At 32.1% G+C, this 70514-nt stretch overlaps 10 protein-coding genes across 15 annotated transcripts in view; 4 read left to right on the top strand and 6 right to left on the bottom strand.

Moving 5' to 3' along the window:
- LOC123897772 (tRNA (guanine-N(7)-)-methyltransferase) overlaps window positions 1-140 on the bottom strand; it is a 1540-nt gene extending 1400 nt beyond the window's left edge. The window contains exon 1 of one of the 3 annotated variants that reach the window (XM_045948550.1): window positions 57-140. The gene's annotated coding sequence lies outside the window, so the exon portion shown is untranslated. The other 2 variants (XM_045948548.1, XM_045948549.1) reach the window with 2 other exon arrangements.
- Window positions 141-4691: 4551 nt separating this feature from the next.
- LOC123898425 (NAC domain-containing protein 92) lies at window positions 4692-7040 on the top strand. 2 transcript variants are annotated; one of them, XM_045949371.1, is made up of 4 exons: window positions 4692-4964; window positions 5109-5304; window positions 5384-5655; window positions 6268-7040. In XM_045949371.1, exons 1-4 carry the CDS (start codon window positions 4959-4961, stop codon window positions 6838-6840), a joined length of 1047 nt encoding a protein of 348 aa, XP_045805327.1. In that variant the 5' UTR covers window positions 4692-4958; the 3' UTR covers window positions 6841-7040. The 2 variants fall into 2 exon arrangements, with proteins under 2 accessions (XP_045805327.1, XP_045805326.1); XM_045949370.1 differs by having other exon boundaries at window positions 4789-4964; window positions 6265-6994.
- Window positions 7041-8009: 969 nt separating this feature from the next.
- Window positions 8010-14635, bottom strand: LOC123899751 (coiled-coil domain-containing protein 170). Its single transcript, XM_045950959.1, has 15 exons — window positions 14265-14635; window positions 13902-14029; window positions 13587-13658; window positions 13395-13508; window positions 12596-12664; window positions 12433-12489; window positions 12028-12081; window positions 11882-11944; window positions 11693-11755; window positions 11291-11455; window positions 11062-11217; window positions 10479-10559; window positions 10318-10379; window positions 10047-10175; window positions 8010-8277 (listed from the first exon to the last, which is right to left on the bottom strand). Exons 1-14 carry the CDS (start codon window positions 14413-14415, stop codon window positions 10094-10096), a joined length of 1317 nt encoding a protein of 438 aa, XP_045806915.1. The 5' UTR covers window positions 14416-14635; the 3' UTR covers window positions 8010-8277; window positions 10047-10093.
- A 4090-nt stretch (window positions 14636-18725) lies between these two features.
- Window positions 18726-19545, top strand: LOC123898360 (probable calcium-binding protein CML43). The gene has a single exon (XM_045949296.1). It carries the CDS (start codon window positions 18827-18829, stop codon window positions 19364-19366), a length of 540 nt encoding a protein of 179 aa, XP_045805252.1. The 5' UTR covers window positions 18726-18826; the 3' UTR covers window positions 19367-19545.
- Window positions 19546-20153: 608 nt separating this feature from the next.
- On the bottom strand, window positions 20154-23749 carry LOC123899439 (bZIP transcription factor RISBZ4-like). Its single transcript, XM_045950565.1, has 6 exons — window positions 23496-23749; window positions 21573-21687; window positions 21324-21474; window positions 21147-21222; window positions 20789-20914; window positions 20154-20695 (listed from the first exon to the last, which is right to left on the bottom strand). Exons 1-6 carry the CDS (start codon window positions 23622-23624, stop codon window positions 20387-20389), a joined length of 906 nt encoding a protein of 301 aa, XP_045806521.1. The 5' UTR covers window positions 23625-23749; the 3' UTR covers window positions 20154-20386.
- A 5638-nt stretch (window positions 23750-29387) lies between these two features.
- Window positions 29388-32546, bottom strand: LOC123897567 (26S proteasome non-ATPase regulatory subunit 11 homolog). Of its 2 annotated transcripts, none has more exons than XM_045948260.1 (2): window positions 32380-32546; window positions 29388-30827 (listed from the first exon to the last, which is right to left on the bottom strand). In XM_045948260.1, exon 2 carries the CDS (start codon window positions 30799-30801, stop codon window positions 29533-29535), a length of 1269 nt encoding a protein of 422 aa, XP_045804216.1. In that variant the 5' UTR covers window positions 30802-30827; window positions 32380-32546; the 3' UTR covers window positions 29388-29532. The 2 variants fall into 2 exon arrangements, with proteins under 2 accessions (XP_045804216.1, XP_045804217.1); XM_045948261.1 differs by lacking the exon at window positions 32380-32546 and adding an exon at window positions 31204-31252 and having other exon boundaries at window positions 29388-30822.
- A 5232-nt stretch (window positions 32547-37778) lies between these two features.
- Window positions 37779-42254, bottom strand: LOC123900001. Its single transcript, XM_045951283.1, has 2 exons — window positions 41928-42254; window positions 37779-38503 (listed from the first exon to the last, which is right to left on the bottom strand). Exons 1-2 carry the CDS (start codon window positions 42093-42095, stop codon window positions 37979-37981), a joined length of 693 nt encoding a protein of 230 aa, XP_045807239.1. The 5' UTR covers window positions 42096-42254; the 3' UTR covers window positions 37779-37978.
- An 8337-nt stretch (window positions 42255-50591) lies between these two features.
- LOC123898673 (F-box/kelch-repeat protein At3g23880-like) lies at window positions 50592-53644 on the bottom strand. Of its 2 annotated transcripts, none has more exons than XM_045949686.1 (2): window positions 52393-53644; window positions 50592-51440 (listed from the first exon to the last, which is right to left on the bottom strand). In XM_045949686.1, the coding sequence occupies exon 1, from the start codon at window positions 53545-53547 to the stop codon at window positions 52396-52398; it is 1152 nt and encodes a 383-aa protein (XP_045805642.1). In that variant the 5' UTR covers window positions 53548-53644; the 3' UTR covers window positions 50592-51440; window positions 52393-52395. The 2 variants fall into 2 exon arrangements, with proteins under 2 accessions (XP_045805642.1, XP_045805641.1); XM_045949685.1 differs by having other exon boundaries at window positions 50592-51898.
- An 8069-nt stretch (window positions 53645-61713) lies between these two features.
- Window positions 61714-64061, top strand: LOC123898214 (gamma-glutamylcyclotransferase 2-1-like). The gene is made up of 8 exons (XM_045949115.1): window positions 61714-61941; window positions 62146-62344; window positions 62533-62589; window positions 62867-62923; window positions 63035-63075; window positions 63202-63273; window positions 63367-63446; window positions 63582-64061. The coding sequence occupies exons 2-8, from the start codon at window positions 62159-62161 to the stop codon at window positions 63761-63763; spliced, it is 675 nt and encodes a 224-aa protein (XP_045805071.1). The 5' UTR covers window positions 61714-61941; window positions 62146-62158; the 3' UTR covers window positions 63764-64061.
- A 2554-nt stretch (window positions 64062-66615) lies between these two features.
- Window positions 66616-70322, top strand: LOC123899026 (proteasome subunit beta type-6). The gene is made up of 8 exons (XM_045950082.1): window positions 66616-66867; window positions 67327-67403; window positions 67497-67552; window positions 67687-67759; window positions 68215-68326; window positions 69013-69086; window positions 69812-69886; window positions 69985-70322. The coding sequence occupies exons 1-8, from the start codon at window positions 66762-66764 to the stop codon at window positions 70108-70110; spliced, it is 699 nt and encodes a 232-aa protein (XP_045806038.1). The 5' UTR covers window positions 66616-66761; the 3' UTR covers window positions 70111-70322.
- Window positions 70323-70514: the final 192 nt, after the last annotated feature.

The following is a 70514-nucleotide window of genomic DNA, read 5'->3' on the forward strand; positions in this document are numbered from 1 at the left end:
AATCGTAACGAAATGATTAGAGAGAATAAAAATAGATCGAAACCACTAAAAGTTACCTAATTGAACTGAAAGAGGAGGTTGCGTTGCAGTTGTAGCGGCCACGATACAAAGAAACGGACGGGAGGGAGGGAGGGAGGGAAAGCAAGCAAGACGAATACAACAATGGGTTTGGGCTCATATAATCTTGGGCCTCCATTCCAACTCGGCCCATGGAGATGTGGTTTTCAAAGAGGGATTTTTTTTTTTGCCAACTTACCAGTGTTACCACCTTCTCGGGTGCTCTACTAGTTTCCTCTTTTACCCTTCCACTACATATTAAAAAGAGGGATTGTTTACTTCTTTTTTTATCAAAAAATAAAAAGTTTGGTCTTTTTTATAAAAAACAATTTGTTCTGTATGATTGGATCAATATATCTCATCATTGAATCAAATGAAATATAATGTGACATATTAATTCAATGGTGAAACTCATTAATTTAAAAGTAGAAACAAACATGTACATATGGTAAAAAATTTGTCGCACTTCATACATATTAGACAAAGTCTATACAATATGAATTTCAAATTGGTCCTTATATATAATTCTTTTAAATTTTGTGTATTGGTCCCTATTTTTATATTTTGAAAATTCATAAATACTCAAAATAGAATAAGCATATAGATATCAACCAAAAAAAAAAAAAATTCCACCACTTATTATTAATATTAACTAGTTGCACTCAAGAGGAATGCAGAAAAGGCAAAACTATTTTGTGCAAATCATGATAGAACTTAGCTAGCTGTAAAAATAATGTCTTTTGATTTGCATATGTTCCATTTCTTGCACATTATAATCAAATATGTTAGGTTAGAAAAAACAAACCTTTTCCCACCTATACTTCTGGGAAGACTTTGTAATCATAGAGTCTGCGAGACACATTTTGAAAAATAAAGGAACAAAGGGTCAATGATGATGATGTATCTTTGCATACACAAAATTTTAGTATTTGGTTTTCAATATCTTTGTATTCCTAATGTTTCGGTACATCAAAAAATATCTCATTCACATTATTTGAGAATCGAGACTATTGATAGTTTATAAACAATACAAACTCCTCAACACCGAATACATATTCCAAAGGGCAAAATCACAAAAGTTTACATTCAAAGCAGATAATATCTCGAAAATATAGTGCTATGAAATTTAGGTTGGAATAATGGCATTCAGGACTGACCCAACACTAAATGTGGCTTAAAACGAATTCTAAAATGAAGTAAAAAATAGTTGCTTGAATTTTTTAAGAGTTGTTTGGTTGTTGTCTCATTTTTATAATTTGTTTTTTGAGATGTCTTTTTGTTTTTTTCCGAAGTTTTTTTCTACCATAAACTAATGAACTTATGAATTATAAGATGGTCTTTTTTCCTTAGTAAATTTTTTCTTTTTCGGGGGTCTAAAGCCCTTCCTTGAGTTGTCTTGTCCTTGGGTCGGCCCTAATGGCATTCTAGGTAGGGTCTCTATGCCACGCTCGAGGGGCTGAGAGACCCTTTAGATCATTAGCCTCGACTATAGAGGCTACTGTTTTGATACACAACACCGGATGTGGATTTCCTCCCGTGAATTTACCTCATGTGTAAATCTGGACCTCTAACACAATACCCACATCACCAAATAGCTCAATTATTTATTTTTTCCTAAATTTGCAGCTTGAATGTGAAGATTGGTTGATATTTTCAGAACAGGTAAACATGATGGAGACTGTTATATATGAAATAGTATAGATAATTTGAAGTGAATGTTAAGTAAGTAGTGATTGTGATATAAAAGATTATGGATATTAGAACATTTGTGCATGCTCTGAAACACAGTTATAATTGCTAATTTAATGGTAAAGCAGTGAATCTTTCCAATATCATAACTACCTAACTTTGAAAAACCAGCAACAATCAAAGGATATACTGCAAATAATTCACTAGCCTTCCGACAATTCAAATAACGTATGAAACAAGTATTACAGCTTTTACATTCAAAGACAAGATTAGTTATATATCAAAAAACATTAGCATCCTATTGTTTAATGAAATCTTTATCAGTTTTGTCTAGATGCATGATTAAAAGAAAGAAAGCTTTTTTTTATTTTTAAAAAAATGTGATTGCATATGAATGATGTACTTGAGGGATATCGAGTTTTAAAAAAAACAAATGGTTGGATTTGGGAGTGAAATGAAAAATTAACCTTTTGTAGTTGTAGAAGTGTGAAAAAGTTTCCTTAAAAAAAAAGTGATTTAGATTTTATTATATATATGGGTCAGGATCAAATGACACCAACTAGTTTGACACCAAATGTTATACCTCTCAATAACGTTTTAACTGATATAAATCTTATAAAATCTACCGTTGGATTGAAAGTTTATATCATAAAGATCATTTATGTAAAACTAGTTGGTGTCATTTGATCTTGACCCTATATATATATATATATAGGCTTTGGATAACATGAACCAGTGACTATTGTTGTGCATGGTGCACAAGTTTCCAATAACACTATAATGAATACGAATTTTACAAAATCCATCGTTGGATTGAAATATTATATCATATAGATTATCCATAATTTTTTTTAGAGAAATTGAAAATCATTTGATATGCTATTGAGACCCATCAAGATTAAAGGTTTATGAGTTTTTATTGAATACCGTTAATTTTGATGGGTTTCAATAATATATCAAATGATTTTCAATTTCTCTAAAAAAAATTTATGGATGATCTATATCATATAATTAATCTTTCAATCCAACGATGGATTTTGTAAAATTCGTATTCGTTATAGCGTTATTGGAAACTTGTGCACCATGCACAACATTAGTCACTAGTTGAGATTAGAATTGGCCTATATATATATATATATATATATATATATATATATATTTGTCTTTAATTATTTTTTTGTAAAAGATTCATATCAAAAGAAGACAGCTAAGGTACATAAGTGTGAAAAATACAAAACTCATTCATATGCTTGATGAGTATGAATTTCCACTGTAAAATACCAACCAAGACACAGTGGGTCGTCTTGAAGGACATGTATTTTATCCACAAGTTTGTCATTTCGAATTGGTTGTAACTTCCGCAATCTTTGTCAAACAATTTCATCTCACGTGCATTGGCTTCATGATGCCCAAAACACGCCTTAGTTCAAAGCTAAAACTACCATTGGAAAAATATCACACCAATTATGGTAAACGCTCAAAAGCCGTACCTCTAAAATTATAGTAATATTTACATAGTTATTTTTTAAAAAATTCGGTATCTAACTCAAGGACTAACTAATTCATATAAAAATAAGTGTTTTGAATAGAGTACTATACATGAAGCTATGAGAAAACAAACATCAAAATTTTGTTCAGGATGTTGGCGATTATCTTATCATGTGTTTCGCTTCCGCTTTCTCTCTATCTTTTACCACAAGCAAATCTCATGATACTAATGCTATATGGGCTTAAAAAATATGTTTCCTTATGTATACCTTAATTTTCTTTTTGGGATATATAATGTGTTGCGACAAAAGTGTTATATTGTTTAGAAAAGTGGAAGTTGAACTTTATAAATGAGATGACTAATAAACTTAATGCATTTAACGTTAAAAGTGTAATGTTTAACTCATTTGTATAGTTACTTTCACTTTGAGTCCAATGCGGATGATTTTCCGACTGCCCTCTCATGACCCAATATAACGTACACATTAATATTGAGTACACACTTTTTTCTTCACCAATCTTTATAAGTAAATTTAAATACTCTTATATAAGCTTGACATACTTTGCTAATAATATTTTAGTTTCTCTTATTTTTGCTTTGTCGTTTGGAATCTAGTACTTTTTAAATTTATACTCTTTGTAATATTTTGATTTCAGTTTCTAATTATCTTAGCCATGGAAGGAAAAAAAAATATAGTAACATGGATTTCTGGAAAGTGGTCAGGGGGGGAGCAAACAGTCTTCCTTGAAATAATAAGCCATTTTCATATTTTGGTGGTTGGTTTATTTATTTATTTTTTGACAAAAACGGTTGGTTTCATAGGGAACCCCATCTTTCATGTGTGTTTTTGCTCTTTTTTGTTGGTCATAATATTCCTATTCCTCGTGTGTGTACTTTGACTTACGGGGAGTACTAATGTGGCTGAATCTTATTCGTTATTATAGTTCATGATACAATGCAAGACCTACTACACGTGTGCATGCTAACGATTGACTCCAATTGGCTTTGAAATTCACACAGCCAGTTTCAACGTTCACTTTCACGGATTTGGATTCAACGCAGTCGACTGCATGCAATCACCGTATCTTAAGCTTAATTTTTAGATCGTACGATCATGACCTATCTGTTATTACTGGCCCGACTGCACTGCACTCACTGTTTACCCGACTGCACACATTTTCTAAAAAAAATAAATGCTAAATACGTAGAAACGATGATTGAACATGTAATTGAATCTCAGGGTATGTGGTTCAATATCCACGAAAATCAAAAACTCTACTAGAGAGGGGTAGAGAAGATCATGAAGTACAACGTCAGAATTGTTTACTAAATACGTAGAAAATGAGTCCGAGCTGCACCCAGTAATTTGTCTTTAATTTTCTTGGTAATTATTTTACATTTTATTACAGCTAGCTAGCCATCTACATATACAACTTGAGGTTGAAGACCCACATTTGGTGGAAGCTTCAAAAACACACTCTCCCTCACTGTTTTCTTCCTTGTCTTAATACTTAAATTCCTCATCTAACGTCTTATGCATGCTCATAATTAGTAGTCACTAGAAACCCTTCTAACTTCATACATACTGTATTTTGCAGTATCCCTCAAGTTACTATTAATTTGGCTTACTATAGTGACACTGACTAACATATACTTACTACGTACTCAATATATATAAAGCATCAAAACCTAAATTGAAGAAAAAAAAGTTCTTTCTCAATCCATGCAAGTAAGCAACTTCTTTAATCATATTGATCCTCTTTCACAGCTCATAATTTTCAATTAGGATTTAATTAGTCTTATTAATTAATTTTTTTTATATGAAAAAAAAAAAAAATCTATAATGATGTAACTTTTTGTGTGCTATATACAGAAGGAGAAGGAGGAGAGGAATATGGAATTAATGGAAGAAAGTAAGGAGGAAACCCTACCGCCGGGATTTCGATTTCATCCTACTGATGAAGAACTTATCACTTGTTATCTTATAAATAAGATATCAGATTCTAGTTTTACAGGCAAAGCAATAACTGATATAAATCTCAATAAATCTGAACCATGGGAGCTACCAGGTATATATACTAATTGATTTTAGTTTTTTTATTGTAGTTATTTCAATAAAATAATTTGTGGATGAATAATTATATATAGGGAAGGCAAAGATGGGAGAAAAGGAATGGTACTTTTTTAGTATGAGAGATCGTAAATATCCAACGGGTGTGAGAACCAATCGAGCAACTAATAGTGGATATTGGAAGACCACAGGGAAAGATAGAGAAATATTCAACAGTGTTACATCAGAATTGGTTGGTATGAAGAAGACTTTGGTTTTTTACAAAGGAAGAGCTCCAAGAGGAGAGAAAAGTAATTGGGTTATGCATGAATACCGCATTCACTCTAAATCAACATTTCGAACAAACAAGGTACCCCTCCGGTCCTTTTTATAAGGAACACTTAGGGCAAAAAAATTGGTCTTTTTTATAAGAAACTTTGACCAATTTTCAAATGTTTTAAATGTTCAATTTCACTTATGCCCTTATTTATTATGAGAGAGAATTTAAAAATAAGTAAATTAGTTGAATAAAGAGTAATTAAATAAGGGTATATATGGAATAAATTTAAATTTATAAGAGTATTAAATGAAAATAATTATGTTAAATGTGATTCCTTGGTCTGTGTGATTTTTTCAAATTGTTCCTTATAAAAAGGACCAGAGGGAGTATAATATGTTGCACATAGTCATAACATGTGGTTGAATTTTAAATCTTTGTTTTCGAATAGGATTTGAGGTTGTTACTGCGTCCTGTTATAACGTATTTATAGTTCTACATTGGATGAAATATGAAATGAAAATGTGTTTATAAAAATATCATTTATATTACAAGTTGATTTTGTAAAAATTAGTTGAACTCGACCAAAACATTAAGATCTTGCATGCAAATATTACTAGTACTAGTACATATTAATAAGTCCATGCCCTTAATTATCTTTGCAAAGAAAATGAGCAAACTAACTAATTGTGGGATGTACAGCAGGAAGAATGGGTGGTATGTCGGATATTCAAGAAGAGTGGTAGTGGAAAAAAGTACCCTTGTAATTCCAATTCCAACCATACAAGAGCAGGATCAATGAATCCTTGTAGCATGCAGGAAATAGGTTCTAGTAATATGGTGCAAATTCCACCACAAATGATAGAGTACTATCTTCAGGGTCTGCATGGAGATCCTTCTACTCCTCATTTCCTTTACGGACGGAACAATAGCAATTACATTAACGGTTCAAATGCGGAGGTTTTAAGAGGAGGAATAATACAATCTCATCAGATGAACTATTCTTCAATATTGCCAGCAACTACAGGAGAAGAGGGAGGAGGATTCAGCATTTCAGGTCTTAATTTGAACCTTGGATCAGGTGGAGGAGCTACCACAACAACACAACCTATTTTGCGTCCAATGCAACATTCTCAATATGCAATGGCTGATAATGTCAGTTCAATAAACATGAATATGAATTCTGTTGGTGCAGATCAGAATATTAATAATTTTGTAGGTTATAATGGTATGGAGCATTGCATGGATCTTGAAACTTACTGGCCTAATTCATACTAAATTAATTTTCAAGAGGGAACAGTCGTTTTTTAATGTGCTTCTAAGTTTCGTACGGGTTGGGTTACTGAAAAAGCAGCAACTCAGACCTTGGTCGCATATAAATTTCAACCAATTAAAGAAAGTGAGTTGAAATATGTATGTTAGAGAATGTATTCCTAACATTATTCATGTAGCAAATAACTGTTTGAATGCTATTTTTCCTTCGTTTTTGACACTAATTGGGACTAATGATTATAAATATTTGGAGGGGATTTGTATACACTGAACACTGAACCTTCACATTATTTTATGTTTTGAAAATTCTCACGAACTGTTCCCTGTTCCGTAAAAAAAATAACTTATCAGAAACTGCTTGAATACCTATATAGAAGTAGGGGCTAAAGTTTGGAATTGAGGCCTCTAATTTACTTTTGTTCATTTAAGTGAGCAAGTAAAATAATTTATAAGACCTTAAACTATAAATTATAGAAAATTTTACACATTTAATATATATGAATTTCATATATACAAAGAGAATGTATCCATGTGTTTGGATGAGATGGTTTGCATCTCTTTCAGCTTAACTAGAGATTGTGTTTAAATTCAATTATGAAAATCCAGTGGTAACATTAAAACTTTTTAAAAAGATAAATTGCCGCCCATTGACTTACGACAATATATATACACAGAACTCCCTTGTTAATTGGACATACATAAATTTTAGAGAGATGCTTGTAGTTGTATCCCCCAAACAAAGGATGTATGTCTTCTAACCAAAGGACATACTGCATAGCATTGCAGCATGTGTTGAAATTCATCAAAACCTTAAAAGGAATACAAATGTCAATGCTAATTAATGCAAATGAAGTGATAAACTATCCAAAACGACGTTCCAGTTTAATAAAAGGAACAAAAAAATTGTCAAAAAAATTGTTACATTTTAGCACTAGACTAAATGAACAGCCAGATTAGTAGTAACCCAAATGTTATCCAAGAACCAGATTGAATGGAACAAAGGTATTGCCATCAACAGGAATGCCTTAAAGGGAAAAATTTAAGCAGTTTGTTTACTAATCAGAATCATTAAGTAATTTTTAGAGGACAATTTGGCAAACTTGAATAATAACCAAATGGGAAAAGGGAAAACATGAAGTTCCAACAAAGAATAAACCATGAAGTTCCACAGACAATTGGAATAGGAAGAACTAGCTCTAATTTTAATAAACATACATGAAGTGGAAGCGTTTATACTAATGTCTATAAATTTAAATAAGAAAACAAAACAAAAGTAATGGACAAAAGAGTGAGTGCCAGGTCTAATAACAAATATAACAGCCATATTACATGAACACCCAAGCTCTACAGTGAAACGTCCTAAATTTACCTAACCCAAAAAGAAGTGAAGTATTCAAACCCCATATGATGAAAATAAATATGTAGCCCCAATGTGCCAGCCATCTGCAAGATAGAGAGTTTTTCAGACACCATATTGAACTATGATTAGTGAAAAACAAAAAAATACGTAGAAAGCTGACTTTGAAAAGAAATGCTACATTGCATAAGTTAATTCATAGTTTCATTACTTCATAATTCTATTTATGACGCTATAAGAAATATATATGAACTCCAATACTCCCAGTTCTCACACTGCACGAAGACTTGAAAAGAATTGTGGACTTCTCAAAGTAATAGAGGACTCCTTTCAAACTCAATCAACTAAGAGTCTGTGACTCTGTTTGATTTCACAAAAAAAAAAAAAACCTTGTTTCCTTTTTCACGGATTGTACAAATAATATCCACCAACTGTTGATTCACTTTTCTACACTTCTCTATTGTTTTGGTCCTAAAATCTCCTCTTCAAATCAAATAGCAGATTGAGTAATAGGTTGTGTCCTCTGAAATCCAAGTCTTTTGAGAAGAAGACAAAATTAGTGTGTAGAAGAACTTTTACTCAGGCCAATATGTCCCACTGAGGAGACAGTTACTAACGGATCCTGTTTTTCCTCCACTTTAGCCTACCCTCCCCTCTACCAATAAGATGCTCACTCTGACAATGTCACCAACTCTTTTCTATTTTTTGGCCCTCAATCAATTCTTCATGTCAAATAACTCTTGGCATACTATGTATCCTTTGAAGCCAAAGACTATTTGGACCTTTTAGTTATTTTGATTGAATTATGTTATACTAAGATTTTAGGCTTAAATGCAGTTCAGTTTTAGTCCCCCTATTTTGGCCAAACCGCAATTTTGGTCCTCTGATTTCTAATTGGGCAATTTGATGATGTGACAATAAGTTATGTGACCTATATTTAATGACATAGCTTCCACTTGTCCTCTTTTTAATGCCAGGTCACCTAATTTATTACCATGTCATCAAATTGAATGGTCAAAATATTCAATTGGTCAAAATTTCTTTAATGTGGACCAAAATTGTAGTTTTTCTAAAATAGGGGGACTTTTAAACTGCATTTAATTAAGCCAAGATTTTACAAACAAGCTTAACTCCTGCACCACCAAGTTCCATTGGAGACTATTTGATCCTGGGAATGAATCCTTGTTGTTTCTCCACTCTACTCTACACTCCATCTAGCCTAAAACTTGTTAACATAGTAATACTTGTCACTTGATTCTAATTAATATGATAGTGGCATGGCGTGATTTTGATTATTATTTAAATAAAATGGATCTAGACAATATTTCCATTATTTCAAACACACATAAATGGGCATAGCCTAGACACATTCAATGCATTTAATTACATCTCATCTTCAAAAATATTAGTATCATACGTCAGTGATTTCTTCAACTCTACAACATGATAACAGAACAGAAGGAATGTTAACCATTGCAGAGTGCCAGGCCATAAGGTTGAAAAAGGTGGAATCCGAACATATTGGTTGCTAAAAGAAGTTTTTTTTTTCAATCGTACAATTTAGTGAATTAGATCTCCAGTCTTTGTCATACTGTGAGACATGAGTTTCGTAAAAGTGGGATATGCACATTTAAGATCACACAAGGCATCCAAGGGTGTTCAGTTAAACGCCCAAAACAATTTTCTTCCTTAAATAAAAAAAAATTAGATCGACAAGTAACACAGCTTATGGTAAAAATATCAAAGCATGCTTTGGGTCATGTATGCCACATATAATAATACATGATAAAACCAGGCTTCAGTCCTCACATCCATAATATTAAAAGCATCCTGAGTCAATAACGGAACATCATACCTAAACTTCTCTCCGGAAAAAAAAACCAGGAGCCAACTTCATGTTATCTACTTGTCTGGATGGCCTCGCTTAGCTTTACGACGAGCATGGTGGGTGTTTCCGCTTCGAGCGGGTTTAACCGCCTTTTTGCTGCAGCAGATGATAAAACGTTTGTAACTACATAATCATTTTTTCAATACAAATACAACTTGAAATATCAAAAGGAAGTGCATATATTATTGAAAAGCAAATTGGTATGGGTTTCACAAAAACAGGAGCATTTAAGACTAACCAGAAAATGGCAGAAAAAACTCTAGCTAGTAAAATAATAGGCAAGGCCAAAAGGGCAGAGGCCTGCAAAATTTCAAGTTGATATGTTTGTCAAATCACCTAACCATATTTCAATTTTAGTAATAACAATATTCAGGAAATAGAAAATTATCAGATACATACCGCAAACCATTCCAATTCCTTAGTTGCAAGAGGTCTAGTAAGCTCGTGCTTTTTCAGTGTCTCCTGGACAGTAGCTTGTACCTTAATAACCAAAGACAATTCAACACTCAACAAGGAGATAATAAAATTATTAAATAATGTACTATTAAAGAAAAAAGCTATTCAAAATCCAGAACTAATAAGAAATTCAGAGAATGGGAAATTGTTAGGATAGGGTTCCTAACAGAAATATAATCGAAATCGTAGTTTCAAAAGATAAACGGCCAACTGAAGTTGGTATTTTCAATTATCAGGTGTGCAGATACAGTATGGAGCATGCGACATACAAAATAAAATAAGACAAATGCTAACATGTGCCCATACTAAAAGATAGAAACTTGTATTGGAAATTGTGCATTCAACTTCTCGTAAAGTTAAAAAATGTTTCTTTCAAAACATAATATCTATTTGTTGATTCCGTAAAGTTAGCAAGACTCATAAAAAAAAAATATTGCCAGTATCGCTATCAGTAACAACAACAACAACAACAAATACAAGAGGATTAGCAGAAATATATCAATAGCATGAAAGTAAGGCCTGAAACCTGGCTATGATATGCAGTGGCTGATTCCAAGAAATTCCCATAAGCATGAACAACCTTCTTTGTGTAGGGCTTCAGAACAACTTGTACATTCTCAACATGAGGTCTAGCAGCAGTAGCGACCTGATCAATGTATGGCTTGCTAAACTTCCGAGCTCCCTGTCAACCAGTTGAGAATACCTCAAGAAAATATAAACAAACAAACCATACAGTTCAATGAAGAAACTTATACCTGATAATAAGGATCTACACATTCTATTGCCTTGTTCAAGTGGGGAGTAAGTGTGTCCTTTGAGGTCTTGTAAACTTCAACAGTTTTTGTAGTCAGTAATTGCACATGAGGTTCAGTCTTTGTTTTCACCACAGACCACTGTTCTTTCACAGCTGGAACCCATTTCTACAATTGAAAACAAGAACGTGTGAGAAATAATATAATATATAACTTAATTTGCCTGAGTATTTAACAAACCAGGAGCTTTCTACAAATGTTGAAACGCCTAAATGGTTAACAAGTTATCGGGACTGAGGGTAAAACAAACAAACTGTGGATGAAGCAAATCTGCCATCTAACCACGGGGCACAGTAATTGCAGTAACCCAAAGATCAAAAATATGAAAGATATAAATGGACTTACGGTTGTAATTATTTCGACATGAGGTTCAGCCCACTTTCCAGCTTGTACCTTTTTCTCTAGGGCCTAGAATACATAGGGAAAGCGTTAAGATACAGAAATTAATGGGCCTTGTACGTCTATAATTTATTGAAGTGACAAAAAATAACATAAAGGAAAAGACTGATAGCCAAACTAAATACCATATAGTACCTTTTGAGATATCACTTCCAATAGAGGCTTCCCATGTTCATTCCAATGACTCTCAACCACGGACTAACAAAAGATAAAATAAAATTCTTAGAACATGTGAATAAGGCTGTTCTAACAAATGTCCAGAGTACACAACATAAACTCACCTTACTACGAATATAGTGTACAGCAAGCCAAGGAGGAAGCCAAGCACCATGAGTCTGATCATTAACACCAGTATTGCATCAATTAATAAAATTTGAAATCTACAATATACCTTGTCTCATAGTTTATTTTTATTGTAAAATTTGAAATCAGGAATAGAACCAAAGTCATATAAAGTAAGGAAAAATTAACTAGGAGAACATTTTAAATTTCTGCAAGGATTTCCTTCTTTCGTCCATATACAAAAAATGACATGAATTAAAACAGTTTTTTCAGTTTTAGATTGAAGCTACACTATTTCTAATAATCCTGGATTACGTTGAAGGTTTTCTGGTGGCTAACAAGTAACAACATTTAAGTGTGTGTAGTAAAGATTACATGGTTTAGGAGGACAACAGATTTATTACCTCGCTCAGCTCTTTTGCTTTGGAAGTTGCCTCGAGCTTTGCCTTAAGCATTTCTTCCTAAATAATAATATCAGTAGAAAAACAATAAATTTTCATTGAAATCATCACCAAGAATCCTGCATAACATTGACAAGAAAATATATGCACTCGCAATCTCACATACCTCGGCAACTTTAAGAGCGCGTTCAGTTTTACGGATTTGTTTCTTCTGTTCCTCATTTATCTTTTGAGCCTGTAGAGAATACACTAATCAAGTCATATCATCCTCAAACAAATTATGTTCTGATAATAAATTGACATTATTTGAGGATAATAGGTGAATATTTTTGAACTATAAACAATAATATCTTAATTTTTTGTGTTAGTGATTAGGCTCAGAGCAGCCATGAGTCACGACATCTGCATATTTGGCTAGTGCGACGATTTTGAGCACTACAGCAATGGCCCAAAATAGGAAATGTGAATGACATCTGGAAGTGGTAGTGGTGGAAGTGTGTGTAGTAAAGGTTGATAGAATTATTCAGATAAAGAAAGTTAGCAGAGATAATTTCTGAGCATGTTGATCACAGTCAGAATAATGTGTTTATAATCCAGCAACTTTCAGCAGAAACCACCAAGAAAAGACGGGAAAAGAAAATAAGACGCATTAATAAAGCAAAGAGGAAGACGCCCTTCTTGTTATGAGCATTAAACATGACAAGGTTTACTTATTAATAAGCATCTCATTTTACAAAAAAGAAGAGAAATACAAAATGAAATATCACAAAGCATTAGTATTTTTCAAAAGAGTAAATTAATTTCCATGACTCCAAAAAGAACAATTACAGTTTACAGATAAATTTATCTTTTGGAATAGTACATAGTACATATATCATAAGCAAGAATAAGAACTAGCCATAAAAGAGCAAACTTAGATTTATTTCAAAACAGAATTGAACAATCAAGCCAAATGTACAACTTACATCCTCTAATTTTGAGTTCAAATCATGAATCTTTTTCTCAAACTCTTCTACCCGAGTTCCCCAATTCACTTTCTCACTGTTTTGTGTTTCAAGTTGGCTTTTAAGCTTGTCCACCTGCATTTAAAAATTTCAGACTTCACAAAAGAATAATAATCATTTACATATATTTCAACTATCTCAGTCATACATGACCTGCTTCTGTAGTTCCCCAGCACGTGCATAAGCCTTTTCAACCCGCTCCTCAACATCCAATGATCCTTTTTTCTGAAATAGAAATGTATTTTAAAGCGTTTAAGTAAATAACAAATGACATCAATTCGGCATATAATCCCAATTATTAAGGGATTCACAATGCTCCAAAAACAATAGAAGTACAAAAATAACAACATTATACTAAGTCCCAAAATCCAAACTAACTTTTAGCTTATGGTACCATTTTGATTAAAATAATCAGATAAGTATTTGATTCCCAATGCATGCAAAATCCTTAATCTCAAACCATCTCACCTGAAGAGAATCAACCTCACTCTGCAAGGATTGAATGCTACTCAACTTATCTTGTAAAAGTTTTTCTTTTTCTGCTATTGTTTCATCCTTCTTCTTCAACTCTTGTGATTTATCACTGATTTGAGACTCTTCAAATCAAAATTAAGCACAATAACATATATTAGCCACACAAAAACCACCACAAATATAAAAATTCCTAAAATTGTAAATCATTAGCCTAAAAAAATTCAATCTTAAACTTAGTTTAATCGACTAAACAGAGTAATTAACTAACTACTAAAATTGAAACTCGATGAATCGAAACGAAACAAAAAAATAAACATAATTGAGATTTTGAATTTAGCGTAAGATAAAAAATCAGACCGAGAGATTGGATCTTGGAGTTGAGTTGATCTAATTGGATCTTAAGAGAAGAGGAATCGGAATCTGCGATGGAAACATCGGGTTCGGAAGTAACGATGAAGAAAAAAAGAGCGACGGAGAGAGCGAAGAAGAAGAGCTTCGAAGGCGCCATGAGAATCAACGCCGCCTACAAAGCTTCGGAGGAGAGGAAACAAAACGATAACTGATTTTGTGATATTTATAACACCGACGCCATTACTGGTTCAAAACGAAAGGGTTGGTTTTGATTTTGGTTTTGGTTTTGGTTTTGGTTGGTGCAATGTAATGAAGAAGAATTTTACCTTTTTTTATTTGTTTTTCAATGATTTGAATGTATTAATTTATTTAGTAATAAATAAATATTTTTGGTTTTAAATGTGTTTCAGATTAAATTTCTTCAAAAAAAATTTTATTTATTTTCGTTTTTTATATAAAAAATGACAAAAAATTTAATTTAATGATTAAAATTATCATCTCAGGTCAATGAACCGCCTAATCTGGTTCAGAGTCAGTTTTTTAATATCAAGTGGGCCTATGAATCACCTAATCTGGTTCAGGATCAGTTCTAATATCAAGTGATTTTAGCCTTTTTCGTTTACAGTTGTGAATAATCAAATTGTGGTTCTCTCGACTAAATTCAGGGTCAATTATTGCTGAATCAACTAACAATCGATGTCAAAATTATATTTTTATCTCCTACATATAAAATTGTTTCTAACAACTGAATTAAACTTGAATTAAATTATGAAAGACTTTAAATTAAGGGTCTGTTTGGTAAAAATAAGCTATAAGCTAGCTGATAGCTGATAAGCTAGCTGATAGCTGAAAAGCTAGCTTATAGCTGATAGCTGAAAAGCTAGCTTATTGAAATTAAAGTGTTTGGTAAAATTAACTTTTAAAGTGGTTATTAAATATAAAATTACATAATTGATAGTGGGTAGTTTATTTTTTAGAATATGTAGTTATTAAATTAAAGGGTAAAAAGGGAATAAAGTGTAAAAAGCTATAAGCTATAAGCTCAAATGCTACTTGAAATAGCATCTGAAAAAAAGCTATAAGCTAGTACAAAAAGCTTGTTATCAAACACCTCTAATTTTTTGAAACAAGCTTATAAGCTCATATAATAAGCTATAAACTAGCTTATTTGTGTTACCAAACACACCCTAAATTAAATAATTGAAAATGAAAGTAGACATAAAGGTGGTGGTGGTTGATTGATTCAATTTTATAAAGGGAGAGTGTCGTGGCTGAGGGAGAGAGAATCTAAATAAGCAGAATATTTATATGATCTTAAAAAAAAGGTGAGATCTAAACATGTGGCAAGCGAGGCTTATCAAAATCTAATAACTTAAGATAGAAGATAGTTCTTGTAAGTAAGCAACATAGCGTGATATAACTGATATATACTTGGGTTCCTTAACCATTTGATTTTGAGTTTAATTTTCGGTCGGTATATATGAAGAAATATTTGTTGGGAGAAGTCAAACACTTAAATAAATCTCAGTTACCTCGAAGATTAGTCACTGCAGTTACGCGCGGATGATACTTTTAATTTTTAAAAAAAAGTTTTTTAAGTATTCACCATCATCAATATTCAACAACATGTACTCATCAAATAATTTTATTCACAGTCAATATTCAACAACTTGTACCGATCAAAATTAACTTACGTTAAAAACACTATTTTTCAAATGTTTCTAGTACACTAGTGTGAATCTTTTATATTTATCACTTGACTTTGAAAATAATTATTTGACTTTTTTTTTATAAATATAAAAAATGAGAGTAATAATGAGAGATGCGGTTTAAGTAGTTGTGGTGTGGGTGGGTAGGTGTGTGGGTGATAGATAACCCATCACTGCCGCCAAGGAAGGTTTGAAATGAATCGACAGTGACCTACAAAAGTGGTTGAGTTGAAGATTGTACTTTACCAAGATGGTGTATGGTCGGATTTGAATCTTGTGCGGTCGCAAGTTGGTGACTGTATGCCGTTAGTATATTTATAACCGTCCGATTAAAATTCAACAGTTTGGATTCATACATTAAAATTTAATGTCACTAAAACAAAATTGTCTAAGCTTTTTGAAGCTTCTGATTCAAATCGGGTAAGGTATTGACTGCAACCAAAATGCATGCAGGAGTGCTGCTCTAAATTCAAATTTGTATATGATCATATGAATATTCTTAGCCTTATACTAGTACCTAGTATATAAGATTGAGATTGACTATTATAATAGCTGCTTTACGCAGTTTCACGTCAAAGACAATCTCAACTATATATAAATGATGATCAAATGCAATCTCATTTCTATATGGCGGAGAAATGATCCTTCACGCAGTTTCATGCGATCCTTTAAATTTAACGTCCATAATACATTAGTTTTTTTATGTTTTTTGTTTCAAGTTAATCATTTAAGTTATTTTTATTTTAAACAAATTAGTTTTGTAAGTCATAAAATGTACTCTCCATAATCCTTTTCTATTCCAATTCCATTAAAATTAAAATAGGAAATCCAAAACTGCATTTATCCTATTTATACGGTACCTTACTCCTATGTGATTTCTCAATACTACCAAACTTTCATGCAAATTTCACTTTAAAACACAGTCTTGCTTATTTTGTGATATAATTCCTCAATGCGCACAACAAATATTGGAGTTAACAGAACGATCACTAGATTCTCTAGTTCTCACAACACGTTGAATCTAAAGTGAAAAACATTTATATAATCTAACACGCCACAAATATATGATGAGATCTACTACATCCGTTAATAATCTAGGTATATTTACCTAACGACCAATAAAAACAAGTCACATAAATAGGTTTATATGTGGTATTTAAAACTAACTTGTAATCAACTTTTATTTCATACGGATATAACTTATGTGAGACAAGTGGTGCATGGTGCACAACTTGTCAATATCTCGATAACGAAAATAAAATTTATAAAATTCACTGTTGGATTGAAAGTTTATATCATATAGATCATTCATGTAAATTTTTAGAAAAATTGAACATATATCATTTGATGTGTTATTGAGACCGACCAAAATTAACGATATTCAGTAAAAATTCATAAACCGTTAATTTTGATGAGTCTCAATAACATATCAAAATGATATTCAATTTTTCTAAAAATTTATACGAATGATCTATGATATAAACTTTCAATCCAACGGTGAATTTTATAAAATTTATTTTCGTTATCGAGATATTGACAAGTGGTGCACCATGCATCATTTGTCTCACTCTTTCATTTTAGCCAAAGCCTTTAAAATACTACTGTACTATGTGTTGATTCTTGTCTTTCTCCTCATTAATCATTTCTAACAAATTGTTTTTTTTTTTAATATCAGCGTAATTTTTTAACCTCTTTTATATTTGCCCCTCCTTCCTTCCTCACAACATCGTCACACATTCCCTCCCATCCCAAGAATTGTACGTAAATTTCTTTGGAAAGAATAGCTAGCAGCAAATTGTTTATATATATCATATCATTCTCGCACCATCCTCCTCATTGTATGGATCCGATATTCAACTCTCAAAATTCACAATAATATGCATTGTGAATGAATGAATTAAAATAATGCACGTGACATGAACAACAAGCAAGGCCAACAAAATGATTCCAAAATAATTTTAATTATTTGTTGGTACAGCAACATAACGCGGTTTCTGCCATACATGTTTTAAAAATCTGATTCGATCTTTAAACACACCCTAAGCTATAAATTATTTCATTTCAATATTTGTGACTTGTACATCTTGGAACATTATTACAAGAGGTATATATTATTTGAACATATATAACAAAAATTAATAATGTAGACCACACATATATTTAGCTTTATTATATCGTTTGCACTTTTTATTTTATATGCACTTTACACATATTTTAAAAATACATAAAAAAAATGTTTGATAATAAATTTAACAACAAATATTTGATGTTTAAACATCATTTATTTTATTGCAATAAGATACTACTATATAGTAATTCATTGGTATTCTTTAATTCATCAACCTAACAAAATGAAGGGAGGTAGTACCTATAAATTTATAGCATGGTCATGAATCAAAGTAAACTTTGTTGGTTTCTATTACGATTAATTAATATCATTGGTGGAGTATACTGTATACAACGTCTCAAATGTTTCCTTCTATAAGTACAAACTTGTAAAGTTATCATGTACATGTCCTTGGATACAATAAGCAAACCAAAATTCATAATTAAATCTAATGATATCTAATACATACATATTGCACACCTATTATCCACTTAACTCATTCAATTAATCTGCCAGCTACATTGAAACTCTATAATTAAGCCTATAAAATACTAATTGATACTTTGCACCATACAGTGGCACTTGAGTAATTTACAAATAAAATAAGGGCATAATGCAAATTATCTAACTATAAAAGAGGTCTCAGTGTCACACAAGTTTGAACAATTGAACCAAAATCTTATTTGTGTCAAATAACAAAGTAGTGTTCAAGAGTCACATATATTAGTGTCTTTGGTCTATTAAGGTTTCAAATGGGTCTAACAGAAGCATGTTCCAAATTCATAGTTGAATTTTTACAAACATTCAAAAACTCACCACAAAACTCAATGCCTCATCATAATCACCTTGATCAAAATCATCAACAGAGTATACTCAAGCTCGACGAAAGGATGGTTCGAGCTCTTGTTACCGTCTTTGGAATGCAAAACAATGGAAGAATCAAGAAGGAAAATGCTAGGCAAGTGGTTGAAAAACTTGGTCTGATCTATGGTTCTGATCAGAAGGATAACAAGGCCTTTCAAGACGACGATGATGAAGAAGTAGTTGTGGAAGAAGTGCTTGGTGAATTGGAGGACATGTCAAAGAGAAGTGAGTTATTGCTTGAAGCTTTCAAAATATTTGATGAGGATGGTGATGGATATATTGATGCAATGGAGTTGAAGAGAGTGCTTGATTGTTTGGGTTTGGATAAGGGTTGGGATATGAATACAATTGAAAAGATGGTGAAGGTTGTTGATTTGAACTTTGATGGAAAAGTTGATTTTGGTGAGTTTGAATTGATGATGGGATAGTACTTTTCCAGTTTGTTCATTCAGTGATTTTAGGATAAATGGATAATGTAACTTATCATTATTAAGCTCTCAATTGTATGTACTATTAAATTGCACTGATTTTTCCTAGTATAACTCACATATGAAGTTTTTTTGCATCATTTGTTTTCATCAAACTTGATTGCAATTTTGTAGACAAATCCCATTACATGCATAATTTTTTGGTTTTAACAATCTGGTTCCAAGGAAAAAGGTCTTAGTAATAATTTTTTTGGTCAAGAGATAAGTAAAATCTAATCAATGACTTTTCTTAAAAACTCGTTAATCACTTGAGTCTGATCAATGAATTACTATGAGAAATGCACAAAGTAATAAAGTCTTTTTATTCACTGACCATGAATCTTGTAAATATGCAGAAAATTAAGCATGTTCTTTTTATGATTATCAAATCACAACTAAAGGTTATCTATATTAGTCTATACAAATCATTCACATGTGCATCCTTAAATCTCAATCCTTTAATTTTATTATATATGCAGCTTGTGTATAACATCATAGCTTTGTTTTGGTAATTTAGCATCAAGCTTTCTGAACAAAAGAAAATATAGGAAAAGATCTCAGTAAAATTGCCTGATGATTCCTGCCAGGTGTTTGGCACATGAATTCATTGAATCAATGCAAAGGGACATGAAACAGTATTAATTAATAATAATTGTAATCAAACAGTGATTAAGAACAGAGCATCACATATGATCAGCTGTCATAAACTCTAATTTTAAAAGGAAATATAATGTTTCATGCCATTATATTGAATCATATGATAAAGTGAGAGGTTATTTCTCTCGCAGTGAATTATACTATCAGAAATGCACAAAGTAATAAAGTCCTTTTTATACAAAACGAAATGCAACATGAGAACACACTATCTTAATGAGCATAATAATTAAAGAGAAACCTAAGTAAGATAATAACTTAATCTACTAATCAAATACACAAGACATGACATAATATAAAGCTGGATGTAGTGATCAAGTGAAACCCTTAAGGCCAAATAGTTACACAGCTCAAAGCATTGCTTAGGACTCCATTGTCGACGGCGTCATTGAAATTGCTCATGTCCAAGTTTCCAAACCCAACAAAATTAGAATTGTGTTCACCAACCGCAACACCACCGTACGAGGCACCATTTCCTTGCTGGACATTGATGGTTGGCGAGACATGTGGCATGCGACGAATGTTAGTCGCGTTGAGTTGTGGTGGTGTGCTCGATTGATATTGATTGTGAAAAAATTGATTGTTTAAGGATGTGGTGAAAGAGCTCCTAGTGACCATATCTTCAGCTAACTTCACCTAATATAGTAATATATGTAAATTAATTTCTTGTATAATTGATATTTATTTTTGTATGCTTATATATAGAAGAAGATGGCTTCTCGTACATACCTTAGCTCTCAAAGCTTCTACATCTGATTTTAGCACTCGATTATTAGTATCAGCTTCGTGAAATTGTTGACTAGTATCTGTAAACTGCTTATATAGGGTTGCATTTTCCAGTTTCAGCTTTTCAACCTAAGAAGTCAAAATTCAAACGAGAAAAAAAACGTTCACTACTTAAGATTATCCATTTCGCAAGTAAACAGATTTTGAGAATCAGTATCGCTTCATCATCTTAATCAACAAATGAAATGAAAGAATTTGCTCTTGAAATTAAACTTCTAATATAATATCCGAAATTAAACAACTTCTCTAACCTACAATTTCAGAAACTAAACTGACGATTTCCAAAACACGGATCAATTACCTGAGACTCAAGTTCAGACAAATGCGCATGTTTTCTTTGCCTTGACCTCCTGGCTGACTCGCGATTAGAAACCTTCCTGAAAACATGGCATGATAACTGATATCATTTTTCTTTCTTTAATAGACAAAATGTTAGTATATATTTTGTGATTGACTTGAGGTGTTGTATTTGTACTACCTTCTAAGGCGTTTGATATCAAGTGGATTTGTGCTTTGTTCACAAGGACCTAATTCATCATCCTCATCAGAAGGATCAGAGGAACCACTTGTAGTCCCTTTGGTATGATTCTCCCTGCTGTTTGGTTTATTAGCTGAAACTGGGCTTCCAACTGTCCATTCAATTCAAAATGTCAAACTACATATATATATATATAAATTGATTAATTGAGATGTAGGAAATAATGAGTATACTACAATATTAGCATACCAGTGCCATAAATTGATGATTGAGAATCAATAGTAGCAGTGATGGTGGAATGTTTGGCAGTAAAATTTTGAGAGTCTGTTAATCCACCACAAGTTGAAAATGAAGTCACTGTATCCTGAAATTCAATCATGAAAGGTTGCATAAGCACTGGAATTTTCACAACATTTTAGTCATTTTCTAAATTAAATTCCTCCTAAAGGCTATTATAAATATTACTCTCTATGATTTTAAATATAAGCAAAATATTATTTTTTAAATTCATTGAATAATTAATAAATTTGATCTATAATTTATTATCGTCACTATTATTAGAAAAGTGTTGTTGTCAATCAACCTTTATTCATAAAAAAGTTTCCACTATTGGACTCTATTCATAAAAAAGATTATGCACAATTATTGTAGGCACGTAGACTTGTATGAATGGCGTTTATTTAATACAATAAAAACAGCAGGCAATCATGCAAGGACGCAGTTTGTTGTCTGCCTACCTTTTATCAATGTGTAATTATCTTGAATACTAATATTAGCTTAAAATCCTAAAATGCGGGAGTACATGCAACTTCATGGAGTGTGGATCATCTGGATCCTCTCCAGTGAGTTCTCCATTATGGTATGTTCAATTTCATCTTAACTGATAGATTTATGTTCGGTTTCTCTCTCTTTCTATTATTTATTATTTTCATGGATTTTCAACTATTAGATCTGACGTAAAACAAAAAGCACGATGATTGGATTGGAGATGATCATTACCCATGGAGTTACTCCCTTTAAAACGTAAAACTTTCACACAACAAAAACTAATAAGTTTATCTACTTTTTAATTTTAAATATTCGCACAACACTGAGCGTTTGTTTGATTTTATTTTTGAAGGAGACAAAATTAATAATTTCTCTACATACAAGAGAAAATGTTGTGACATTGTTTGTTAAAAATATTGTGATGTTTAAATAATACCAAGTTCTTATGTAAAAATTTCATTTTTTTTATATTTATTTCATGAATGTTTATAAATTATAATAACACTTAATTGACTCTAAAAAACAACACTTTAATAATTTAAAATTTATAAACATAAAATAATTCATATTATAAATACGTGTACAATTTTGCAAATAAACTACTAATAAAGGATTCAAATCTAGATACATCTGCAATACATCTACAAACCCATATTCATCTTTAAAAGATGAAATTTTACCACTAAACTACTTGACGATAAAAAAAAAAAAAGAGAGGATTCAATTCCCGCCTCTAATAATATAATATACTGATTAATACAATATTTTTATTATAAATAAAAAAACTCAAGAATCTGGGTGGTGGAACTGTAGTATGTCTAAGGTGATTGGGCCCAACTCCAAAAGAGAGCAAAAACAAAATTAAAAAAAGGCCCACACCCCAAAGCCTTTGCGTTCACACTAGTTACTTTCTACTCACACCCCACACTCACACAAATACTACTACTTACTTATATAAAGCAGTCCACATCACCAACTCTTTCTTTCTCTCTTTTCTCACGAGATCAGTTAAGTCTTCATTTCAACATAAGAATCATTGTTTTTCCTTTTCATTTCTTCTTCTCTTATTAACTATCTCTCAATATGTCCATAAACAATTTTCTTAACCTCTAACCATAGTAGTATAGTACATCAAAATTTCCAACACTTTCCTTTCTCTCACATATAAATTATTTTTAATTTATCAATAGGTAAAATCGTCGTAACTTTTTTTTATCTTAACACGGAAAGTATGTTGTTGTTATTTCCAGTTATAGATAGAAGCGTGGGATGGACGAACCGCGCAAGCGCAAACTGCATGGTAGGATGCCACGTCATCCAGATGATTTGATGACGTGTCAATATATTATTTTCAGTTTCAGAAAAAAGAAAGAGAAAAAGAGGAGGAAAGAGTTAGTTAGTTACCGGTAACAGAGTTTGAAAAGCGGCGGAGCAAACACCGGTCATAAATGCTTCAGTATCAGCAAGAGTTGGATAACGAAGTTCGTAATCGAGATTAAGAAACTCATCTAGATCTGATTCCGTTGATGCCATCGCTTTGATGAGATTGATAAAATTACGTCGCCGGAGAAGAGAAGAGAGAAAACTTAAGCAGTAAGAAGAATAGAGAAAGTGGGAAAAGGGAGTGAGGTTAGGAGCTTCAAGGGTATAAATAGAATTTTGAAAGTGTATGCACACGTACGTCGTACGTGCGATCATTATTTTTATTTTTTTTAATGAAAAATATAATTAAAATTTGGAAATTGGGCGGCACATGAGGTTAAAATATGTCAGAAATTTTGTTTGCGATTTGAAATTACCAAAATGGACCTATTTGTCACGTGTAATTACGAGTTGACCATGATTAGGTCATGGAGTTTCCTGCAAAACCAACATCAACCATCTATTACCGAATCTGTGGTCTACTATGAAATTATAGGGTAGGTTTGATTTGCAAATGTAAATTTTTAACGAGGATCTATAGCTCGAAAAAGGAGGACGTAACAATATAAAACACATAATAATATAGAATAAAGTTTAAAATATCGAATAAATTTAACATAGAAAAAATAAAACATAATAATTTGTGCAGAGAATAAAAAATGGATCTTGTGATTTGATGGAGACCAAAATTTTAACTTTTGTTCGGTTCCTTAAGTCATAATTTGTATAGTCTCATATCCTATTCAATTCTTTATTATTGTTTTAGCACATCAAATACGAAAAATTTTCAACCCACCCATCATATTTCTTGTTCACCACCGTAGCACGCAAAAAAAATCGGAAAAAACATTCCAATTTTTTTTTCTATTGTAAATTTTACAGAAATTTACACTAAAAAGAATTTGGATTACGTTTTCCGAATTTTTCTGTGCGAAAAGAGAAATTACGGGGTGGTAGATAATTTTTCATCAAATACACCGATAAACTGTTGTGAACTGGCCCATCCCATTTAATTTGTGAAATATACTCTCATTGTTTTTTTTTGACAAAAAATATACTCTCATTGTTATAAATAAAATTGAATTCTTTTAGAAAAAATTAAATAAAATTGACTTTCAAAAATATTGAATAATTTATGTATTGAATTTGTAATATAAATTAGATATATTACTAATATACTTAAAAAGTCAATTTTATTTATAAAATTGACTAGAAAAAAATATAATACAAGTAATTCAAATCTTATTTGATTTTGCTATTTACCTTTTTAAAATAATAAATCGAATATACTCTTCACACATAAGTGCAATAACTAGCAAATATAAAAAATATATTGACTTTTGCACTTAAATCAACTAGTCCATAGATTTAGAGAAATCTAGTCTCTACTCTCTAGCATTACCAAGCACTAATCAAGTTAGTGTGATGCTATGTGTCTCGTTGGCATACAATTTACTAGTAGTGGAGCAAAAGAAATCTAGATTGTCTCAACAACAACAAAATCTAGTAGAGCAAAAGTTAGTGGACACTTAATAGGTTTAGATGACTTAAGAGAACCAACATTACAAAAGAAGGTTTTAATGAATCAAGATTGCAACTAAGATTTTTTCATTCTTTGATTTGAGTTTTATATCTCTTTTGTCACCAAGATTACAACAATGTGGTCATAAGTTTAGAGTGTTCTGTCAAAGTTCAATGTGACATTCACCGATCCAATACCATATTTGTTAGTCTATATAAAACTCACAAGATAGATTTCATTCTAGCTTCTCTCATCCACTACGAGCTTATGTACTAACTTGAACGTTATAGAGTACCCATAACTGCAAGTACACTCGCCTCCATGTGTCATCTCCACCTTAGATTATGGCATCCACTTTAATTCAAAGAGAATTATTTTCACCGATCCATGAGTCCTCCTCAAACTCTGAATACTATTTAGAACAAAAATTAAAGTGAGCAATATCAACCATCGATAAATAAATCAATAATTGATTAATCATGAGTGATTATTATATAACCTTTTATTTTTCCACTTTACTGACCGCTGATTCTAGAGTAACCAAATCCAACAAGATTTTTTAAGCTTCAATTTGATGTCAGCATAAAAATGATTTATTAATTAATGAAATTACGCTCCCACTAAACTTATTTCCAATTGCCCCATGGATTAATGGTACAATGTACTACTACTCTATATGCTGGTTAGTTTAATCACCACTAATTCATCTTATTTTATGTAGCAACGATGACGACTTTGTCATTATTTGTGAATTTATCGATTGCTTGTTTTGACCTAGTGGTGAAGGAATATTTTCATTTTTCTTCAAAAAAAAAATCCAAGAGAAAACAAATTAAAATCACCAATTCAAGTTCACAAGTTCACCTACTCTTTTCCAAACATGGAGCAGAAAAGGAAATGGAGAAAAAATGGAAAATAGTAGGTTTAAATGCAGTTTTGACCCCTCAAGTTTCACAATTGCTTGATTTTGGCCCCCCACATTTCAATTGCTTGATTTTAACCCTCTAAGTTTCACAATTGCTTGATTTTAGCCCTCCAAGTTTCAATTGCTTGATTTTGGCCCCCCAAGTTTACCCCTTTTTGCATTTGCTAGTCCCCCGTTGACTTTTTTTGACTATAAATTGCTTATGTGACATTTTAAAAAAATTAAAAATATGTTTTAATTAAAAAATAATAATATTTGCTTTTATAAAAATGTATTAAAAATTGTTTTTTAATAAAAAGTTTAATAATTATTTTTTATTTAAAAAAAAGTTTACAAAGTTCTTAAAAAATAATTCATAAAATGTTTTTTTTTACTTTTTTACATAACAAAATTATTTTACAAACTACATATAATAAAAAAAATATATAATTTAGTTTTTAAAAAACAATTTGTAATTTATTTATTTATTTTTAAATACTTATTTAATTTTAAAATGCCACATAACCAATTTTTAATCAAAATATTCAACGGGGGGCTATCAAATGCAAAATGGGGTAAACTTTGGGGCCAAAATCGAGCAATTGAAACTTGAAGGGCTGAAATCAAGCAATTGTGAAATATAAGGGGTTAAAATCAAGCAATTAAAATGTGGGGGACCAAAATCAAGCAATTGTGAAACTTGGGGGGCCAAAACTGCATTTAAGCCAAAATAGTAAGTGTACTTATTTGGACCCAAACTCAAAACATATAAAAAAATAATTGGGTACATATATGAACAAAAAAAATTAAAGTTAAAATAACTAAATGATGTGACAATATTATTTTTGTTTAACTTTTTTTTATTTGTAAATGTACGCTTAAATATTTTTCTCTTAGATTTGTGCCCAATTAAATATTTCTCGAGTTTCCATATAGTTTACCACTTGTGTAGTTTGTCACATTCCTTATTTTTATTGGACACATAGTTTTATATTTAAGATCAATTCCATAAGTCTCCAAAGAGCATGCATAATATAATGTATATTTTCATAATATAAAAACTTATTACTTAAAAGTTAAGGCTGCCCATATCAAAGAAAAAAAGTTATTTAACTAAGGCTGCCCTAGAGGGTCAAATATACTATAATTGATTGAAACTCTTGCTAAATTTCAATCCGTACGTAAAGAATACTATATAGTAGAATACAACTCACAAAAGTAACCACACGAGCTTATAACTTTCTTTCTTTGTTTTTTTTTTTTTATATATGGACATAAAGCATGTCGATACATAAAAGAATAGTTAACGAAGCATTTGGTGACATTTGCAAATTTAAATTAAATAAAAGCATGTTTACCATTGTTGGCAGTCACAATCTCAATCATGCAAAACCTCACATTCTTGACTACAAATCAACGAAGAGATGAACCAAGACATATTAGGCAGGTGTTTGTGCCAATTATTGACATATATAGCAACCATCCAATTAGATGCTGTCCAAAATTCCAAACCCAACAAGACCGTAGGAATTAACTTTTACTTTAAGAAAAGCAAAGGCATTTCATTTGCCTTATTAGGTTTTTTATTTATATTTTTTGTAACTCATTATTTGATATAAGTGGAATTGGATTTAGTGCGGTCGAAAATGCATTCAGTGGGTGCAGTCAGTAATTTAAAATCGTCTGATCGAGATTAAACGTTTCAGATCTTAAGATAATTTTATTTTAGTTTAATATAGAATTCTGAGATAAAATCTTGAATGTTTGATCAAAATCGAATGGTCTAGAACTCGATAACAACATAATTACCGATCCAATTCCGATATAGGTCTTAACTTAGGTTTTCTGAATACATCTCTTCACGTACAACACCGTTAGATTTGGTGCGTAAATATAAGTTGTAAATAAACTAAATCGTTAGATTGTTTTTTTCAATATATGTACTCACCCACAATGTTTTTGGACTAATATTTTAGGCTATGCGTAAATATGAATGTCAGGTGATTTGAACGATAAACTCTGATATTATATTAAAAAAATATTATATTGGTCGTAACTTATCCTTCTATGATCGACTTGTAAGGTGAGATATGACATACTTTATGATTTTTTTGTGTGTGAGAATTGAGTTTTTCTAACATGTATTGATGTGACTTACCCAATAAGCAACAATGGAATGGACAAAAAACAAAATAAGAGGGAGAGGGTGCTATATGCAAATAAAGGAGGGCGTTTTGAGCAATTAAAAGTGGGTTTCTTAAGGTGGAAGATTTTGTTAAAGTAATGGAGTTTGATTGGGACAAGCACCGTCCCAAAGCAAAAGGTTGGCAACATATGTTCATGCTCTATGGGTCGTGTTAAGAAAGCAGGTTAACCCTCACTTTCTCAAAGTTTTAAAGGTAACTATAGCTACCTTTGCATTATTTGTTTAATAACTTAACTTTTTTCCCCTCTTATATCATCACGCAATGCCTAACTTTCTACAATATGATATATCACCCTAGTGGCCTTCCACACGCCTTAAAACTTGCAAAATATTATAAGAGTTTGTCCTGTGATGTAACTTGATGGGGACACAAATCAAAGGGCGATGTGGGAAACAAACAAGGTTTATTAGTAATTTTTATGAGCTTAAAATATATAAATTGTATTTACAATTAATTTTTAAGTCCTTTGCATCAAAAGATATATCGTATTTAAGATCAAAATTTTGATGTAAAAATAATATATCTATAAATAAATACAATAACTAGTGTTATGATTTCGTCAAAAATAAAATAGTGTTATGATGAGATTGAAGCCTTCTCATCTATTATTTAGGGATTTTTTGTCATTAAGAAAACATTTTTTTTATGATAAAGAAAACATTTCTTTATTCTTACTTTCCAAACCAACTAAATATAAAAAAAAAAGTCCTTTCTTTCTTATAAAGGAGTAGCAAATAATAATAAAAAATAGGGTAAATGCCTATTTACCCCTGCAAAATTAGGGATTTTTCGTTCGAGAATTTTTTTCTGTTTTCCCCCTTGCAATGTGCAAATTCTCTCATTTTGCCCCCTAAATGGACGATTGTGCATCTGACTATGCATCTTTGCTGACATGGCATGCACACGTGGAAATACATTTAATTTATAGTTATTTTTAAAAATCCATGTCAGTTAATATTATTTTTTAAAAAAAAATAAATCTTTTTTTGTAAAAAAAATTCTTAAAACTTTATTATTAATGTTTTTTTTACTGCCAAAAAATAATAATTTAAAAAAAAAACTTAAAACTTTATTATTCTTTTTTTAATAATTTTTTTAAAGAATTTTAACAAATAATAAAAATTAAATTTAAAAAATAATAAACTTATTTTTTTAAAAAATGATATTCCCCTTGCCATTTATCCCATCTAAACCAAAGATAACACCTAATTCGTAATCCTTTGTAACATTGCACAACTGCATAAGCCAATTTAAACATTCAACTCAACACCACCAAAAAAGGTTTTTAGAGTTTAACAAAAGAAACTAAACAAATGATATACTAGTCAGCATGAAAACGAAAACAGCAAGAGGTAATGTGGCAATGGAGTTAAATAACTAGAGAGTTCATGCCATGATCTTGGCAGACCTAACATAAAGACTGTCGACAACTTTTCCAACATTGGAAATCGTCTCTAAAGTTGCAGGATATATCGCATCAGTCTTGGGATCTTCGAATATGATGAGGCATCCAGCACCTTGATCCAATGTCCCAGCAAACTTCTTGTCCAAAATCATCTGAGACATCTTCCGCTCAACGTGCTCAATGGGAAGCTCAATAAGCTCAGCAATATGTGCAATCTCAACTCTTGAGAATGGCTCGATCAATCTACAAAGATTCTGCTCCAGAAGGGTATCATACAAGGATGAAAGGTGCCTGTGGACAATTGGGTCTTCCTCCAACTGTGCCTTGTAGTCCTGCAAAGCAGTTTCAAATAACTTCAAGGATCGCTTAGAATAGGCATCAGCAACAGCTTTCATAGCATCCAAGTCAGGTCCAAGATATTGCAAGCCCGCTTTAGAGGAAATAATTCCACCAACATCATCAGCTTGATTGACCATGATCTTACACAGCAACATATATTTCAGGCTGAAAATAGCCTTGGGGTCTTCAAGAGCATTGAAAGATTCAAAGGCTTCAAAGAAATAGCTGTATGCAGTTTTGTAATCCTTCTCCTCAGCATGAAGGATTCCACTCTGTAGATCTATGGCACCTTGTTGAGCAGGAGGCACGTAAATAGCATTTGCAGCTGTTCTTGCCGCTGTGAGGGCAGCTTTTGCCTTTGGAAGGTTTCTTAATGAGAAGTGCAGTTTGCTTTCCAGCAAGTCGATGTCTACAAGAAGAAGCTTGTCATCTAATCTCCTAACCTCTTTGACCAACCCAGAAAGAAGAGTCAAGGCTTCTGAATACTCCTTAGTTTCCATTAGAAGTGCTGCAAGCCTTGCCTCAATTCGCTGCCTCAGAAAAGTACGCTTTTCAGCACGAGTCCACTGCACCATTTCTTTACAGAGTGAAATTTGTAGATCAGATGTCCCTGGTATTTTAGCAACCGAGTCAATTATTCCCCTTACAATCTTGGCAGTTTTTGCCTTGGGAATCAAGGAGAAAAAGGGCCTCAACGAAGTGAGAAGGCTGCGCAGATCCTCTCCCCTGTTCTCTTGCCTGAGAAGCTCAGTAAGGTTTGTGATGGCTTGCTCTTTCATACGCAGAGCTTCTGGTGAAGAAGATGGATCATCAAGAACGCGATAAAGAATGGAAATCGCATCAGAAGGGTTTTTGGCCTCCAATGCTTGAGCAATCGAATCTGTTGTGGCAGGAAGATATGATGTAGACATGGCTTCTGCTACGAGAAACTCCTGCAAGAAAACATGAGGAAATGAGGAATAAAAGTAAAAATTAGCAGCTTCTACTTTACAGGCAATAGCTTTATTAGTGCAAAACTGCAGACTACTAAATTGTATTGTAGAGGATTTTATCCCTAAAAATTGTATGCTCATAATTCATAAATTAACCATACAAAGGGATACTGATTTCAGGGGAAAGGGAGAAAATTGGTTGCATACTTGCGCAAAAGAGGTGACCAACAGAATGGATTTTACATTGTATTGTGTTGTAAAATTAAACATCCCCTATTGTTACACAGTCTCAAATTCAAATTGGTCACAGGATTTACATATATAATTTTATTCATTGTTGTCAATATTGCAAAATGTACAGTATAGGTACTGAAGACGTGCCTCAAAAGAGCTATCATGGGCACTGCAAGTGACACGGCAGCTATCAATACCATATATTTGGGCCACTTTGAAATACAACCCCAAATAACATAAATTTTACTATATGCATCATAGAAAAGTCAAGAGGTGTTCATTTATCATGGGAAAACATCAAAAAACAAAAATATATTTCCTTTCAAACTAAAAACGGACAAATGAAGAAATCAATATTTGAGAATATTTCATCACTGCTAATCTTTGGAAGGAAATACAAGGCTGACGTTGGATCAAACGAACCTCAGAAAATCTTTTGACATAGATTTTAATGAAAAATTATAATCAATGCATCTTCCTTCTGTTTATCCCCGAAAATATAGTGTAGTTGGAGTTTCCGGAGCTAACTCTCAAGTGTTTTTTGTTGGAGTGTTATTCATGTTAAGTTATTTTAAATGAGACACAAGTTAATTAGCCCAACGTGAATAACTAAACTATACAAAAGTATAGCCTTTTTGTTCTACAGCCACCAGGGCATAATCAATGAAAATCTTAGTATCATGAAACTGAAGCTGCAGCGCTATTCTACCAGTGGCAGCAGACATTGTTGAATGCATTGATCACAATCTTAAAGTGCGGGTATGTTTCTGTGGAGAATATAATCTATCCAATCACAAAAACACATCTCCCTTCGGTTTAATGCTAATAAGATTGACTCTCAAATCTCAATATTTCATGGCTAATCTAAGTCTCCAACCACCTATCCTCACCCAAACCAAAAACAGCCTAAGATTTAAGAAAATAGTTATAAACGAAAATCAAGATTAACCATTACCTAATACAATTAATCAAGTGATTGGGGTCAAGTGGTTAATGAGTTCCCCGGGGACGAATCAGAAGAACCGAGTTCAATTCCTAGGAAGAACAATTGTTCAAAACTACTATATATAATATTGATTTGTATCTAGCGAAAAATCACAGGAAAAGATCCAAAATTAAGCTACTATATTGTTGGAGGTAGTTAGTTATGTTGTGAATCGCGGTGCAAAAGTGAAGATCTGGTGCGGTCGGCCCAATTGTGTGGGAGGTAGTTAGTTATTTTATCGCCGGCGGAAATCGCAACCTTGCGGGGCGCAACGGAAAGAAAATACGGAAAATTTTTAGTTAATGAGAGAATAAAGGGAAAACCTGAATTTAGTTTCTGTTTGTGGTGGAGTTTCTTCCTATGACGAGCAACTCCGGATGCGTTTTCCGGCTAATTGAGTTCAGTACGACTCCAGCTTAGGGCAGAGCGGTGGAGTTCTTTAAAAGGATGGATGTTTGGGATTAGATTAGAAGAAGGATCCCATATATTAAATTGTCTTGCTAAGGAAGTTTAGGAGAGAATCCCATATACATATATTTTATGGTTTTTTTTTTTTTTTTTATCTTACTTTAAGCAATTTTAATCTTTAAGATTTTTATTGTTTTTTTTTATAATGAAGATTTTTTTTTTTCGCTTGAAGATTTTTATTGTTTTAATTATAAGTCCATACATCAATTTTCATACCAACATAATCTATCTATTAAAAAAATAATCATAACTTTTGAATTGATTAGGTTATTTTAAATATTATTTCATTTAAATTTTACAAATCAAAACATCAAATTTAAGTAAAAATAAAATGTGTAAAAAAAAAGTAAAAATAAAAAATATCCAATTTTTCTTCTCTTTTAAATCATGACCTTGAATTATACAAAATTCTTTAAATTTAACAAACTTTATTTTATATTTTTTTTTTGTGCATACTTTATTTTATACTAGCGGGCCACGCAAGTGCGTTCCGCGCCTGTTTGTGTCTAACTTATGTCCCAAAAAAAAAGATATATCTTATGTTATGATGAGTTTGTTAATAAAATAGTTTTACTGCTTAAAAAATGTATCTTATGTTTTGGTGAGTTTGTTAATAAAAGATTTTTGTTACTACTAAAAAAAATCAAGGGTATTGATGGTATTATGAAAATTTCACGTCAAAACCCATCTATCTCTTTATATATAGTATAGGTTTTAAATCCGCACTGAGAACTACTTAATTAATATTATAAAAATAAAGGGTTAAATATGCAAAAGATCCCTGCACTTACGAGTCATTTGAGTTTTAGTCCCTGCATTTTAAAAACATTTCATTTTGCCACTGCATTTTCATTTTACTTTAAAAATGGTCCCACAGACCTTTTTTTTTTGTTGAAATGACACATTTTTGCTGATCTGTCACTGTTGACTGGACTTTAGAGTTGATGACTCATTTAATTTTACAGTGAATCGATCAAAATACCCTTAAATAAGTAATTTTTTAAAAGTAAAATAAAATTGACACATCATAAAAAAATGTGCCACTTCAACAAAAAATGGGTTCGGGGACCATTTTTAAAGTAAAATGATAGTGCAGTGGCAAAATGAAAGGATTTTGAAATGCAGGGACTAAAACTCAAATGACCCGTAAGTGCAGGGACCTTTTGCATATTTAAGCCAAAAATAAATAAAGTTTGGTGAAATAAAATTATCATGTTTTACCGATATATAGTATCTAACATAAACGGTGGATACTTAGACCTTTTAACAATTAGGTCTTTGATAAAATAAAAAATGTTTAACTGTACATTTGATCCCTTACGTTTATTTTATGTTTCAATTTGGTCCATTACGTTTAAAAAGTATCAATTTGGTCCCTTACGTTTATTTTAGGTTTCAAGTTATTCCTTTCCGTCAATTTTGTCACATAGCCAATTTGCATATGTGGACAGACACGTGGCACTTGGACACACTGACACGTATACTGCTCAAACGGTGTTAGTGACAAAACTAATGGAAATGACTAACTTGAAACTTAAAATAAACATAAGAGACCAAATTGATACTTTTTAAACGTAAGGGACCAAATTGAAACCTAAAATAAACGTAAGAGACCAAATGTGTAGTTAAACCAATAAAAAAAACATTTGATCTTGGGTTCGATCTTCAACAAATGCATATGAAAAATCATTTGTTGAAAAAAGTCAACCCAAATCTCAATTATCCTGAGTGAATTAGTCAATGCAGTTGTGTGCGGAGAATACATTTGATTTAACAAACAAAATAATTATCATGTTTTTAAATGTATAAGTGATAATTAACATAACTGCTTTTTATCATTTTATCATGATTCAATAAATTCTAAATTTGTTCAAATATTAGTTATTAATTTTCTGATTGATCACTATGTGTGCTTCACTGCTTCTCAACACAACCACAAATTTGAAACTTGTATTCTCTGTTAGAATATTTGAGAATTTTGTTGAATGCACGAATTTCTTCTATTCCGACCATGTAATAATACAACCCATGAAGAGAAAGCACAAATAAGAAAACACCATCTTGTGAAATATAATTCTACAATAGAGATGCTACACCTTCAAATGGACGAATTACTTGAGTATTAACCTATTTCTAATTGAAATCATCAACTGTGATTCATAACCTAAAAGCCCCAAACAGAACAAAGAAAAAAACTTATTCCAAGCTTGCATAATGCTATATACATATAAGACAACCCACGTTGAACACTACCAATAATATTTAGGGCGTCTGCATAAACACTAACAAAACACAATCATAAAAGGAATCAAAAAGACTAAGTGAAGTAAGAACACAACCATTGGATGGGGAAAATTAACTAGCAGAACCATTCAGTTTCCAGCTGGTCCTGTTTGAAGGTTGTTCACTGGTGTTGCCGGAGACGGAGGCTTCTTTCTGTGAGACTGTGACATTCTGTAACCCTGTTTTCGAACAGTTGCAACGGGAAGAGAACAGAGAAGAAGACATATATAACCTTCTCTTACTGGTCTCCCAAGTTGGGACTATAGTTTGAGCCAGTTTTTTTAAAAAAAGAAAAACTTTGACATCCTTATTCCTTAACTTGCAATTCCACTCATTTTTCCTGATTCCATGTTCTGAACTTGGCCATGAAATCACATTTTCAACCGAGTCACTATGGAATCGAGTCTACAAACGTGTCAGCTCGTTTTGCCTAGAATTGTGGAATTGTACATTGTACAATTCCGCGATTTTAACTACCTTGCATACGGAGCAAAGCTGCCTCAGATAAATAAGTTGATTAGCTGGTAAATTTATTTTGATCAGTAAAGAAGCTGAATCATTAACATTATGGAGTTTTTAGTTTAAGAACATGATCAGTCATCGTATACACACAAAACAAACAAAGCAATCAAGCAGCGGAAGTCAGGACTCAGGACCTGCGGCTCATAGATTGGCAAAACCATAGTGATATATACACACAAAACAAGCAAGCAATCATGCAGTGTAAGTCGTGACCAGTGGAGCATAAGATTGTCAAAACCATAGTGATAAATGGCGGTAACGTGACTTCTAATAACACTGTAAACACATGGTTGACTAATAAGTAATATCAATATGAAGTCAGCACTTAAGACCAGTATGATAATCACCCAAGAGAAAATGAACCCTCAGCATGAAAGCCATACTAAAATACATACTGAACCTTTTCCTCTATTTATAAGAAACTTCCAATACAACTTCTCTTATACTCACTATCCATCATCACCATCCTTCACTCACACAAGCATATTCAAATCCAATTACACATACTATCATTGCACATCAGTCCCTATTTTAATAAGAAACCGTCGAATATGACATTGACATATAAATAAGTTGTTTTCAACTTATTTTAATAAGTTCCCCAAAATATCTTCAAAAACAGCTTATACTATTGTGGCATGCACAACTCTATTTCCACCATTGAATCAAGTGATATATGATAGACCTTATCGATCCACTAATACATTTGTAGAGATCATATGAGCAACAAATTGATCTGTTCCATCCACTTCAACCAACCTCAATTGCATATATATGCAGACAATTAAGTTAATCTTAAAAAATTGAATCAGAAATACACAATTTATCACTTAAAATTTCATTAAACTATGGACTATGGTATTGGTAAATTGAATCAAAACATTCAAAAATCAGAGCATCGACCATTGCGTTCCCAATCGCCATACCTCGTAGGCTCAGGTCCTTTCGGTCCACCAACCTCACCCGTTTCTTTGTCGTCTTCTTGTTGTTGTTCCGTTTGGCTTTGTTTATTGTAGTCATCGTGGAGAGATTGTGGCTTCGGTGTCTGTGTTTGATCCTTAACTGTGTTGTCGTTGTGGTGCTGAATGGAGGAAGAGAAGAGGAACCGAGTCAATGAGTTGGAAACAGAACGAGTGAGGTGTTGTTGGGATCCGGTGCGGAGGAGAGAATGGTTGGATGCGGTAGAGACTAAGCGAACGAAAGGAGTTGTCATGCTTTGTTAGCTTCGGTAATGGAAAACCCTCAAAATTAAATGAATAATAAACCACCCAATCGTTGCACAATTTTTTTTCTTCAAATAGCGGGGCTAGAAATTTCAACTGGGATGTAGGAGGTTTGAATCTTGACACATAGTATATAATATAATGTCGCGGCCAATCGAATTAAGTTTACCGAACATCGTTGTAGTTTGAACCCCGGTCCTGACGTGCAACACTAGCAATTTCGATATTTCTGTCAGTTGAGTTAGGATTTGTCGACTTGTTGCAATTTTAAATAGCTCAAAATAATCCTTCAAAAAAAAATGGCTCAAATATTTAAAAATAAAAGTAAATAAGCAAATTTTTCTTTGAATTTTCATTCATCAATCAAATTTGTCTTTGAATTTTAATTTACAAAATAACTAAAACATTTCTAACAGACATCAATTAATTTTATCCCTCCATTTTTTGTTTTCGTTTAGTTGGGTTAAATGTATGATGTATGTAAAAAAAAACATGTATGATGTATATCTAAATTGTATATAAAAATTTCTGCGGCTTTTATTTTATTGTTGATAGAATGGAGGGCCTAAGCCCAAAGACAAAGGAAATTACACGGAAGTTATTTTAGGGGTAGTAATCCTCATTACATCAGTTAATAATCATTCTCTAATTTGCGAAGAGCAATCCTCATAATAAATAGCCTCTTTATTTAAAGTACACCTAATATTGGCCAGATCATCAATACACTCGTTTGATTCTCTGTAAGCATGAGTGATGTGAACTTCTCACTCTATACCAACCAATCGCCTAATTTACCAAAGTCAGACCAAACAAACTCTTCGAATTATTTGTCTTTATTACTTGGACCACCACCATGGAATCTATATTAAGCTCAATATTCATAAATCTCATTCTCTTTGCATAAATCAATCTTTCAAAGACTCCTCATAACTCCGCCACAAAAGCACTACAAATTCTCACACCTTTTGCAAAACCACCAAAGCCACTCTCCTTGACTATCTCAAATAACACCTCCACAAAAGCGCCGCAAATTCCCACTTAGTTGTGTTAATTGTAGTATAATTAGATAATACAAGGGAGTTATAATGATGATTTGGTGATCGAGAATCCGAGATGAATGAGATTGGGAGTGAAGTGATAAGGAAACAAATAATCAGGTAATTGAGATACAATAATAAATAAAAATATATCAGAAAAATAAGTGATTAAAGTTTTGTTTATAATATAAATAGACAATATAATTCAGACAAATGATTTGCACTTGTATTCACAATCCTTGTTATTGAACAGAGTCAAATTATCCTCTAAAACATTATTACAGCAAGAGAAGATCACATTACACTTACATTTCTAATCATTGAAAAAAAGACCAATGAAACATTAGAAGTTTCTGTTTTGACAAACAAACTCAAAAGTTAAAACACATAGTCACATTATAAACTCAAACAAAATCCCTGTTCTCATTTGGGTCCATCTTTCCCTTAGTAAGCACAAAGTCAAGATTATAAAGCAAAGGAACCATAGTGAGAGAACAGAGGAACACCAAAACAGGACCAAAGATCCACAACAACAAAGGAAGTGCTGAATAGAAGAGTCTATTACCAACAGTGTTTAAAGTAAACCCTCTTTCCAATATTTCACTAACATATGATGGAGTCACCAATGACATTGAATCTTGTGGTGTGTTGATAAGAATGTTCACTTGATTTATAAACCTTATTGATAAAGAGTGACAAAAGAATGAGAATAAGAAGATAGTGAGAAGTGTGACATATTTAAGTGCTTCCATAAATTCTCCATGTGCTCCATATACTGTGTCATTGAGAGGCTTTTTAACACTGTAGGTGCTACTTATGATTGCTGCTAAACCTGAACAGAGGAGAATAGAGGTTGTGGCCATTAGGGTTGAACCCATTAGTGTGTTCCTCAGTGTTTGAACAGCTAGGATATTTTTCTTCTCATTGTCCTGTCAAAAAATTTATACTAAAGCATTATTAATTTTTTTACAATAATTATGTGTGTCTTATGTGATATTTTTAGATAAAAGATTAGAAAGGTGCAACAGCATCATATGCAATGATTTGACATTTTAACTATGTTGGCACATTAGATATTGCATTGCAAAATTATTCTATGTGGTTATTTATATAAAAAAATTAAGTTATTTGATTAAGTAAATAAGACTAAATTTGTTTTTTTTTAAAAGAAAGAATAAAAATTCACCTCAAAACTTGGTAACAACATGAAAGAAAAAGTTGTTTAAATAATTATTATTTTGATAAAAAAAAAAAGATAAATAATTTAAATGAATAGTAAAATTGAAAGAAAAAAGTTACACTCAAACTTGATATTCTTTATTTATATAATCAAATATATTTTATTTTCATCATCATCATCATCATGATTATTATTATTATATGCCCTTTCTTTTTCCATGTGCCACAAAGCTAGTGGAAATTAAAACATTTTGTGTGTTTTTGATTATATTAAAAAAAAAAAAACATTTTGTGTGTGAGGTGGTTAAATATCACATTAGGTAAAACATCTACCAATAATTAAGAGTGTATATTAGAATGCTTAAAAAAAAAGTGTATATTGGAAGACACCGGGCATTTCTTAAATTTAGAATTTTTTTCTAATTATTCTTAAAGAATTGTGGGTACTTCACTCAAGGATCAGTAAAAATTAGATTAGATGTGTCACATATAACACTCCTATAAGACATCATAAGTATCATAAAGGAAACATGTTATTTTCTCACAAAATTAATAAGAAAGTTTAATATCAATGTCTAACACTCTGCTACGGTATACCCTCTAAAATCTTTGCAGGAACTCGTACTATCCTACCGAATCGTCTAATTAAAAAACACATTATATAAATACTGTTTTGTTCGTATTTTTTATAAGGGTCATGCTAACCGGTGCTCCCGAGACACTGATTAAAGAAATCAAAAACAGAAAGTTTTGAAAAGAAAATAACACTTTTTAAACTTTCGAGGAGTTGACTGCACAAACTCTCATACCAAATTACTATTTTTGCATCATTAACCAGTGCCCCGGAAGCACCGTTTAGCATTTTCCACTTTGGGGGGTTTTATCCACTTTTGTCTTTGTTAATTCAACAAGTTATATTAATTCACCTAGACGGATTGATGGGAAAGGGAGGAGTAGGCAGGTTGTCTCCTTTTTACCACCCCAATCTTTGTGGAATATAAGGTAGGTCCGTCTGGTCGACCACAAGGACATTTTTGCAGATACTTATTTTGAAAATTCTTGTTCAGGAGTCTTCAGGATATGATAATTTAATGTTTTTGGTACATAAGATCTGATGGAATATTTGTATATAGTTAAGGGTGCTACAAATCTATCTTTAACAAACAGTTAGGTGACAATCCTAAATCCTAATGAGTATAAAGAGTTGGTAGAAAATAATAGAAGTTTAATATTTTTTTAATGTTGATGGATTCTCGCGGAAATGGTGAAGATTTACGAGGTTGAAAATGAGAAAAAATAATTACCCTCCCCAAAATAGGAAATGAGAATAAGGATGGGGATTTCCCGCGGTGATCCACAGGGATGAAAATGAGAAAATATCACCCGCTCAATCTTCATTCTTATTGACATCCCTATGTAAAATATAACAACTAGCTTAAAGAGTATTATTAGGTGACAACTAGTTTAAAGAGTACTATTAAGTGGTACTGAAAATAAATAAATAAAAACTTTATTTTTAAAATTACACCGACACATAGGGTGTGTTTGATTTGTTAAAGAGTAAGTACTGAACAGAACAGTACAAGACAGAACAGCACAACACATGACAGAACAGTACAGAACAAACTCTTGGGATATTTAACATTTTTTTGTTTTATACGATATTTTGTTAATAAAATTGTATTTTGGCATTTTAGACAACTTGTACTGCGGACAAAAAGTTGTGCTGTGGTTTAGTGAGGTACAAAAAATTCTGTTTTTGTCCTGTCCATTGCTTCCCAGTTTGTCCAGTTCCTGAAACAGTTTTACAATCAAACACAGTACAACTACAGTTGTCCTGTCCAGTCCCTTATTTTTACCGAATCAAACGGACCCATAGCATTTCTAGACTACTAGTATATTACTTAACGGACCCATAGCATTTCTAGACTACTAGTATATTACTTTTCCTATAATTATGGAGAAGAAGCACCATGGTCATAAATAGTTTTCTATTTTAATTTTAAGTGAAACTTACGTTACTCTTTATTTATCGAACAATAACTAATCATAAGACACATAAGTAGATTTATATATGTTATCCACAATTAAAATTTAACCAACTTTTACTTCATATGTGACTTTGTTGGTTGATTGTTCACCAAAATATCAAGGAATATATAATATAAAAAAACCTTAATTTTAATATATTAGAATCATTAATCATTAAACTACGTAAATTGCTAAAAATACAAAAATATCATATTATACTTAAAAAAAAAAAATTGGGTGTACAGGGGCATAGCCCAATATAAATATTTTTTTAAGAGGCTAAATTAGTCCACCTAAATTGGCGTCAGAGAAAATCGAACCTCATACCTCAAGAGGAGTACACTCTCAGGTCCCAAGCCAATGCACCAACCCAAGTGGGTTGCCCAATATAAATATTATTACTCGCATGAAATAAACTATAACATAATTTCATAGATTTGTATTGATTGATAACTTTGATTTGCTGTGAAAATGAATGTGCAATGTATCAATATTTTGGGTAATTGGTACGCCTTATGTTGAGGAGATCTCTTGTTAATTATATATTATTTCCTTTTGGTCTGTTAAAAAAAATGTATCAATATGTTTTTTTGAACGGCATATCAATATTTTTATGTGTCAATAATACTCCTTTTAATCTGTTGTAAATAGAGGATGAAGGAGAAATATTTTTTTCTTCATAATTAACAAAATAAAATTTAATTTAATTTACATATATATTTCATTTTTGAAAAAATTGATACCCACAAATAACTCAGATTCGGCTAAATACCCCATTTAGATTAGATATCCGCACGGATATAGGGCAACATGTTTATCATTTTATCAAACAAAATATGTAGAAGATGACTAATATTTATATTTGTGCATACAGATCATTGTCATCCCTAATATTGGAGCTGAAATTAAGAATAACGTTAGATAAAAACTAGTTAATTAGTTCTCTCCACCTTAAGCTTTTATGATAATATTGGTGTTTTAACAATTAGCTTCCAATATTAATTAATATACTCAAGAATATAATCTAAGAGTTAATCAAATGTAGACTTTTAAAAAATTATCTAAAAATTGACTCTTACTAGCTAGCATAATATTTTATTAAAATCTACTAAAAAAATTATATACAATGGTGTAAGTATATACCTTCATCATGGCAGCAACCCAATTCCGTCTACCACTGGCATTGATGGCAATGATAGTTGTGTGTGGATGAGTTTTAACATTATACCAAAGCCAAACATGGTAACCAATGCTTAAAAGAATTGCTATTGGCACCAATATTACATCCAAATAACACTTCTTCCATTCCATGATCTCAACGTACGTGCAAATGAGATCAAATCCTTATCTTAAGGTATAATATTAATATTATTATGCTTGCACTGTAGTAAGCAAGCAAATCTCAGTGGAAGTTTGATATTCCAATAATTTGGTAATGCCATGCTTGGTTTATATACACATTAAGAATGAATGAATGTGGTCTTGTTTCAAATCTCGATTCAGTCTATATCAAACTTCAAAAAGAAACATCCTTACTTTTTTAGGTAAATTATAAACATGATTTATATATATATATATGCTTATAATACTACACGTGGGGTCACTTTTGTCCATAGCAAAAAATTTCGCTATCCTTAACCAAATTACTAACCAATCCATATCCAATTTTAGTTTGTAAAATCTGATAGAAGATTAGGGAGTAATTAGTTAAATAATAATAAGTGGTAGTTAGTCAAATAATTTAGATATCAATGAGACATAGTATTTATATTATAAGTTGATCATCTATGCTATTGGGTTTTGTTTAGTTGGGTTTTATCCTCTAGGCCCATTACGAGTCTTATATATATGTAGTGTTCTTATCAATTTGGAATCAATCAATGAAATGAATCAATTTATCTTTTATTTATTTATCTTTATTTATTGTTTTTCTTAGGTTTAGCTTAGTATAGCTTGATAGAGCATCAACTCTCTATCAATTGGTGCTTTCATTCCATGAACTTAGTTCCTCTCATGGATGCTATTCCATCCTACTCTCCTCCATTTTACCCAAACACCTACTCTTACTCTTCGTCTTCACCTCCTCACCCATGTTATTCTACTGTAACAACAGTACCAACCATGCCACCCACACATCAACAACACTCTCACCTTGAATTCCCTTCATATCCATATCCAAATTATTCCAACTACTGCAACTATTACCAAAACACAAGTCTACCACCCTCCACCATCACCCACACTACCACTCATACCTTGCAACAACAAGCCGTACAACCTCCCCATTCATATTCACAACCTGCAAGTCCAAATGCAGAAATTGTTCAGAGATCTTGCATTGAGATTTTAGAATTTATTGAAGAATTTCGAAATGAGATGAAAGAATCATTTCAAGATATCCAAGAATCCTTTCAAGAAGTTTCTGAATTGCTAAAATCACGGACAAAGAATATTCAGAATGTTTTCTCCACTTTGAGACGGGATTTACAAGAGAAAATTGAAAAGGAGAAAGTAGAAGAACACACGGCAGAAGAACCAAAAAGGTTAGTTGAAGGCGGTGATCTTCAAATTATTCAAGAACACCAAGAGAAAAAGGAGCAAGCATCTGAACCTCACCGTGATTTCCTATCAATTTCTCTGTGTCCAAAATCACCACCAACAACACAGTTTCCTTCAACTTTGCCACCGCCGATACCGCCGTTAAAACCACCAGACCCGCCACCTAAACCACCCTATCTACTCATGGTTCACTCTGTGCATTCATTTCCGGCTTCGCCATCGAAACCGCCGGAACCACCACCGCTACATCCGCCGTCTCCAAAACCACCGGATATGGTTATAACTCAGTATCTTATTCTAGCACCACCAGATCTACATATGGTCTACAGAAAAATGTTTCTTGGACCAACCATCCGTTCATCACCACTGAACCCATCGCCACCATCACCACCGAAACCACCACCGTGGGAGTTGCTGTTCACCAACCCAACTCCGTTACCGCCGCCAATACCACCAAACTTACTCATTGTTCAGACTCCACTTCCAACTCAGGCTCCACCGCTTTCGTCAGAGACGCCGTTCACAAACCCACTTTCGCGGCCACCGCCGAAGCCGAAATATGAAGATTCACTGACTGAGTTTCTACCACCATCATCGTATTCCATTTTGCAAGAGCACGTATTTCATCGTCACAACCGCAATTGTTTTTCACCGTCTGATTGGAATATTTCTTCAACAGATGAATCATGGACGTCCATGGAAAGCACAATCTCTCTGATTGTGATCTCGCCTCTAGTAGTGTGCCATGTGTCAAGCCTACCATCCACTACAACAACAACACGTAATGTGTTTTTGTTTCTACTGCGTAGTGGTAATTCCACTCACCAGCTGGTTATTTCAAATCCACCCCATAATGATGGTGACACTCCTACAAGCACTCCACGTGTTGGCACATGCAACAATTGGTTTCCAGCTTTTAGTCACAAATTGCAAGGCAAAATTCAAGTGACACGCAACAATTGGTTTCCACCAAAACAACTATGGGCCGCAAAGCATTAGCTAGCCCAATGTTTTTATGGGCAAAACTTTTTTTGACAAAAAAATTATATGTCCCGAGTCACACTCCAATTTAATTCCTCCAGACTAGCCGCTGAACCTTGAGGACAAGGTTCAAGTGAACCCGGCGGCAATGATAGAAGATTAGGGAGTAATTAGTTAAATAATAATAAGTGGTAGTTAGTCAAATAATTTAGATATCAATGAGACATAGTATTTATATTATAAGTTGATCATCTATGCTATTGGGTTTTGTTTAGTTGGGTTTTATCCTCTAGGCCCATTACGAGTCTTATATATATGTAGTGTTCTTATCAATTTGGAATCAATCAATGAAATGAATCAATTTATCTTTTATTTATTTATCTTTATTTATTGTTTTTCTTAGGTTTAGCTTAGTATAGCTTGATAGAGCATCAACTCTCTATCAAAATCCATTTAAAAAAAATCACACCACTCCAATAAAAAAACACCAATTATAAACCATAACCACATTTTGTAATTTGGTTTGAAATTGGTTTGAAAATTTAGGCCCAATAGCTAATTCAGGCTCAATCTTCAATTTTTTAAAATTCTTTATTATATAATAAAATAATTAATTAAAAGAGGGGGTGGAGGACCGGTGGTCAACCGGTGGTCATTGTCGGACCACCGGCGGCCGGCGCGGCGGCGCTCCGACCGGGACGGCGGCAGACGGCGGTTTTCCGGCGGACCTCCGGCGACTTTCACTGCGGTCGGTGGTGGTGCTCCGACGGCCCGTGGTGGTGCTCCGGTGGCCGGCCACCGCCAACTACCCATACTATTTATTATTATTTTATTTTAAAAATCAGATTTTTAATAATTATTTTAAAAATAATTAAAAAATCAGTTTTTTATGTTTTTAGTTTTTAAAAATAATTAAAAAATTCAGTTTTTTTTTAAAATAATTAAAAAATCAGTTTTTAATGTTTTTAGTTTTTCAAAAATTTAGTATTTTAATTTTTTTCCTATTTATTAGTTTTTTTTTTGTATTTAAAAATCAGATTTTTTAATTTAAAAAATTACTCTTTTTTTAAATAATAAAAATTATTTTTAAAACAATATAAAAAACAAGTTTTCGGCTAAGTAAAAAATAATTTGGGTTTAAAAAAAATAATTTTGGGTTGATTATAAACCAATTCAATCATAAAATTAATGAAAAATTATGTTTTTAAAATAATTAATAAATCTATTTTTTTTAATCAACTAATAAAAAAAATTAGTTTAAGTAAAAAACCTATTTAAAATTGGATTATGTGAATAACTTAAATTTTATTACAAACCGGTTATAAAATGGTTCGATCCGGTTAATAACCAAATCCAAATTAGTTTTAAAAAATGACCGGTTTGTTATTGAAATGGTTTTGGTTTAGAACCAAAACCATCAATTAGGTGTGGTGTGGTGTGGTTTCCAAACCATGCACACCCCTAATAATAATACATAATAATGAATTATTTTATCTATCTTAATACCACTTGTTAGAGTGGAAAAGAGTGTGAAAGAGAGAAGAAAATAATTTCATCAAAAATATTGATTTTTATTATTGATTTAAGTTACAATTATAATGATTACAAAATGATCATTACTTGACTAACAAGTAATCCAACTAACTACTAACTAACTCAAAAGTAGTTAGCAACTAACTAACAAAACAATAAGGCAGTTACAACAAACAGTCATAACTGTCAAAACAGAAGAACTGGACAAATGCTACAACGTCTGGTAAAATATCTGGTAGGACAGATGTTACTGCATCTGACATAGCATGCAGAGTTTGAATTGTTTCTCAACATATCTGTCATATAATTTTTTGGAAAATATTTGGTGACAAATGTATACACTTTGAAGAAAACTAGATAAAGAAAATGATGTGATAAATTAGTGATGTAATAGAAATAGTGAAATAGAAATAAAATGTTATGTTGAATTAGTTGCTAATATGAAATTACTAATATCAATTGAAATTAGAGTCTTATGTATATTAATTAAATCTTTTACTATTGAATTAAACTTTAATTAGTAAAAGGGTCTTGTTAACATGTGCATATAGGGCACATGATAAAGTATCTTAATATAGAAATTTAACATTTAATGATACAAGACATTTAATGCTTGAAAAGTTAAAATGCACAAATTCTAAGGCATAATTTCTATTTTTACTACCTTAACATGTGTCATATATGCACATGTTAACATTCTTCTTAGGCAAACTGTAACACTTAAATTTATATCTTTTTATTCCTTAATAAATTATTGAGAATCTTGGAATCAAATTATTGAGAATTTAAGGAGTAAAATAGTAACTGTCATTCGAATCTGGATAGAATAATGCATGTGACAAAATCGTGATTTTAAAGTGTTGTCGAACCATGCATATATTTTGGCTTCTCTCTATTTTATTATGTCTATAGTATTAATAACTTCAAAAAAAATTGTCTATAATATTAATAGTAAAATTAATTTAATAAAAAATAGTCACGGTACGAGATATTGAATTATCGATAGTTATTATAAGAAAAAAGCATGCTTGAGTCAATTATAATGATATCCAAAGCCTCACCATATATAAGAGTTGATTGATTGTGTTTTTCTTCATTTTTATAAGTGGAGTTAAATCAAATGCATTTAGCTAGATGAAGTTTGTTTAGTTGATTTTATTTTTTTACGGTAAATTTAAGAACTAAATTATTTTATTTGTAAAATAACAATTCTAACATTCATTCAAAAGTATTTAGAAATTCAGATATGAATTATCTGCAGTTGCGAGAACATGTAATTTTCTACCGAATAAAATTTCTATCGTTGATTTAAAATCGAACATTTTAAATTACACATAATAAAATTAAGTAAAAATAATTTTGACAGTTTCAATTTGTTACAACATTCCGTAGTAACAACCGAAAATTCAAATCCATAGTATTATATTTAAAAGTTGTTGGTTTGATCAATTCACCAAAAAAAAAAGTTGTTGGTTTGATCTCTCAGTTAAATTTATATGCACATACGAGAAATCGAATTCATGATCACTCGAATTCATGATCACGTATTTAAAAGATAGGTTTTTTTTGCTAACCATGCCCCACTTTGATGTAAAAAATATACTAGTGTTCAACTAAAATAAGGTAATGACTAGATGAGTAGTGCGATCCTGACAAGGCGCATTGTAATATGATATATCTATATCTACTAGTAGTAGTAGTAGTAATACTTGTGAGAACAAAAATATGAAGATAAGGGAGATGGTCCCATAGCCAACACCACCATGCACACAACTTGTCTTTAGAGTCTCATTGTATTGTCTTTGCCTCACTCATGTCATGTCCACAACCACGAGAATGAAATGAATATGGCAAAGTGCGTTCATTCTTCAAAACCACTGTCTCATAATTTTTTAATTTGCCAATTACTACATTATTAGTAGAGGCGTTTGGTTCACAACTTCTTTCATTTTTCATGACATGTTGTGTATGTTGTCCAATAATAATATTGTTTTGATAAACGCTAGTGTCATAGTGACGCCCCACAAATAATAATATTGGAGGAGGCCATTTATTTTTTAAATTGTGCGTTTTTCTATTTATGTTTAGAAGAAACTATGTAAGTGGTCGAATGTTGATTTTATATTTTTTGAGGAAGTTTGGAGTTATTTTAACGGGTTTGGTGCTTTGCTGAAGAATAAAAAAAATGATAAAGGCCGTCGTCATCTTATTTGGTTAGTACCATATGGAGTCTTTGGAGTGTTCGTAATAATGTTATGTTCTATTATTTACATGAATAATAACTTATTTTTTGTTTTTATTATAAAAAAACACTCCATTAATAATTAACTAATACAATTAACTTATATTATTATGTGATGGCTAAAAGGTTGATGATATTAAACTTATTTTTACACCGATGAAATTCATTATTTGTAGTGTTTGATGATGGAAAACGAAATTCATTTAAAGATGGTAATATTTTTTGAAATGTAAATATGTGTGAAAAATGTTTTATAACAAAAACTGTTATACAAAATTAAATAAGGACCACAGGTTAATGAGCCTTTACCAATTTTTTTTTCCAAGTAGAAAAAAATAGCTAGGTTAGTACTATGTGATATGAAATTAATTACGTGATTTTTAAAAAAGCTACTAAACCAAGTGAAAGGAAACTCTCCAAATTTCTCGGGTTCCCAAAGTTAATTAGCTAGGTGATAGCTAGCTAGTCCTATATACAAGAAGAAATTTACTTTTTAGTACTATAAAAAGTTGATGTATCTAACCTATAATATTGTCTAGATATATCAATTTTATAATAAATTTAGAAAGCAAATCTTTTTAATATACTCCTTCCGTCCCAAAATATAAGCAAAAGTGAGTCAACAAAAGTTAATGTATCTGGACTAAAATTTACACCAAATACATCAACTTTTGTTGACTAGTTTTTGTTTATATCTTGGGACGGAGAGAGTATATAAGACCGAAGAGAGTATTATAGTAGCCACATCTTAATATGAACATGGTCCAAAGATAGACATTATTATGTTTAGTAAGTTGCAATATAATGTAGAGATGTATCATCTCCCTAATTTCAGCCATCTATTTATCTTTTTCTCTATCTTTTATACTATTTTTTTTATTCTTTGTGAATCAACAACCGTTAAATTTTAAAAAAAACAGTTGTACACAAATACTATGAGAAGACCCACATTCAAGTATTGTATATAACTTAATGATTTGACCGTAAGAATATTTTATGTGGAGTCTTGAATTTGAACTCGGATAACTATATTCCCCCTCTTCGGTGTGTGTTTACATTCTCCATTTTTTTTGGGTTTATACATGCTCCATTTTTATTATTACTATGAAATTCCATTTTACACTAAAAAAAGCTAGGTTTCATTAAAATATAGTAGAAACATATTTTAAAAATTTGTGATTAAAGATACTATAAAAATAACATTTCCGGTTTCAATTAATTAAAGTTAGGAAATTAAAGCAATGAAAAATAAGTTGAATATAAGTAATTGATCAAACGCAAAAGATGCAACAATAACTAAAAAATAAAGAAAGTTTAGGGCACATGTTAAGGTACTTAATATAGAAAATTAGTTTTAAAAGTTGTGCATTTAATTTTTTTAAAGTCAAAATTTTGTTTTTTCCAATATAAAATTTTCATTTTTAAATTCCATAACATCACATGTTAGCAAGACAAAAATAAAAAATATTGTGTCCTAATTGTCACCTTGTCTACAAAGCAAAGAGAAAATAAACAATTTTGTCATTAAAGATAGCTAGAAAAAATGTTAAGAAAATTGAAGTGATGGAAAAGAACTTAAAAGATAAATAATTGAAAAAATTAAAAAGATGGCATTATTATTGCTTATCAAACTTTAGGCTCAATGATTTATAGATTTCATTACCTTCGAAATAATGTCCTACTTTAAAAAGCTGGTCAAAAGAGAAACAAAAGGCAAATTAAAGAGTAAAGCAAGTTATCAATTATTTATTTATTTTTTGGAGAATGTTAGCACATGTTAAGGAAGGAAAAATAGAAAATATTAAATGTTGAAGCATTAAATTTTAATTTTTTAAGCATTAAATTTTTGTATCATTAAATGTTAAATTTTTATATTAAGATACCTTAATATGTGCTCAATATGCACATGTTAACAACACCCTATAAAATATAATATTCTTATATGTTGAACTATGTTTATGGAGAACAATTTATATTTGAGTTTATTAATCCTTAAGTCTAATTACTCGGTACACTAAAAAAAATTTCACCAAGGCTGAGTTTGAATAATCAAAATTCAAAATTGATGTAATTTGAACCAAGTTGAATAGATTTAGATATACGCTGCAACAAATTGCAACAAATCATATGAATCCTTGTTCGTTAAGGAAAAAAAAAATCCTTGTTCAAATAACAAAAAGGTTTTATTAGCTAATTAATTATTAAAAAATTTAAACTATAGAGTAACTTGCTTCTTGAGCCGAGAGCTTAGTTTAGTCGGTAGATATATCATATTTTATATGCAAGAGTCGGAGTTTGAATGTTGGACACCTCGATTTTTCACCTTTAAGATGAAATTTCTAGTAATTATACTACTTAACAAAATAAAGTTGTTTCTTATTATCAAAGAACAAAATAAAGAGGAGGAATAAACATGCTAAAGTGTTGTAAGAAATTAATTTCAACAATAGTTCTCTAAGTACAAACCTTAATTTTTACTTTTTTCTCTCCCAATCTCTCAACCTGAATCTCATGTGTCTAAAGTGTTTGTAAAATATACTTCTCTACCTTAGACCTCACCCAAAAACTCTTAACCCTTATACTTTCCCTGAAAAATTTCCATGTCTCTCAAGATTCTATTCTAAGATTACCAGGAAATAAAGTGAAAATTGCGGCGCAGAAATTGAGGCCAATGCCTCGTGTCCTACCTATGTGCCTTGCACCCTGCTTGTTGCTTGTGCTCATCTGCCTCGTGGAAGCCAATTTTAAGATAGATCACACAACATCATGCCACACTAAAATCAACACATGAGATTTTAAAGCACACAATAATAGATAGTAAACAAGTAACGTGTGTCATACATCAATATAAGATGGAAGTGATAAACTAAGAGAAGGTCTCAAAAGACTAAAAATAAGAATGGGTTGTTACCTATTTGGTTAAGCATTTGAGCAAATATCATATACCAGAAATATGGATTTCTTACTAGTTCCATATACCAACCAAATCAGAACCCCAAACCTGACCAAAATTCAAAGCACTAAACTGTGAATTTATAAGGCGCACTAGCATCTTAGGATCTCGGACCGTGTCACTAACGAGTAATGGACAATCAAAGAAAATGATATAAATCAATCTCTTTTTATCCGAAACCATCCGGACATGGAGTTTGAGATACAACCAAGATGTCACGAAGCCAAATCTTCAATGATTTGAATTTCCACAGTTAGGTATTTATTTCAAGACAAGACATAAAGTCTCTCACTGAAATTTCGTTTTTCCTACTCTTCTTATATACAATTAAGGTGTCATCAGCATAGTGTAGGTGAGAAACCTTGATACCATCTCTTCCGACCTTCTGCTGCTAACAAAAATAAGAAAGGTTACAAAGGGCCGCCTTGTCTCAGCCCCCTCTCCACGGTAAAATATGAAGAGATCAACATTTTCTAATTCAAGCAAGTGAGCAAATATTTGCATAAGCTGAAATATCATATATGAACATAATGTAACTTAAAATTCAAGTCATAAAACTAAATGACAAAAATAGTGGCTTCTTGCACAAATATCAGATACGTAGCCCGCAGAAAAATAACATTTAAGAACATGCAAGACATAGATTACTATTTCCTACTTCTATTCTTATATCCTAGTAACTAATCAAACTGCTAGTCTCATCCATCGTCCCCAAGACATCGCGGCTTAGTTTATCCTCGTCCTCTGATATAAAATGCCTTTTCCTCTTCCTTTGATAACAGCTCTGGAATCAAGTGGTTCCAGCCCCTCCCGAACGCAGTTGCGGGGATCAAACTGTGGTCCTTCCTACCAAGTTCAGCACCAATCACCAATTAACCAACTAAGTTTTTATGTGTTATTATTAATTGTGTGAACTATGTTTGTCAGTTATGTGTATTTATGCAACTAAGTTTGAAGTAAATGAAATGAATATAAGCTTCTGATACCGTTGACTAGCTAAAAGAGATTGTGTAAGTAACTAAGTTTGAAGTAAATGAAATCCATATAAGTTTGCTGATACATGTCACTAGCTAAAATAAATGTTGTGAAATATGCTAAGTACTAACTCAAATTGAAAATTGAATTATGCAATGAAAACATTTGATTATAAGCTGCAATATATGACAGAAGTTAGCACTGTTGTGAGTACAAGAAACTTTACAGCCCAGAAAATATTTGCATAATGTTTAACGTAAGTAATCTTCAATTTAGTTGATTATACATTACTTATCAATTGAAAAAACAATAAAAACAAAGCATCTTTGAAAAGTTTAACACAATCTACATAATTGATAACTTACTTATCAAGGAACCGAGACCAAGCTTTCTACATAATTCATTGCCTGAGGGAACCGATGTATGGTGTTGATATTAATTGTCTCTCCTCTTTGATCTCTCAAATTATACTTTACTGCCTTGGAACTGAATCTATTAGCAAATATCACTGTATCACCATTTATATAAAGGCAAAAGAGTTCAAAAGCATAGGCAGGGAAATGCATTAGAAGATTCTGTTTACTAATCTTAAATAACCGAGTCCAAGACTCTTGAACTCCATACTCTTTCATCTGCCATAAAACAAATTCTGTATTCCTAGAATCATGAGAAAAACAAAGACATCCCATCAAAACACTAAGATATGGCTGAACAAATGGAACCTCGTCAAAACCTTGCGGTAACAGATACTGCTTGTATGTCTCGGTTGAAAGATCTAGCGAAACAATCACAAATTGCTCAACCTGAGTAATTGAGCTGTATTTATAAAAAGAATAGAAATAATTGTTAATAGCCAACCAATTGATAGTGCCACTCAAATGGTTAGCATGAGTATATTGATTATGACGCCAGCCAAGTGGAATGACAGGAAAACTTTGAATATTTCTCCAACAATTATCACCATCACCCACACTCAAAACTTTAACCTCACTTTCCCCGGAAGCTATGTTGTCTTCACCTTCAATATGATACGCTACAACCTTATAAGTTCTCGTCGAATCATCATAACCAAACATGAAGTTAAACTTGCTTGAACGAGGGTTGACATAATCATTCAACACTACTAAATCTTGATATGTTCTAGTGGAAGGGTTCCAAAAACTGCACCGGTACTGATGATGTGTCGCATAGTAATGATTTGAAACGAGGCAAATCAATCCGTTACAGGAACCAACTACCTGGAAACCTGACTCCAATTGGTGCAATGTACAGTTACTGATAGATGGATTTTCGAGTAAACGGCTCACAGGAAAGAATACTAAACTTAAACCACCGTTATTGTTCCTATACTTTAGTGTGATATGTGGGTTTTGCGAGGACTTGTTAAGGTGTTTTTTGACCAAGGTTGGATTGGAGATGAGAGTGTTCCATGATTTGCTCACACATTTGAGTCGCAGAATGGTTTTCACGTTAAGGTAGGCTAGAACTTCTGCTATGAGTTCTTCGGGTATGAAACCCATCAGAGAGAGTACGTAGCGCTGAAGTAGTGAAGTTGAAAACAAAAAGGAAACGTGATTGTTAACAAGAAACAAAATTTTTAGGTCGGATGGGTAGCTCAACCGGTTTGAATTAAGGTTGAAAGGAATTTCAAAGTAAAAGTTTAGGAAGTTTAGGGTTCTTGGCGAATGTGAAAAATAATTGTAAATTAACTATTGATTTTCGCCGTTTTAAAAAAAAAACAATTTATGGGCTCAGGGCTTTTGGGCCCACCAACCTCACCCATTGTTTGATTTTTTTTGTTTACCATTATATTGGAAGTTTGCACCGCTGTTATGCATGAACCATCGAACCCGTGACCACATACTTAAGAGGACTAAAACTCATATACCACTTGACCAATTTATTGTTGGTGACTTCTTTTTCTTAATCCATACAAACGGTTTGTTTTTGTCTTGTCGTTTAGAAAAAAAATAGTGAAGACCCAATACATCAAAGCCCAATGGGAGCATCTGAAGGAGAAGCGTGAAAACAATCCATGATCTCCACCAAGGGAGGCCACTTGACTGATAAACACCCATGATGAGCATGATCCACCATGGCTTGGAGAAGAAGGAAAAGAAACCGCTCACTATCCATGAATTCCTCTACGAGCAAGGCGGTTACTTAAGAAGCAAGATGGGGATGTTTTGCCTATAAATAGGGTCTTCTTCAGGAGAAGAAAAGGACACAACTCTTTCATAATGCAGAGTACTGTGTTGAAACCGAATGGCGAGATTAGTAAGACAAGACAGTGTCGCTGGTGACCAACAGTGTGCTCAAATCACTAGTCCCTCATTCTCATTCATTTTCGTTCACCATGGGCTGTGAGCCCCCAAACCACCAGTCGTAGAAGGGTTTGTCAACTTGTTTAGCCAATTCAATGTCCTCGTCCACACCAATAAAGGGGAAATGGCGAAACCCCTAATTCCTAAGTAAGGATTCTGATCGGAGCCCATTCTCGGTGACCTCAGCGCCAGGAACTCGTTTTTCAACGCTGAAGAATGAACCTTCAGCCTCGGATATATGAGATCCACATTGAAGTTTCAAATATAGGAAAAAGTTTGGAATCAAATCATTGAAGCAGCCAGCCCCAAATTGGGAAGGCTCATCCTGCACTCACGGGAATTTGGAGGAGGAGCTTACATTTTTAAAACAATGCAAGGCGAGATAGATACCTCCCAGAACGTGGAACATAGCAAACCTCGTATAATCGGCTTTGATCGATATAAAATAATCCTAATTGAAGTGCAAAGATCCAAATAGTTTGTCATGTGCTGATCACTTGGTCCTCTCTATTAAGGGTAATCAAAGTCTCAAGCAAGGAGGCAGATCTTTCAAGCTTCTATGAATATCAAGATTTGTTGAGCAATATGGTAAAATGATTTGTTGAAAGTTTGAATCAATATTATTATTATAGTTTAATAGAGTTTATTGAGTTTCTTAGGATTCCTATTGTTACTGTTTTTAACTATAGGAATTATGAGTATTAGTTGGTGTGTTACAAATTTAAGGTAGTTTAATTCTGATTTATGTTTATGTTTTTTATGTTATGTTTTTCATGTATTTAAAGGATGATAATATTAATAAAATTGTGTGAGTTGTATTCCTCCTTCCTCTAAAAAAAAACCAACAGTGGTATCTAGAGCTTTTTTCTTGAGGGACCTAGTGAGGTTGAGAGTTCATCAAACACACAAAAAAAAAAAAAAAGATCAAAATGCAATCAGAAAACTTAGCCATAAAATTACCAGTTTTTGAGGGTAAAAATTATCACTTATGGGCAACCAGAATGGAAGCTTATCTTGAAGCTAATGATCTTTGGGAGGCTGTTGAGGATGAGTATGAGATTGATCCATTACCGGACAATCCAACGGTTGCACAAATTAAAATTCATAAGACGAAAAAGCAGCGAAAATCAAAGGCAAAGTCTTATCTCTTTTCTGCTGTTTCTGAAGCAATCTTTACAAGAATTATGACTCTGAAGTCAGCCAAAGAAATATGGGATTTTCTCAAGCAGGAGTACGAAGGAAATGAGAAAATCAAAGGGATGCAAGTGCTGAATTTGATCAGAGAATTTGAGATGCAGCGGATGAAGGAATCAGAAACAATCAAGGAGTATTCTGACAAACTTCTAAGCATCGTCAACAATGTAAGATTGCTTGGAACTGAATTTTCTGATACAAGGATAGTCCAAAAAATTCTTGTAACTGTTCCTGAGAGATTTGAGTCCACCATTTCTTCTCTAGAAAACTCCAAAGATTTGTCAACCATTACTTTGTCAGAATTGGTGTATGCTTTGCAAGCCCAAGAACAAAGGCGACTTATGAGGGAGGAAGGCACGATTGAAGGTGCTTTACAAGCAAAGTTGAAGCTCAATCAAGGCCACAAAGGAGAGAAGAAAAAGGCCCAATGGAACAACTACCAGAAAGGAGAAGGTTCTAATAAATTGAGTAGTAAAGCTGAAGATGAGCAGGCAAATTATCCTCCATGTCAGCATTGTGAAAAAACAAATCATCCACATTTCAGATGCTGGAGTAGACCTAATTTTCGTTGCAACAAATGCAATCAGCCGGGTCATATTGCAAAATTTTGCAAAAATGAAGTACAACCTAAAGTTGAGGCACAAGTGGCTGATCAAAATGAGGAGGAGGAATACTTATTTGCAGCAACATGTTTGTCTACCGACAAAAATAAGAAAAATTGGTTGGTTGATAGTGGATGCACACATCACATGGCCCATGATGAAGAGTTGTTCAAGAAGTTAGACAAAACAATTGTTTCAAAAGTTACCATTGGCAATGGACAAAGTGTTTATGTCAAAGGCAAGGGAGTTGTTGCTGTTGAAACTCTCTCAGGTACTAAATATATTTCTGATGTTTTATTTGTGCCTGAGTTGAATCAAAATTTGTTGAGTGTTGGACAAATGCTGGAAAAACACTACACTTTGCATTTTAATGACATGAAATGCACCATATTTGATCCTGTTGGTGGTGAACTAATGTCTATTAAAATGAGAAATAGAAGTTTTCCGATAGAGTGGAAGCAAACAGCAATGCATGCATCTCCAAGTGTAGTAGAAGCCTCAAATAAAGAGAAGAACGGAGTAGAAATTCTCCAAGGCCAAAACTCTAAAACTGCAGAAGAAAAATTTGATGATAATGCTAATTTTTCTGTTAAAAAGTGTGAACCTCATGCTGAAATTTTTGAAATGTGCAATGTTGCTATGGTCAATCCTTTGGGTGATGCAAATGTGGCAAGCATGGATGGTTGGAGAGTTGTCATGCAGGAGGATAAAAATATGAAAGAGAAAAATGAATCTTGGCAATTTGAAGACAAGCCAAGAGATCAAAAGTTGAATAATGTTAAGTGGGTTTATAGAACTAAACTTGATCATAATGGTTCTAAGAACAAATTTCAGGAAAAATTGGTTGACAAAGGCTTTCGGGAACATGAAGTTTATTTTTCTAATGATTTTGCTCATGTGGCAAGTCATGAAGGGGCAAGTTTTGAAGCTGAGAAAATCTACAAAGTTCATTAGAGAAGTTGAGAAGTCCAAAGAAGAGAAATTTGAAGTCAATAACTATTGATTCAAGGAGGAGTGTTGAAAGTTTGAATCAATATTATTATTATAGTTTAATAGAGTTTATTGAGTTTCTTAGGATTCCTATTGTTACTGTTTTTAACTATAGGAATTATGAGTATTAGTTGGTGTGTTACAAATTTAAGGTAGTTTAATTCTGATTTATGTTTATGTTTTTTATGTTATGTTTTTCATGTATTTAAAAGATGATAATATTAATAAAATTGTGTGAGTTGTATTCCTCCTTCTTCTAAAAAAAACCAACATGATTGATCAAGATAAAAGGCCTAGAAGCTCAACTTTTGTTTGAAAATGTTGAAGATATCATTGAAAAGTTAAAGAAGATATTCACTAAGAATTCAATTTAAGGTTTTGATGACAAGAATTTAAGTTTGAGTACCATTATCCAAAAATACCAAACCTTTACATCTAATGTAATTTAGAGGGTAACTTTGTTTTGCAGTTTTGTTTGGTTGTGCAACTAAAAGGGGCTTCTTCATGTGGCTACTAATGAGTGTCAAGGGATACTTTCAATTGCCACAAGATGGCACTGCACATGCTGGTGACCACTTCTACACTGAGTTGGGACTTAATTCATCACTGTGATTCTGATTCCTCATTGATGTATGTATCAGTAACTTCACAACCACCTTTCCAAACAAAACAAGCTTTTGGTGAATATGTACTAATATCATATATTGACTTTAAAACTCTCGTGGATATGCAAAACTTAAGGCTCTTCATGATATTAAAATTTACTAAGATAACTTACTATACTGTGTTTTACTAGTTTGAAATTGGTTAGGCCTGCGTCAATTGTGTGATTAATCGTTACTTCTATATTATTTTTTATTGTATTTTTTAAAATAGATTTTGTAAAACTGATTTTCAAAATATTACAAGTTTTTTATATTCGTTTCTTTTTAAATTGAAACATTAATTTTAACATCATATAACATAAACATACATTATTGAAAATCAAAACATAGTCAAAATCGTAATTTTTTCAAAAAGTTGTACTTCAAAAATGACTTTTATTTCAAAATCGCAATTATTTGAAATAGCTCAAAAGGGGCCTAAGCCCAACGTGTGGCGACTTTAAAGAAATAAAAAAAATATAAAATTTGTTTTTGGTGGAAATCATGCCCGACTATTGCTCGTATATTGATGAAAATGGACGGATGGTAATAACTCATGTGTTTTGTTGTTTGCTTTTTCGTAATAAGCATTTTTCATGATGAAATACTTAAAATAACATTTTAAGAATAATTATTCAAACCAAATTTTTATTTAAAGCTTTTATAAAAAAAATTGTAAATTATTTTTACATAAAATTATATAAAATCCATTTTTTTAAAAAAAATGAAAACAATTTATAAAATTATATAACACTATAGAATCCATTTTTCACGCTACAATTTTGTCTATTCTTAACTGATTCAAAATTGTGGCTTGAAAGTATGATGAGTTAAGATGTTGAATGAGTATTAAGCAATGAGGTTCATAGTTCAATCTTTGTGACTAGTAGCTAGATTCTTTCTTCCCATAACAAGAGTTATCGGTGTCGGTGAGAAATGACTAATTTAAAGGGTATCTTTGTTTTTTGCAGTTTTGTTTGGTTGTGTAAGTGTCTTCCAAAGGGCGTCAAGGGAAAGTTTCAATGGCCACAAGATGGCACATGTTGGTGACCATTGATTCTCCTGAGGGGGGACTTAGTAAATTTTTTTGAAAATTCGGTATCCGAACCAAAAACTGATTAATTCGAGGGGACCAATTTTACCGTCCACTTACGGGGGGCCTCCGTTTAAAGCCAGATTATTTTTTACTTTGTATGGACTAACCCACCGAAATTGACATCAGAGGGAATCGAACTTGAGACCTTGAGAGAAACACACTTCAAGGTCACAAGCCAACACCACTAAATCAACCCAAGTGGGTTGGGGACTTAATAAATTTGATTCCTTGTGTCATTTAGTGATGAAGCTAGAAAATTTGTAAAATTTAAGCAAAATCTTTAAATAAAATATTACTATCTAGTTTTGAAAAAAAAATCAATTTTTCTCTAAACTCATCCCTAAAAATCTTAGTTTTAATAACAAAAAATTTGATCAGAACTTGAGCAAATGCCCGGCTGGCCAGACGGTGGATTTGCCACCGGTGTCATTGATGTATGGGAATGAATCCTCTCCCGCGTACTTTTTACAGGAGGGATTAATCATTCCATGCTTTTTTAATAGTTTAAGTTGCTCTAAAATCTCAATCTACTTGTTACTGGTAGCAATTAGCAAACGGATTGGCTGGTTGTAAAACTAGTCGTGGTCAAAAAAATTAGGCAGTTCAAATTATTCAACTTCAAGGCAACTGCATGCTTGATTGATCGGTCTAATATAAGGCATGGAACACATTTTACTATTACTGAATTTTGGCGAGTCAAAAGTCAAAATGAGATCATCATTTTGACCAACTATCAAGTCCATGTACCTCCACCGTCATTAAATATTTTTTAAAATCATTTGTGTTTTTTCTCTTTAAATGAAACTCTTCATTTTTTTCAAAAAAAAATAGAGGATGCCAACTTTTTTTTTTTTTGGTCAAGTAGCCTGATGGCTAGAAAATCCACCTTAAAGGTGAATAAGTGGAGTGTCCCGAGTTCGAACCCGGGCTCCTGCACATATAGAGCGATGTTCCTACCAACTGAGTTAAGCTCACGGGGACAGGATGCCAACTTTTTAAAAAGTGAAATGTCGCAAGAATGATTCATATAATCATGGGCGGAGGGAGAGTAACTTATATGATCATTCTTGTAACATTTTACTAAAATTTTAAATTATTTAATATGTAATTGTGAAAAATACAACACTCAATAAAAACACACAAAATATTAAAATTAAAATATATTATTATATGCAATAGAAAACATACAGATAGTCCACAAATTTTAGTTCAACTGACATAAATGTCAAAATTGCTAGTGTCGGATGTCTGGATCAGGGTTCGAACCCCTACCACTTCACTTTATGCGTGTGTTTTCAATGGCTTTATTATTTCGTCTATCAACAAAAAAAAAATTACAGATAAACATTTTGGCTAAGATTGTTTTTTTATTTCTATTTTTTGTTGCCGTTATTTCTAATTTGAAAGGAATTTTCAAAAATTAGAATTTTCCGATGCTATGGTAGACCATTGAAATGGACAGTGCTTAAGAACTATAAAAAAAATTGGAAGAAAAGAAAACCAATTCGTATCCTAAAATACGAACCTTATAAAATTTAATATATAGCGAGACAATATTTTTAAAATTTCCAAAAACTAACAAGAATATTCGAGAGGCGCGAAAAGAATCGGTATAAGTATTTTCCTTTTAAGAATGGACCATTTGAATTTTCAAAATTCCAAAAGTGCTGGAGACTATAGGGAAGGCGAGGTGGACCACCCTAATGGACCTAATTCCTTACCCACTCCGTCAAAAACAAGCTAACAACTAACACACCCCAAATGAGCCATTAAATTCTCCAGAACTAGTGGTGCCATAACGCACCACATATATGTCCAGGTTCATTGAACTCAAATTTTTCTATCTTTGAATCTGTTTTAATCTATTTCCCTTCAATCACACGCTTTCAATTGAGCCAACAACCAACTGGCACAACTTCTTAACTTAATTATATACTCCATTCTAATTTAAAACTGTCTAGGTTCAATGTATTTCTCTCAAAATACCCAAAATACGGATATCCAATATCTTGTCAGATTTTTAGGAAAGATTCATCAAACCACTAATTAATCTCTATCATCACAAAATAATACTAGTATCATAATTTTTTTAATAAAAATGGATAATTTGTGATGAACATGTTTTTTTTTACTAAATTGTGATGAACATGTTAGGAAATACAGTGATTGATAGTACTTTTTTTCTTTTTATAAAAAACATTTAACTTTTATTAAATAATAACTAATAAAACTTTTTAAATTTATTAAATAATTGATAAATTTGCTCTACAATATAAACTAATCAGCCAAATATATGATAAATTTAAAAAATGAATTGTTTTTCATAATAATATCAGAGGAAGTAGTATATGTGTTTGCCATTATTTAAAAACATAAGTAAAAAATCTTAGATACACAATTAATTACACAATAAATCTAAAATTTTAATTTTATTTACTCCATATTTTATCATTGAGAGAGTATTATAAGAAAAAAAATCATAAAGAATACTTCATCTGACCACAAATATAAACAAAAATGTATTTTTTAGATTCATTGAATAACAAATGTATTTGGACTATAATACAGACCAAATACGTCTATTATTCAACGAATCTAAAAAATACAATTTTGCTTGTATTTATGATCGGATGAGTACAGTCCTAGTACTCTATAATTCTATATAAGTATTTAACATTTTAGATTCATTTAAATAGTAATGTATATAGTCAATAATATGAACTAAATACACCGTCTTTTTGATGAATCAAAAAACCAAATTTTATTTATATAATTTTTCAATAAATTATCTAAAATGCATGGATGAAAAGCACGTGACAGACAAGTTGGTATGGGCGAAGCCGTTAAATTCTCGTAGCTTCTCACCCGATAAATACCAATCTTTTCTTCAACGGAAAGCCCCACGAGAGAAATTAGAAAGAAAGAAAGAAAGAAAGAAAATCCATTGAAAGAGAAAAAGAGGGGAATTTCTGCAACCCTAATTTCATTGCTAAACCCTATTCGTTTCAGCATTCCTCTCTAAATTCTTTCTCATTTTTTCTCGCCAAACTTTCCAGATCCAAATGTAAGATTCTCTTCTTCCTTTTTTTCTCCATTCTCATTTTTTCTACTTTCAAATCCAAATGTAAGATCCTAATATGTTTGTTTATAATCAATGAATTTGGATAATTTTTTTTTGTTTGAAGTGTTTTTTATGCTATAATAATGAATATGATATTGATTTGAAGTTAACTGATACTAGATCTTTGGTTTTTTTTTTTTTCTTCAGAAATCATTCAGCCATGGTTTTCTGGGTTTTTGGTTATGGTTCACTTGTATGGAACCCAGGATTTGATTATGATGAAAAAATCATTGGTTTCATTAAGGACTATAGACGTGTGTTTGATTTAGCTTGTATTGATCATCGAGGAACACCTGAAAACCCTGCAAGAACTTGCACTTTGGAAGAGAAAGAAGGGTCAATTTGCGTAAGTCAATAGTATTTGATTTCTGGTTGACTGTGTTACTAAATCAAGTAAAAATCTTTGGTGAATGATTGTTTTTTTCTTTCCATTTTTGTTATGTTGGGGTATTTATTGCTGATGCCTTTTGGCTTCTGTGGTGCTTTATTATATTAACATTTGATTTCTCATAATTTATTGTTCTTTTTTTCTAGTGGGGAGCTGCTTATTGTGTTCGAGGAGGCCCCGAAAAGGAAAAGCTTGCTATGCAGGTAAAATTATTTCCATGGTCATATGAAGGATAGTATCCAAATTCCTGGGGTTTTGCCATTCTGATTGATCCAATATTTATGTAACATAATTCCATTTTTGTACTAGTTTCTTAGGAAATGGACTTCTAGGTTATTACATTTCATTTTTTACTTTAGACAAAGCATGGCTATAATCATTTGTTATTTTAGACAAAGTATGGCCTAGGTTACTTTTTAAATCTTTGTAAATTATTTAAATACTTTCTGGCTAAAATAATTTTATTGTATTGCTGTGTAGTATTTGGAGCGGCGAGAATGTGAGTATGATCAAAAGACTCTTGTAAACTTCTACAAGGTTAGTTAGGCCTAACTACAATTTTTTTTTTTTATTTATTTGCTTGCAAGTGATTGCTGTTTTTATCTTTAATTACTGTTTCTTACTTCTATTTTGTTATCTTTTCTTTAGGAAGGAGATTCACTGCATCCTGCTCTTACCGGAGTTATTGTGTAAGTTACTAGACAATGTATTTGATTTGATTTAATTTAGCTTATTTATCCACATTTTTCATGAATGGTTTGTTCATACTTGATGGGACAAGTTTGCTAATAGAACTCATTTATGTATGTATACAGATTCACGTCTACTCCGGACAAAGAAAACAACATATACTATTTGGGACCTGCTCCGATAGAGGACATGGCTAGGTATGTTATTGTACATACACTTCATTTCCTCCTTTTCCTTGTCGAAGTATTGGCCTAACCTTTGGTTCCCCCTTACTTTGCTTGTTTATTCAGGCAAATAGCAACTGCTAATGGTCCTTGTGGAAACAACAGGGACTATCTTTTTCTTCTAGAAAAGGCTATGCATAATCTTGGTAAGTACATGATCACATTTATTCTATAATGCTACTCGACATGATCACGTTTAAACTTCGCAAGCACTTTCTTGTTTGTATACCCAGATACCCTTTTATTTTATGAAATGTTGACTTGAGAGCTTTTGTACACAGGTCATGAGGACGACTATGTGATTGATCTTGCTAATGAAGTGAGGAAAGTACTTGGAGTCGTGAATGTAGTGACGAATGACAAGAAATTGGTTGGACCGGCACAACTTCAACACTCCCCCCATGTACCCATTCCAACCCTTCAGTTGCACCCACTGCCAGAACCTATTGCTTTGGATAGTTAAGGAGCTGGGATTACTAAAAATTGATGCTGAGTTCTTCATCCAAACTGATTTACTGTGGACCCTGCTAACCATCAATCAATTTTTTAAATAATATCATATAGTTGTTCACTTATGATGCTAGTTTTAGCTGCCTTTTCACCCATTCCCTTGAGATGTTGCTTAGACTATGTGATGAGACACAAAATGTTCTGAGTTGGAATGTGCGAGGAAATTTTACACCTACATTAATTAAAAAGGATAATGTTCTATTTATCCAATGGCAATCCTGAATGAAATGAATTCTTCTGTTTTGACTCAAGTTTAAGTTTGTGTACTGTTAAATTTATTACATAGCCTGATAGCCATATGTAGCCGTGAATTTACCTTACAACAATCGTTTCTATGCTACACAATGCTAAGAAAGAGACTCACTAAAGGATATATATATATATAAACAAATGCAACCCAAATGGAAATGGAAATAATACAAAATACAGTGTGAACAAATGTTGTTTATAATCATGTTCAACTAAGTGTTCGGTCCTTTGGCTCTACATGTGAAAAAAAATTGGTTGTGATAAAATAATCATTGTGTGAAAACATTGTATATCTGTCAATATAATCGTAACAAAAAAAAAAAAGACAACTAAGTTTCAACTTTCAACAAAGTGTTACATTGATAGTCTAATCCGACTTTCTTTAAGTGCGAATTAACTCACTAATAACTTTTGCTCATTGCTTTGAAGGAAGAATCACTTCCATGTACTACTAGTTTCAATAGTTTTTAAAATGTTTTCTTAATTATGCCTTTGATCTTCAATATCTAATCCTCGCTTCTTTTTTCACAATATCGTCTTATTCCCTTATTAGTTGACCTAACATCTAACTTCTCAATCCAAACATATCTAACTAACACTAATTTATTTTTTTGTTATTGGGTTGCCAATGTTAAAGCTTAAAAATATGACACTTATTTTGTTTTGCAAATCTTAAAATGTCTTTTTAAACTATTGTAAAAAATCCGAAATTGCCATGAACCGGCCATAGTTCTATGTTCAAATGTCAATTTGCTCCTATGAATGAGAATCTCACGTAAATTTCTCTATATTGGGATCCCTTGAGGGAATTATTTTAAATGTGGATGATAACGCAAAAGGAAAAATTCTCAAAAGGAATTATAGGAGGACATTCCACGAGTTCCTTGTCCTTGACAATACTACGACAATATTCTTCGATAAACATACGAATGTGTTACAAATATAATTACTCTCTCAATTTTAAGAGTTAAAATATCTCAATATGACAACATGTACCGATATCTATTTAACTAGAAAACATATTCTCATGTATGAACTTTTGTACATCTCAACCTATGATCAAATTTCTGTTGGTAATTTAAGTGTGAGTTGAGTCTCACATCGGATGAAACAATGAATGATGAATACTTTATAAGTGAGAGGACCCATAAACCTAACACCTTAAGGTTTTGGGTTAAAGTGTGGTGGCCAACTCACTTATATAATTGTTCAAGGCCCGATGTGATGATCCCCCGGACCCCCTCAAGACCCAACAGTGGTATCAGAGCCGATGGTTGTTGATCCGGCTCCTTGTGTCGAAAGTCTTCCTGACAAGGTGTTCAGGCGGCGTGTCCCGTTGAGGCCAAGCAACGGCGGTACAAGTGGATGAAAAAGCTTCCGTTCGAGGGGGAGCATGCCCATAAAGTAATGGATGGACTCACACTTGAGGGGGAGATGTTGGTATTTCAAGTGTGAGTTGAGTCGAGTTGAGTCCCACAACCACATCGGATGAAACAATGAATGATGAATACTTTATAAGTGAGAGGACCCATAAACCTAACACCTTAAGGTTTTGGGTTAAAGTGTGGTGGCCAACTCACTTATATAATTGTTCAAGGCCCGATGTGATGATCCCCCGGACCCCCTCAAGACCCAACAATTTCTTACATGTTTAAGTGCATAAACTATTTGTTGCATTTTGTTTATTGAGAAATAATAAACTTGTGTGAAGAGAAATTAAATGTTTGATATATTAATTTGACTCAAAAGCATTTTTTTCCCACTCATAAGGACGGATCCATAAATTTATTACATTGGAGGTCGATAAATAGTAAAGTAATATAAATAAGGGATAAAAATAAATATTTTTTTGTAGGATCGAAAGTAAAATTTATGTTTCTGAATTATATTATGAATTAGATACATTAACTCTTATTGATTCTGTTATTTTTTAATAACAAGAACCGGAGGTAGTAATAGATGCATTAATAATATTTTATGAATAATTTGCTAATTTTTTTTTATGAATAATGTATGCCTTTTTTTCATTAAAAATAATTTACTCCAAAAATAGTTTATGAATAAATATATGAAGTTAATTTATATGGACCGTTGGTGGAAAGTTATTTTGCACATGAGTCTAATAATATACCGACACATCATGTATGGTAATTAAAAACACATAATGTGGCAACACGTCATTAAATGTATGTGTAAAAAAAAGTTACGCCAACGGTGCACAACAATTAAACTCTAAATATAATATATGTCTTTTTTCATTAAAAAAGAATTTAATTTATATGCACCGTCAGTGTAAAGTTATTTTGCACATGAATTCAATAATACACCGACACATCATGTATGATAATTAAAAACACATGATGTGTCACATTCATTAAATGATGTGACAACTCGTCATTAAATATATGTATAAAAAAATTTTACACGAATAGTGCATAACAATTAAACTATTAAAAAAAAGTATGGCTTCTTCCCAAAGAAAAGAAAAGTACTATGTGGCAAGTAAATCAAACATGTATTAATTCTATATTTTATTATATATTTTTTAAGTGAAATAACCAAAATTGTTTAGAGTCTATAATCCTTTGCTTTTTCTAACCTTCATTCGATATACGATTCAATTAAAACCCTGCAGGGCATCGTAACACTCTTCATCTTACCCTCTTTCTTCATCTTCCTTCTCCGTGAATCTACCAGAAACCATGGATCAAGTCGATTTCAATGCTCCTCATTCCATGGGAACAACTATCATCGGCGTTACTTACAACGGCGGTGTCGTTCTTGGAGCCGATTCTCGAACTAGCACAGGTATACTCATTCACAAACCCTAATCAAAATCAATTCATTACATTCATAGAATTTGAGATCGGTCTGTGTTTTTTTTTTTCTATGATTTTTGTGATTGATTGATTTGACCTTGTTTTGGAATAATAATTAATCTGAATCGAATTAAGTTTTATTTTGCTGAGTAATTTACATCATGAATGTTTTGTCTCCAGCTAAGTTTCTTATATAGATTGAGATTAGGGTTACATAAATTGTTAATTTCATCAATCTTATGAATTTAATAGCGTTGAGTAATTGGATGCCATGAATAATTTTTACAGTAACTTACAGTTATAAGTTAATTTTCCGGTAACACAAATAAAAACATGAGAATTTGGTTGAGAACTATTCTGCTACTGTCTCTAAGTAGAGAATTTTTGTTTGAATGATGTTTTTGATGTTCTTTGGAATGATGTTGGATTTGATCTCTGTTACTTTCAGGTGTATATGTTGCCAATCGGGCATCCGACAAAATCACAAAGCTCACCGACAATGTATACGTCTGTCGCTCTGGATCGGTATTTTTCTTCCTCTATCTCTCATAATTGGTTGTTCTGTAATTGTAATTCTTTTTTGGCTGTTCTAACCATGATACTGTGTTCTTTTTGCAGGCTGCAGATTCTCAGGTTGTTTCTGACTATGTGCGCTACTTCCTCCATCAACACACGTAAGCGGCTTACTCAATTGTGTTATATACTGTAATAGAATTTTTTCTTTTGTAATACCATGTTTTAGACTGTTGATTTTTGTTTGTGTATTTATGATGATGTTTAAATAACTATTAGTTTTCCTTTTAAGCAGGATTCAGCTTGGACAACCTGCAACAGTCAAGGTTGCTGCAAACCTTGTTCGGCTTCTCGCATATAACAACAAGGTTTGACTTTGATTTTTTTTTTGTTAATTAGAGTGGTATTGTTGAGTTTCCTTCATATTTCACAATGATAGTTGCAATTGTATATAGATAGTAGATACTACTTGCTGCAGGATACCTTGGAACAGTTATAATAGAAATCGAATTCTAGGTTTTTTGACATGTCACTATCTCTCGTAGTTTCATATTAGAAACTGATAAATTTGAGTTGTGTAGAATACATGCATGCTGATGGCTTGAACATAAAAAGTTGATATTTAAGTTAATTTTAGCTTTTAATTTTTAATATTTCATTGGCTTGAATTTGAGTTGCAAAAGCAACTAGATTAGTTAATAGGGACACTTGGAATTAATAAATCCAGGTGATATTTTGTCGGCCTGATCCTGATGGATACTTGTATTGTTAGCAAATTAAATGTGTGTATTTGGCTTTGATGTAAACCCATTCTGATTGGCAGAATAATTTACAAACCGGTTTAATTGTTGGTGGTTGGGACAAATACGAAGGTGGTCAGATTTATGGAGTTCCTCTAGGTGGAACAATTGTACAGCAACCTTTTGCTATTGGAGGTATTTGACTAATTTTTTTAATACAATGTCCATTGTGATTTCCGTATTCATTGTTCAGCTGTATATGTGGTCTCTGTACATATATTGCTTGTGTTACTTGCTAATATTATGCCTTGATATTAAGATTCGACATCTGATAGACCCCCCCCCCCCCCCCCCCCCCCCCAAGAATCAGTGATGCTGGGAAAGCATTTTTGCTAAACTAAAGTTGATTTAGATCTTTATTTAGACTTCAGAAACTTGTAGAGATAAAAGATGGAAGATTAAATAAAACCCAATCAATCGCTGATAGGCTGCTTTCTCTTTTGGTCTAATGTGAATAAAAAAGAAGAGAAGTAAAGGGGAAAATTGACTGAAGTTATTTTATAATAGTTTTATGATGAGAACCTGATAAATATTTTCTCCGCACACTGTGCTTGGTTTAGAAGAGAAGTTAGTAATAGTGTGGGAAGAGAGAAAAAGGTGAGAGATAAAGTAGATTTGAGGCCCATTTGGATTAGCTTAATTTTGAGCTTATGCGAAACAGTTTATGCAAATAAATAAATTTTCATGTATTATTATAAGCTTGTGAAGGTAGTTTATGAAAAAACACAGTTTATGAAGATACAATTTTCGTTAGTTAGCTTTATCCTTGGGACATGGCTTTCTTTTATAAAGCTATGATTTATGTGAGTTGTCTTTTGCAGGATCTGGCTCCAGTTACTTGTATGGATTTTTTGACCAGGCTTGGAAAGAAGGAATGACCCAGGAAGAAGCTGAGGTATGGTTCTCGATTTTTTCAAAGTGAAGTGTCTGTTGGTTACATTTAATGTGAGGTAGTAATGTTGGCTGAGATGGATAGAAAAAATAAGACATAAGTAGGAGTTGATATGCAGGGTAGTAATCTATAGTCATTTAAGTAAGGGCTGGGACCTTTGGCAGGGAGGTTGTAAATTGGTGGAATTCTCTAAGTTTGCATTTGTGTAAAACCCTGAAGCTCGAATTGTTAGGTGAAGAGTGAAGACACTAGAGTTGCTTTTATATTCTATACTATATTTCTAACATACTCCCATACTAAAGAGGCATTTGGGCTTGATGTTTGGGCAGTGCACAGATCCACTTCACTTAAATTGTTTTTTTAGTTCAACTTTTTATTACAGTAAAAGAATAGTTCTAGTAACGATTGGAACTCTAACTATTTGGGCATAGTAATTGATACATGAATGACTGTTTTAATATATTTCTAAAGGAGTGTTAATTTTTCCCAAAAGCTCTTAGGTGAAGTAGATACACGAATGACTATTTTATTATATTTATAAAAGGGGGTTAGTTTTTCTTTCTTGTAACATTTATGAGGTTCCTAACACAGTTAAGAAAATAATTTGTAAATGCCAACAAGATTGTTGTGGATGTTAGGAGTTCCTAGAAATTCTGAGGTTTTTTTCAGGGTGCATGTATTTCTATCTCAATCCTAAGTGCTGACACTTATTTGATATTGTACGGCAGGAACTAGTCAAAAAGGCAGTTTCACTTGCCATTGCTCGTGATGGTGCTAGTGGCGGAGTTGTCCGAACAGTCATTGTAAGACATCATGTTCAATATTTTATGTTTTAAAGATATGGTTCATACATTAAATATTCACAATAGATTGACACTGCTTGGTTTTGAATCCCTTGTAGATAAACTCAGAGGGAGTGACCAGGAATTTCTACCCAGGCGATCAACTTCCAATATGGCACGACGAACTTGAGTCTCATAACTCATTGCTAGACATTCTTGGTGCTCCAGAGCCCATGAACATATGAAGAAGTTGCTGGGATTGAAGAATCTCGCGCAGCTTGATTATATCCCGCTGTCAACCTTTTCACTGAACTTTTTATCAAATTTGTGTAATCGGATTATACAGTTTGGTTAGATGTTGTTGGTTATGATATATCCTCATGCTGTGTACTATGGATAACTTTATTTCATCACATGGGCTCAAATTAATTACAGTTTGATTAGACGTTGTTGGTTACTTTTTGTTATTGGTATTATAATTAGTACAAAAACGAAATGGATTAATTGCATGAAAAAATCAGTCAATATTTTCTCTCATCTCGTAATCTTAATTAGAGTAAATGTGTTTGGAAATCTGACTGATTCTAGACGTGTGCTAAGATAGTAGTCAAAATAGCTTTTCATTATAACCATTTTCTAGATTTCAATT

The sequence above is a fragment of the Trifolium pratense genome, linkage group LG7, assembly GCF_020283565.1.
Source record: "Trifolium pratense cultivar HEN17-A07 linkage group LG7, ARS_RC_1.1, whole genome shotgun sequence".
NCBI lineage: Eukaryota > Viridiplantae > Streptophyta > Magnoliopsida > Fabales > Fabaceae > Trifolium > Trifolium pratense.

Coding starts and splice junctions, on each gene's coding strand:
- LOC123898425 (XM_045949370.1), top strand. Junction 5,305..5,383: donor TGAACCATGGGAGCTACCAG/GTATATATACTA, acceptor AATTATATATAG/GGAAGGCAAAGATGGGAGAA. Junction 5,656..6,264: donor CAACATTTCGAACAAACAAG/GTACCCCTCCGG, acceptor TGGGATGTACAG/CAGGAAGAATGGGTGGTATG.
- LOC123899751 (XM_045950959.1), bottom strand. CDS start 14,415: ATGGCGCCTTCGAAGCTCTTCTTCTTCGCTCTCTCCGTCGCTCTTTTT. Junction 12,490..12,595: donor GCGCTCTTAAAGTTGCCGAG/GTATGTGAGATT, acceptor ATTATTATTTAG/GAAGAAATGCTTAAGGCAAA. Junction 12,082..12,432: donor AAGCAAAAGAGCTGAGCGAG/GTAATAAATCTG, acceptor GTTAATGATCAG/ACTCATGGTGCTTGGCTTCC.
- LOC123898360 (XM_045949296.1), top strand. CDS start 18,827: ATGGGTCTAACAGAAGCATGTTCCAAATTCATAGTTGAATTTTTACAA.
- LOC123899439 (XM_045950565.1), bottom strand. CDS start 23,624: ATGGCATCAACGGAATCAGATCTAGATGAGTTTCTTAATCTCGATTAC. Junction 21,688..23,495: donor CTTTTCAAACTCTGTTACCG/GTAACTAACTAA, acceptor ATTGAATTTCAG/GATACAGTGACTTCATTTTC. Junction 20,696..20,788: donor TAGAAGCTTTGAGAGCTAAG/GTATGTACGAGA, acceptor TTACTATATTAG/GTGAAGTTAGCTGAAGATAT.
- LOC123897567 (XM_045948260.1), bottom strand. CDS start 30,801: ATGTCTACATCATATCTTCCTGCCACAACAGATTCGATTGCTCAAGCA.
- LOC123900001 (XM_045951283.1), bottom strand. CDS start 42,095: ATGGAATGGAAGAAGTGTTATTTGGATGTAATATTGGTGCCAATAGCA. Junction 38,504..41,927: donor GGGTTGCTGCCATGATGAAG/GTATATACTTAC, acceptor ATTTTTTGACAG/GACAATGAGAAGAAAAATAT.
- LOC123898673 (XM_045949686.1), bottom strand. CDS start 53,547: ATGGGTTTCATACCCGAAGAACTCATAGCAGAAGTTCTAGCCTACCTT.
- LOC123898214 (XM_045949115.1), top strand. CDS start 62,159: ATGGTTTTCTGGGTTTTTGGTTATGGTTCACTTGTATGGAACCCAGGA. Junction 62,924..63,034: donor CTCTTGTAAACTTCTACAAG/GTTAGTTAGGCC, acceptor TCTTTTCTTTAG/GAAGGAGATTCACTGCATCC. Junction 63,076..63,201: donor GCTCTTACCGGAGTTATTGT/GTAAGTTACTAG, acceptor GTATGTATACAG/ATTCACGTCTACTCCGGACA.
- LOC123899026 (XM_045950082.1), top strand. CDS start 66,762: ATGGATCAAGTCGATTTCAATGCTCCTCATTCCATGGGAACAACTATC. Junction 67,553..67,686: donor TACTTCCTCCATCAACACAC/GTAAGCGGCTTA, acceptor CCTTTTAAGCAG/GATTCAGCTTGGACAACCTG. Junction 69,087..69,811: donor TGACCCAGGAAGAAGCTGAG/GTATGGTTCTCG, acceptor ATTGTACGGCAG/GAACTAGTCAAAAAGGCAGT.